The 72,089-nt window shown below is 47.0% G+C and overlaps 1 protein-coding gene and 1 long non-coding RNA gene across 2 annotated transcripts; both read right to left on the minus strand.

The window, feature by feature from the left end:
• Positions 1–20,699: 20,699 nt before the first annotated feature.
• On the minus strand, positions 20,700–29,746 carry LOC116969552 (myeloid cell surface antigen CD33-like). The gene is made up of 5 exons (XM_033016396.1): positions 29,740–29,746; positions 28,108–28,470; positions 24,578–24,871; positions 23,462–23,514; positions 20,700–20,741 (listed from the first exon to the last, which is right to left on the minus strand). The coding sequence occupies exons 1-5, from the start codon at positions 29,744–29,746 to the stop codon at positions 20,700–20,702; spliced, it is 759 nt and encodes a 252-aa protein (XP_032872287.1).
• Positions 29,747–32,917: 3,171 nt separating this feature from the next.
• On the minus strand, positions 32,918–57,810 carry LOC116969551. The gene is made up of 3 exons (XR_004410830.1): positions 57,720–57,810; positions 54,317–54,382; positions 32,918–32,972 (listed from the first exon to the last, which is right to left on the minus strand). It is a non-coding gene; the product is annotated as an uncharacterized LOC116969551 (long non-coding RNA).
• Positions 57,811–72,089: the final 14,279 nt, after the last annotated feature.

The raw sequence follows: 72,089 nt of genomic DNA on the forward strand, positions 1-72,089 counted from the left end.
GCTCTCTCTAACACATGCACGTTCTCTCTCTCTCACACACACACATACACTCTCACACACACACTCTCACGAACACACGTCGAACACCTCCACTCGGTTTGCAATAACCAACCTGATCTCCCGGTGGCTCAGCACTTCAACTCCTCCTCCCATTCCGAATCCGACCTTTCTGTCCTGGGCCTTCTCCATGGCCAGAGTGAGGCCCGCCGTAAATTGGAGGAGCAGCACCTCATATTTCACTTGGGCAGTTTGCACCCCAGCGGTATGAACATTGACTTCTCTAATTTCAGGTAGTCCCTACTGTAGATGGTTTATGCATGCAACCCATAATGTAGCTACCTCAACACCACTAACCACGCCTTAGTCATCTCAGTATAACTGTGATATTTCCCCTTGCTCCTCCCTTGGTTCCAGCACGCCTGAAGACTAGATGCAGTCAGTACTGGGACGTGCTTCACATGTGCCTTTATCAAATACTCAGTAAAGTTACAGTGTGTCAGACTTAAATCCTTTACATGGTGTCAGTAAGTTGAACGCGCGCCTCCTGTTTATCGGGTTTTATTTGCTCCTAGTTTTACTAGTGTTTAATTCCCTCTTTGCCATGGCATTCTCGTGCCGCAAGCTCTCTCCCCTTGTCTTTGACGCTGACATTGCGGAGCGATGGGCTACTTTCGTGATGGACTACAACCACTTCATCAACATCGTGCACGAAATGACCCTGAAGCGGTCAAAGCCTCACTCCTGCTGAACCTTGCCGCTCCCGATGCTATGAAGCGAGTTCAGGCTTTCACCTCCAATCCAGCGGTCCTGGATGACAACGACCAGGTCGTCGAGCCGGCGGAATCTGCCATCGACCCGTTATGTCTCTTACGCAAGTTTGCGGAGTTTTGTGACTTGCCCTCCAACCGTATATTGGAGCGGGCTAGATTATTTACAAGGAAACAGCAGCCTGATGAGCCTGTTGAATGTTTTATCGCTGACCTGCGCTACCTTGCTCAGCGGTGCCGTTTCGAGAACATGCGTGATCAGCTCACCAGAGATATTTTAGTCTAGATCAGAAGCTACGAGCAGAGCTGCTGCGAAAACTGTATCTCACCCTGACTGAAGCTTTGCATGCATGCCGTATAGCTGAGGTGGTTTCCCCGCTACATGGGCAGAGGGGATCTGACAATCGGGCTATTCATCTGACTGGTGTTGCTATGACCCGTCGCAAGCAAGACAACGTTCGCCCTGCACCGCGGCTGACTTATGCCGCTCGGCTCCCGCTTGTCAAGAAGTGCCCCAACTGTAATTATGTCCACTCTGTGCAGTCGCAGTGCCCAGCATTTGGTAAAGCTTGTAATTTCTGTAAGAAGATTAATCATTTCTCAGCTGTCTGTCGCTCCCGTGGGAACGTTCCTCCAGCTCCCAGACAAGTTTTAAACAACCTACAACAAGTTGATAACGAATTCGGTTCCCAGTCTTCTGTCGACACTGCCCTCGACTCTGAGCCCAGTATTTCCATGGGAGATGCCAGTGATTATTCTCTCCTTCATAATCAATCTCGCCTCCCCGATCTTTCTGTGCTTGTCACTGTGAACAACAAGTCCTTCACTGCTAAGCTGGACACGGAGGCGAAAGTGAATGTTATGTCAACATCCCTGTTCAGGAAAATAAGAAATAATGAGCTGTTAACTGCTGATCTCTCCATATTGCGTGCTTATGGGGCAGAGGAGCTAAAACCTGTGGGGAGGGCCACCTTCCACAGTGTGCTGAAGAAATCTTCCCGTGACCTGTCGTGTTTCATTCTTGACTGCGACTGTATGACTCTGTTGAGCAATCAGGCCTGTCAGGATCTCGGGCTGGTGTCCTTTGACCGCACTGTCCACGAAGTGCGGGTGATGCTGAATCAACTCTCTGAGTACCCTGACCTATTCGATGATGAACTGGGGAAGCTGCCCCTTGTATACAAGATCGCAACTGACCCGTCGGTTGTGCCCGTGGTCCGTGCTCCACACAGGGTGTCGTTTGCCATGAAGGGCAAGGTCGAAGCCATGCTGAAGAACATGGTTGCCATGGGAGTGCTTGCAGCTGTCAGCGGTTTTGAAGAAGGGTAAGAACGAGATACGGGTGTGCATCAACCCCAAAGACTTAAATCTAGCAATAAGGCGTTCTCATTATCCCATGAGGACTGTAGAAGATGTTGCTGCCCAGGTCGGTCAGGCCACGGTGTTCTCTGTCCTTGATGCCAGGAGCTCATTCTGGCAAATACCACTAGACAAACACTCCTCAGACTTAACCACTTTTGGCACACACTTCGGAAGATTCAAATTTTTGCGGATGCCGTTCGGCATCAACTCTGCCAGCGAAGTGTTTCAACGCTCCATGGAGCAACTGTTTGCTGGCCTGCCGTGTGCCATTATCGTGGGTGACATCCTGGTTTATGGGAAAGATGCTGCTGAGCATGACCACAACCTCCGACGAATTCTAGACCGCGCTCGCCAAATCAACTTAAAACTCAACCTGTCAATGTGCAAGTTCCGTGTAGCTGAAGTATCCTATGTTGGCCACATCTTCACGGCCTACGGGCTGAAACCTGATCCGCAGAAGACCAACGCCATCTCCGAGCTGCCTGCCCCGACCGACGTGACCAGCCTGCAGCGTTTCCTGGGCATGGTCAACTACTTGGGAAAGTTCATCCCCGACCTCAGCGAGTTGAGCGCACCCCTGAGGCAACTGACGAAAACAAACATTGCCTGGTCCTGGTTTCCCCAACACCAGCAGGCTTTCGACCTTCTCAAACCGCTTCGGACTCGGTGCTGCCTGCCTGCAACTTCATGATGACGGCTCGCTGCAGCCAATTTCTTATGCCTCGCGTACCATGACAGACATTGAGCAGCGCTATGCACAAATCGAGAAGGATCTTATTGCGGTTGTATTCGCCTGCTCCAAGTTCAAGGACTTCCTTTGCGGTACCAGGTTCACCGTCGAGACGGATCATCAACCCTTGGTGACCATCCTCAATAAGCCTATCCACATCGCTCCAGCCAGACTCCAGCGCATGATGCTACAGCCCCAGCGGTTCGACTTTCTGATCGTGTACAAGAGAGGCACAGAGATGCATGTGGCCGACGCGCTGTCCCGGGCCCCCAGGTCCTCCTGTGACAGGCACCCCTACGAGCAGGAGGATCTGCAGGTACTCAATGTCAACGTTGTTCCCTCTAAGCAGCTGCAGTGCCTGGTTGACCGCAACGCCAACGACCCCGACCTGCAACAGCTCGCAGCTGTCATCCAGCCGTCACTGCCTGCGGGTGCCCACCCTTTCTTTCTGGTCCGCGACGAACTGGTGCTCCGGGACGGTATCATCATCAGGGGTCACACGGTGGTCGTCCCTGCCTCTCTATACGACTTGTACTACAACGCTGCCCACATGGGGCATCCCGGAGCCGATGCCACGGTCTCACATGCCCAGAACAATACTATTGTCCCGGCATGGCCAAGTACATTAAAGCCCGAGTAGCCTCCTGTCCTGATTGCAACACCCTGGCCCCACATCAGCAGCGCCAGCCACTTCTGCAGCAGCCTGCGCCTGTCATGCCCTGGACCTCGCTGGCTGCTGACATATTCGAATGGCGAGGCAAGCACTACCTGGTGTTGGTTGATTCATACTCCAACTGGTTCGAAGTGGATCTTCTCCCTGCTATCACCTCTGAAATCGTTATCAGTAAGCTGCGCAGACACTTTGCTACCTTCGGGACCCCGGTCCGCTTGCAGACCGACAACGGCCGTCAGTTCACCAGTGCAGAATTCCAGGCTTTCGCTGTGAAGTGGAACTTCACTCACTATAACAGCAGCCCCGAATACCCGCAGAGCAACGGCCTGGCAGAGCGAGCTGTCCACAGTGCCAAAGATTTGCTCGAGCAGTCTCGTCTCTCCAATGGTGACTTCTACCTGGGTCTACTCAACCTTCGCAACATCTCACGGGACCATACCATGCGATCCCCTGTCCAGCGTCTGATGTCCCGCGTGCTTCGCCCACCGATGCCGATCGCCCAACAATCGCTGGTGCCCAAGGTCCTCCAGCCTGCCGCCGTCCAGCAACGGATTGCCCACAAGCATGAGGTACAGCGCCGCTCTCACGACAAGTCCTGCCGCCCGCTCTCACCACTACTCCCGGCCAGGTCGTCCGTATGCAGACAGCCACCGGATTCTCCCGACTCGCAACCGTGGTCGGGGTGGACGACTCCCCGAGATCTTACCTGGTGGACTTTGATGGAACTGTCTACCGTCGGAGCCGCCAGCACCTGTTGGCCGTTAACGAGCCGCAGCCTCCTCCTGCGGACCCCTACGCTCCTCCGTTGTGTTTCAAACCTGTCAGTACTAATTACCCCACAGCTCCCAGAATTCCCCGTCCAGTTCGCTTGCCGCGTTCTCCTCCTTCTGCGCTTCCTGGTTCCGGGCAGATGATTTCCTCCCCTGCTCGTTCTCCTTCTCCTCCTTCTCCTCCGTCTCCTCCTCCTGGATCACCCGCGCCGGCTGGGTCACCTCCCGCATTCCCGGTTGGGTCTCCGCCGGCGTTCTCCTTCCCGGCTGCTGCTGCTCCACATCCTCTTCTATCTGGTGGGGAGGGTGATGGTGCTATACGCACACGCTCGGGTCGGGTTTGTCAAACCTCCTGTCCGCTACGGTGATTTCGTTTAAATTTGCATGTGTTGTATAATCACACTGCCACTGTTATAAATTCAATTTTAGATTTCTAAGAGAAAGGATGTAGATGGTTTATGCATGCAACCTATAATGTAGCTACCTCAATACCACTAACCACGCCTTAGTCATCTCAGTATAACTGTGATATCTTCCCCTTGCTCCTCCCTGGGTTCCAGTACGCCTGAAGACTAGATGCAGTCAGTACTGGGACGTGCTTCACATGTGCCTTTATTAAATACTCAGTAAAGTTACAGTGTGTCAGACTTAACTTTTTTACAGTGTCTAAGATCATGAGAGGGATATATCGGGTACAAGCACAGATTTTCATCCCTGAATAGAAGAATCGAGGTGCAGAGGACAGAGGTTTAACATGCAGCATCTCTGGAGAACATGGACAGGTACCAAGTGCTGGAGTAACACAGCGGGTCAGACAGGCAGCATCTCTGTGGAGAACGTGGATGGGTACAAAGTGCTGGAGTAACTCAGCGGGTCAGGCAGCATCTCTGTGGAGAACGTGGACAGGTACAAAGTGCTGGAGTAACTCAGCGGGTCAGACAGGCAGCATCTCTGTGGACAACGTGGACAGGTACCAAGTGCTGGAGTAACTCAGCGGGTCTGACATGCAGCATCTCTGGACATTGTGTATATTTAACACCATTTATCCAGTATTTTAAACACCATTTCAAACCGGCTTAAACACAAGCAGATTCGGGACATCCGCGGCTTGGAGGTCCAGAATCGGCCGCTTGCTTCCTAGCGGAGACGGGGGCTTCACGATGTTACAGTCCCCGGGGCCGGCGGTCGGAGCTCTTCTCCGGCGAGTAATCGCAGACTCCGGGAGGGAAAGTCCTCGCTGCCCGCGGGTCTACAAACTCCACACACCGCGGCTTCAGGGTGTTAGAATCCACGGGGCCAGAGATCAGAGCAATTCTTCTGGCGACCCCCGGCTCCACGATCTGAGCTATAGGAAGAGATGGTGCAGGCTACACAACACAAAGTCTGAAGAAGGATTTAGGCCCGAAACGTTGCCTATCTTCTTCGCTCCATAGATGCTGCTGCACCCGCTGAGTTTCTCCAGCATTTTCTGTACCTACAAAGTAATATTGTATTTCTCACCTTGTGTCTTTAGTGGGGAACCTGAAGAAAGATTGCTATACGTGCTCGGGTCGTTTACATTGGCGATTGGAGCATTTTATAGCAGAACAGCTCGCTACACTTGTAGATGTAACGTCATGACTGAAGCTCATTCATAAAAACACATATATTTGATTTCCAAAATGGCACCAGTAACATTACACTGGTGGTCGGCGCTGGGCACTTTCTCCCTCGCTTGGAATAGTGGGAGATCTGGCCGCCATTGCTGTCCGGTCGCCACCTCGCCACGACCGCTGAAAACCAACGCAGAATCACTCCCTGGCCCTGGATCTGGAGTCACTCCCTGGAGTAACTCTTGCCATAGAGGGAGTACAGAGAAGGTTCACCAGACTGATTCCTGGGATTTCAGGACTTTCATGTGAAGAAAGACTGGATAGACTCGGCTTGTACTCGTTAGAATTTAGAAGATTTAGGGGGGATCCTATAGAAACTTACAAAATTCTTAAGGGGTTGAACAGGCTAGATGCAGGAAGATTGTTCCCGATGTTGGGGAATTCCAGAACAAGGGGTCATAGTTTAAGGATAAATGGGAAATCTCTTAGGACTGAGATGAGAAAAACATTTTTTTTTCATACAGATGGTGGCGAATCTGTGGAATTCTCTGCCACAGAAGGTATTTGAGGCCAGTTCATTGGCTATATTTAAGAGGGAGTTAGATGTGGCCCTTGTGGCTAAAGGGATCAGGGGGTATCGAGAGAAGGCAGGTACAGGATACTGAGTTGGATGATCAGCCATGATCATATTGAATGGCGGTGCAGGCTCGAAGGGCCGAATGGCATACTCCTTCGTCTATTTTCCATGTTTCTATGTAAAATGCCTCATCGCCACAACTCACCAACAAGCACCAAGACCTGGCTTGGCTGGCGGTGAGGGGAGCCCTCCCAGTCAGATCCTTCCTGCACCGTCGGAAACTCACCGCCAGCGCACGCTGCCCTCGGAACGGCTGTTATGGGGAGGAGACGGTTGCCCACCTCTTTACAGAATGTGGATTCGCAAAGACAGCCTGGAAAGGTCTGCAAGGGTCTCTGGAATGCGTTATCCTGAACAGCTCCGTCACAGAGGACTCTGTGATTTATGGACTGTTCCCAGGGACACATTCCGAGACTGACATCGAGTGCTGCTGGAAGGTCATCAACTCGGTGAAAGACGCTCTGTGGTCTGCCCGAGCGTTGTTCACCACCAAGCGGAGCGAGATGTCCGTTGGGGAATGTAGCCGACTGGCCCGCTGCAGACTGCAGCAGTACGTGCTGAGGGACGGACTGAAGCATGGTGCAGCCAACGTCAAGGCTCGGTAGGGGGTGAGGGGGTTCCTCTTCCATGTGATTCTCCCCCTCTACACTGGGAAGCTGGGGTGGAGGGTATTGCACAGAGGAGTCCCCTCTGCAACCTGTTTCTCTCGCGGTTCGCAGACTCGCCAGCCACCTGCCACTTTTGTGGGCTGGAAGAATCTGTGAGCCACGTGTATGTGTAGTGTGTGAGGCTGCAGCCCCTGTTCCAATATCTAAAGCGGCTGCTCCTTGCCTTCTGGCTGCATTTCTCACCCACCACCCACATCTTTGGATACCCTGTGCGTAGCGGAGAGAGTAGGGCCGAAGATATCCTGGTTGGGTTGCTCCTGGGCCTGGCCAAGCTGGCCATCCGTGAGTCACGGTGCCAGGCAGAAGAGGGCTCTGCCCGCGCCGGCTGCCTGCCCCTTTTCCGGGGTTATGTCGGTGCCAGGGTGGGGTTAGAGAGGGAATACGTCCTGTACACAGGCACCCTGGGGGAGTTCCGGGACCACTGGGCACCGCGGGGGGTGCGTGCATCCTGACAAGGAGTGTAACATAGGTGTATAATTGTTTAATACATTTGTTGATCTTGTATTATGGGGGTGGGTTCTGTTTTGTTTCATTGTGTTGAAAATATTATTTGAAATAATTGATTACATTTTTTGATAATTTTTAATAAAGGCTCGGTGGGGGAGGAACACAGTCTAGGCTCCTTCCGCTGCTGGCTTGGGGGGCAGGGTTTGGTGGAGACACCCCTCAAAAAAAAGGGAAGGGATTCCACGCCAGTGGGCCACATGAGTGGCAAGGGTGGGGGATAAATTTGTGTAGGATTATTGAATGTATGTATAGCCTCTGAGAATGTTGAATGGATTCTTGTAAGGATCATGTATTGGGTATATTTATTTCTCAAATTATATTTTGAGATTTAAATAAAAGGAAGCTTTAGAAAGGACACAATCGTGACTTTTACAAGATATTCAGATGGGAATGTAATAGGAAGGCTTTATTTTAGTTTAGAGATACAGTGCGGAAACTTAGAAAATAGGTGCAGGAGTAGGGTATTTGGCCCTTCCAGCCAGCACCACCATTCAATATGATCACGGCTGATCATCCAAAATCAGTATCCAATCCTACTATCTCCCTATATCCCTTAATTCCGTTAGCCCAAAGATCTAAATCAATCTCTTGAAAATAAAATAAGAGATGTTTAGAACATCATTCTGAGACGTGATGGTTTAGCATTTTAATCTATTTGTTTACAAATGCAACAAATCCAAATCCTCTGCAGAAAACGTGTAATGATACAAAAATAGTATCAGGATTAATGTTGCACCTGCTCCACCATTCGATGACCGTGACTGATTAGTTTTAGTTTAGTGTAGTCTAGAGACACAGCGTGGAAACAGGACCTTCGGCCCATTGAGTCAGCGCCGACCAGTGATCCCCGCACAGTACACACACCTGGGACAATTTACATTTACAGCAAGCCAATTAACCTACAAACCTGCCCGTCTTTGGAGTGTGGGAGGAAACCGAAGATCCCGGAGAAAATCTACACGGGTCACGGGGATAACGTACAAATTCCGCACAGACAGCACCTGTGGTCAGGATCGAACCTGGGTCCCTTGGCGCTGTGAGGCAGCAACTCTACCGCTGCACCACATTTGTCATATTTCCAGCGTCTGCATTTCATTATTATTATTACTCACCAATGCCACACACAGAGCTGCTTGCTATGAAACATGTTATACAACATGGCGTTACATAGAAACATAGAAAATAGGTGCAGGAGTAGGCCATTCGGCCCTTTGAGCCTGCACCGCCATTCAATATGATCATGGCTGATCATCCCAACTCAGTATCCTGTACCTGCCTTCTCTTCATACCCCTTGATACCTTTAGCCACAAGGGCCACATCTAACTCCCTCTTAAATATAGCCAATGAACTGGCCTCAACCACCTTCTGTGGCAGAGAATTCCACAGATTCGCCACTCTCTGTGTGTGAAAAAAAATGTTTTTCACATCTCAGTCCTAAAAGACTTCCCCCCTTATCCTTAAACTGTGACCCCTTGTTCTGGACTTCCCAAAAATCGGGAACAATCTTCCTGCATCTAGCCTGTCCAAACCCTTAAGAATTTTGTAAGTTTCTATAAGATCCCCCATCAATCTTCTAAATTCTAGCGAGTACAAGACGAGTCTATCCAGTCTTTCTTCATATGAAAGTCCTGACATCCCAGGAATCAGTCTGGTGAACCTTCTCTGTACTCCCTCTACGGCAAGAATGTCTTTCCTCAGATTAGGAGACCAAAACTGTACGCAATACTCCAGGTGTGGTCTCACCAAGACCCTGTACAACTTGAGTAGAACCTTCCTGCTCCTATACTCAAATCCTTTTGCTATGAAGACTTGTTGCTACAAGAGCAAGAGGGCCTTTCAGAGTTTCAGAATAGCATTAGCAAAAATCCCACAGGATTTTCAAAAAATAAATGTCTTCATTTAATAGCTAAAAGTCTATTTTGTAACTGCTGGTAAAGATTGTATGTTTAACAGACTATCATTTGACCAGTGTCGATAGAAGTAATTATTGTCAATGTCCATGGTTATCCACGGAACAGTCATTCGGCCATTCGGCCCTTCGAGACATCACCGCCATTCATTGTGATCATGGTTGATCGTCCCCAATCAGTAACCGTGCAGTAACAAAATGTTAAATGGTCAGCTCGACATAGATTACAAGACCTACACCAAACCCAAACCAATTAGGAGCAGACGAGGGCATTCGATCCAATTTGTGATTCCAGCTACAAAGACAGATGTGTTGGTACAGCAATTCGTTAACCCCCCGCACAATTAAAGCATGGAATAATAGAATAGAATGCTATTTATTGTCATTCAAACCTAGGTTTGAACGAAACATCATTTCTACAGTTTTTTGTTTACATTACAAAACAATCCAATACCCACACTTAACACAGTTTACATAAACATCCATAATCTTCACCCTACCATCGTTAACCAACCAGATGCAACTACATTTAAGGTAGCTCTTTCTTCCCAATAACGCTTTCTGGCTTAAGTCCTCCCTCCACCACCTCCAGTTTAAATTCCATTTGGAATATTTTGGAGGACCAAGAAACCAAAAACCAAGTGCCTTCCTCCTCCTCATGTCCCTTGATTCCAGTAGCCCCTAGAGCTCTATCTAACTCTCTCTTAAATTAGTTATATGTTTAGTTGAGAGATACAGTGTGGAAACAGGCCCTTCAGCCCACCGAGTCCACACTGGCCATCGACCATCCGTTCACACACTAGTTCTATGTTATCCAACTATCTCATCTACAGGGTTAATTCACCTATCAACCCTAAGGTAGTTAAGGCTCCCTCCCCATCTCCTCTCCCTCCTCACGCCCCTCCCCAACAGCACAGCCCTCCCTCCTCACCGCCTCTCCCACAGCATGGCGCTCCCTCCGCACGTCCCTCCCACCCTCCTATTCCCGATGTTGGGGAAGCCCAGAACAAGTTGTCAAAGTTTAAGGATAAGAGGGAAATCTTTTAGGACCGAGATGAGAAAATCATTTTTCAAACAGAGAGTGGTGAATCTGTGGAATTCTCTGCCGCAGAAGGTAGTTGAGGCCAGTTCATTGGCTATATTTAAGAGGGAGTTAGATGTGGCCCTTGTGGCTAAAGGGATCAGGGGGTTCTGAGAATTAAGGGACAGAAGTTTAGGGGTAACATGAGAGGGAACCTCTTTACTCAGAGCGTGGAAGCTGAGTGGAATGAGCTTCCAGTGGAGGTGGTGGAGGCAGGTTCGTTTTTATCATTTAAACATACATTGGATAGTTATATGGACGGAAAAGGAATGGAAGGTTATGGTCTGAGTGCAGGTAGATGGGACTAGGGGATAATACGTGTTCGGCACGGACTAGAATGGCCGAGATGGCCTGTTTCCGTGCTGTAATTGTTTTATGGTTATATATGGTTATATGGTATGGAGAGAAGGCAGGTACAGGATACTGAGTTGGATGATCAGCCATGATCATATTGAATGGCGGTGCAGGCTCGAAGGGCCGAATGGCCTACTCCTGCATCTATTGTCTATGTTTCAATGTTTCTACCCCTCCCCCTGCTTGGACTGGAACCAGAGCTCAGCGTATTCCACCACCTCGCCACTGTGCACGGTGTCTCCGCTGCTCGGCAGCTCCCGCAGGTTGGCGTACACGGCCGCTTGCTCTTCCCCCTCGCCCGATTCCCCTCCTCCTTTCAGCTCCTCTGGGGCCGGCCCGTCCTCTCCACTCCCCGCGCTCTAGAAGGAAAGGGAAGCAGACAGGCAGTTGTGGGTTTAGTACAGAGCAGTGGGCGCTGTGGTCCCGGAATTAATACCATCAGCGGCAAGGTTCACAACTCATGAACTCACACACACCCAGGTTCAGCCATGTTGTTTATATTCTCCTCTCACACTCTCTCTCTCACTCTCACTCTCACTCTCTCTGTCACACTCACGCACTCTCTCTCACACTTTCAGTTTCACACAAACTCTCTCTCTCCACCTCTCGGACTGTCTCCCTCTCTCAAACATTCTCTCACACTCACACCTACTCTCTCTTCCACTCTCACACAGTTAGTAAAATCAATATTCATACCCCCCATTGCTGTACACTTTAATTCTCCCTCCCATTCCCATACTGACCTTTCTATCCTCGGTCTCTTCCATTGTCAGAATGAGGCTAAATGCAAATTGGAGGAACAGCATCTTATAATTCGCTTGGACAGCTGACACCCCAGTGGTATGAACATTGACTTATCTAACATGAAGTAGCCCAAGTATTCTCTCTCTCTCCATCCCTCCCCCACCCAAGCCGCACCAGCTTCTCATTTTCAAACGACAAACCACTAACAGTGGCCTGTTTCCTGTTTGCATATCTTTCATTCATTGTTCTTTATCTCTCCACATCATCGTCTATATAGAGTCATAGAGTGATACCGTGTGGAAACAAGTCCTTTGGCCCAACTTGCCCATACCGGCCAACATGTCCCAGCTGCACTGGTCCCACCTGCCTGCGCTTGGTCCATATCCCTCCAAACCTGTACTATCCATGTACCTCCAGAGATACTGCTTGTCCCTCTGAGTTACTTCAGATTTTAGTGTCCACTTTTGTATCATCTGTAGTTGAGATTAAATGCAGAGATCCACTACCTGATTGGTGGCAGAGTATGGGCAGTAGATTACATTGGTGTCTTGGTTTCCTGAAGCTTCCTCCATTGTCACATATTCCCTCCTGGAGCAACAGAAGATCACATCAAGTTTACAGCACATCTGGACATCAACAGAGTCTAAGTCAAAGTTGCAGTTGTATTAGACGTTGGTCATAAGATTATGAGGTAATTAATGATAGGAGCAGAATTAGGCCATTCGGCCCATCAAGTCTATTCCACCATTCAATCATGGCCGATCTAGCTCTCCCTCCTAACCCCATTCTCCTGCCTTCTCCCTATAACCCCTGACACCTGTACTAATCAACAATCTATCTATCTCTGCCTTAAAAATATCCACCGACTTGTGTTCTCCACAGCCGTCTGTGGCAAAGAATCCGCAGATTAACCACCCTCTGACTAAAGAAATTCCTCTCATCTGCTTCCAAAAAGAACGATCTTTAATTCTGAGGCTGTGCCCTCTGGTCCTAGACTCTCCCACTAGTGGAAACATCCTCTCCACATCCACTCTATCCAGGCCTTTCACTATTCTTTAAATTTCAATGAGGTACCCCATCTTCCATCTAAACTCCAGCGAGTACAGGCCCAGTGCTGTCGAACGCTCATTATATGTTAACCCACACATTCCCGGGATCATTCTCGTAAATCTCATCTGGACCCTCTCCACAGCCAGCACATCCTTCCTCAGATATGTGCCCAAAAGGGCTCACAATAGTCCAAAGGTCATTTGTTGCCGGCTGTTTTGTTCTGGCTCTCTCAACCTTTCAGTTTGAAGAAGGTCCCGACGCGAAATATCATCTATTCCTTAATCTCCAGAGATGCTGCCTGACCGGCTGAGTTACTCCAGCACTTTATACCTGTCCACGTTCTCCACAGAGATGCTGCCTGACCCGTTAGCCTGACAGAAGCAGTTATAAAAAGCAGATGATAAAGGTATAGATTTGGAAATAAAAATGTGGATTTATTTACACTTACCGCTGTATATACTTGTAGATGAGGATTCCAGCTAGCTCAGCGATCAGTATTATCCCTGCTGTAAGCAAAACTGCGATCCAAATATTGAAACTCTTACCTGTAAGAACAACCAGATGTGTTTTCAGTTTTTACAGTTTAGTTTATTGTCCCGTGTACCAAGGTACAGTGAAAAGCTTTTGTTGCGTGCTATCCAGTCAGCGGAAAGACAATACATGATTACAATCGAGCCGTCCACAGTGTACAGATACATGATAAAGGGAATAACATTTAGTTCAAGGTAAAGCCAGCAGAGTGCAATCAAGGATAGCCCGAGGATCACCAATGAGGAAGGTAGTGGTTCTGGACTGCTCTCTGGTTGTGGTAGGATGGTTCAGTTACCTGATAACAGCCGGGAAGAAACTGTCCCTGAATCTGGAGGTGTGTATGTGCGTTCGTTTTCACACTTCTGTACCTCTTGCCCGATGGGAGAGGGGAGAATAGGGACTGACCGGGGGTGTGACTGGTCCTTGATTTTGCTGCTGGCCTTGCCGAGGCAGCGTGAGGTCGATGGAAGGGAGGTTGGTTTGTGTGATGGTCTGGGCTGCGTCCACAACTTTCTGCAATTTTGTGCGGATAGCACTCGACAAATGCTTTTCACTGTACCTCGGTACACGTGACAATAGACTAAACTGTAGCATGGTCTTATAGAGGTGTATAAAATCATCAGAGGAATAGATCGGGTAGATGCACAGAGTCTCTTGCCCAGAGTAGGGGAATCGGACGCCAGAGGATATAGGTTTAAGGTGTGGGGGAAAAGATTTAATAGGAATCTGAGGGGTAACTTTTTCACAGGTGGGTGTATGGAACGAGCTGCCAGAGGAGGTAGTTGAGGCTGGGACTATTCCAACATTAACGAAACAGTTAGACAGGTACATGGATAGGTCAGGTTTGGAGGGCAATGGACCAAGTGCAGGCAGGTGGGACAAGTGTAGATGGGGCACGTTGGCTGGTGTGGGCAAGTTGGGCCTAAGGGCCTGTTTCCACACTGAATGATTCTGACTCTATGACTATGACTATGTCAGACACAAAATGCTGGAGTAACTCAGCAGGGACAGGCAGCATCTCTGGAGAGAAGGAATGGGTGATGTTTCAGGATGAGACCCTTCTTCAGACCAACCCAGAAACGTCCCCCATTCCTTCTCTCCTGAGATGCTGCCTGTCCCTGCTGAGTTACTCCAGCATTTTGTGACTACCTTCGATTTAAACCGAGGCATCTGCAGTTCTTTCCTACACATTATGACCATGACTATGGCTCGATGACTTCCCTCCCCCAGAGATGTCCCCACCTTCCATCGATAGATACACAGTGAACAAGGCTTCCCCGTGTCGGTTACGGACTGAGCACAATGCCATCACGTCCTCCCCTCCATCACCCCCTCTCAGGGTGAGGGAACCATTCACCAGATGCCCGCATGCCACCTGCCAGGTGTGGAGACGTCCGCGGGTTTGGTTTCCGCTGATGTTGGCGAGGGGGAGGCGCCAGGTGAGCTCTCCGGGTGGGTTGCCCCTGGCCGCACACACACAGGTGACACTCTCAGGTGTGCGAGTGCATCCCGATTCCCAGGAAATCTCCGGCGCATCTGGAGAGGGAGGAAGAAGACACGGGAGAGCTGTGACTCTGTGGAATTCTCTGCCACAGAAGGCAGTGGAGGTCAATTATCTGGATTTTTTCAAGACAGGGTTAGATTTAGCACTTAGGGCTAAAGGAATCAAGGGATATGTGGAATGAGCAGGAACGGGGGTACTGATTTTAGTAGATCAGCCATGATCTACTAAATGGATATGTGGAATGAGCAGGAATGGCGGTGCTGGCTTGAGGCCGAATGGCCTACTTTTTCTATGTTTCTAGGAGATCAAACGCAAAATGCTGGAGTAAAATCAGCAAAACAGGCAGCATATCTGGAGAGAAGGAACTGTCCTATCTGCCTCCATCACCGCCCTTGGCCACGTGTTGTAGATACTCTTCATAGTCTGTTCAACTATGAGGGAACCATTCACCAGATGCCCGCATGCCACCTGCCAGGTGTGGAGACGTCCGCGGGTTTGGTTTCCGCTGAGGTTGGCGAGGGGGAGGAGCCGGGTGAGCTCTCCGGGTGGGTTGCAACTGGCCGCACACACACAGGTGACACTCACAGGTGTGCCTCCATCACCTCCCTTGGCAGTGTGTTGCAGATACTCTCCATGGTCTGTTCAACAGTTTACCAGGGAGAACAAATACCATCAGTCTGAAGAAGGATCTCGCCCCAAAACACCACCCATTCCCTCTCTCCAGAGATGCTGCCTGTCCCGCTGAGTTACTCCAGCATTTAGTGTCTATCTTAAGTAACGGGACTGACCCAAGAACGCCGAGGCCCTGTACAAGAAGGGACTGAGCTTTCTGAGAAGGCTCCACTCCTTCAACATTCAGCAAGATTCTGCAGATGTTCTACCAATCGGTGGTGGCCAGTGCCATCTTCTTTGCTGCCGTGTGCCGGGGCAACAGGGCAAATGATGCGGATGTCAACGGGATCAACAAACTCACCAGGAAGACCGTCTCTGTCCTGGGGAGCTGTTGGATTCACGAGAGGTTGGTCTTGGAGGGGAGGATGCTCCATAAACTGTGGAGCATCCTGGACAATACAGCTCACCCCCTCCGTGACACATTGATCAACCTGAGGAGCACCTTCAGCAACAGACTGGTTCCACCAAGATGCAGCACAGAACGCCACAGGAGATCCTTCTTCCCTGTGGCTATCAAACTGTACAAGTCCTCACCCTTCTGTCGTGGGGTAGACTGAGACAGACTCCCCTCCCCACCCCCCTCCCACGTAATCTTTGCACATCTCCCAATCCTTCCACTCGTCACTTTAATTTCATGTTTCATGTGTTTTGTGTTTTTACGACTGTTGGCAAATCAATTTCCCTCCTGGGATCAATAAAGTTATATCATGTCGTATTGTATTGTAAAACTTGCCCCACACATCTCCTTTACAATTTTCCCCTCTCACCTTAAAGCTCTGCCCTCTCAACCTTGACATTGGCACCATGGGAAAAACATTCTGACTGTCTACCTTCTCTATGCATCTCACAGATTTATATATTTCTATCAGGTCTCCCCTCAACCTTTGAACTGGGTGGTGAATCTGTGGAATTCATTGCCACAGACGGCAGTAGAGGCCAAGACAGTGGGTATATTTAAGACAGAGATAGATAGATTCTTGATTAGTACGGGTGTCAGGGGTTATGGGAAGACAGGAGAACGGGGTTAGAAGGGAGAGATATATCAGCCATGATTGAATGGCAGAATAGACATGATGGGCCGAATGGCCTAATTATGTTCCTTTCACTTATGAACTTATCAACTCGATAGAAAACAATACAAATCTTTCCACCCTCTTTAGTTTTGTTTAGTTTAGAGATAAAGCAACGAAATATGCCCTTCGGCCCACCATGTCCGCACCGACCAGCGATCCCCGCACACTTACACTATCCCACACACACTAGGGACAATTTACACTGATACCAAGGCAATCAACCTACAAAGCTGTACAGCTTGAGTGTGGGAGGTAACCGGAGCACCCGGAGAATACCCACGTAGGTCATGCGGTGAACTTACAAACTCCCGACAGACAAGTACCCGTGGTCAAGATCGAACCCGGCTCTCTGGTGCTGTGAGGCAGCCACTGTTGGACCACTGTGTGCCCTCCTTAAAACTCCTCATTGCTAATACTATGTAATCCTGGCAGCATTCTGCACCCTCACCACATCCTTCCTGTAATGTGGTGACCAGAACTGCACACAATGCTTCACATAATGTTATCTATTCTTCCTCATCTCAGAAGAGGAAATATAGGAAAGGTGTTGTCAAGCAGGAAAGGGTACAGAGAAGATTTACGAAGATGTTGCCAGGACTAGAGGCCCTTAAATATAGGGAGAGGTTGAGCAGGCTGGGACTCTATTCCTTGGAGTGCAGGAGGATGAGGGGTGATCTTATAGAGGTGTATAAAATCATGAGAGGAATAGATCGGGTAGATGCACAGAGTCTCTTGCCCAGAGTAGGTGAATCGAGGACCAGAGGACATAGGTTCAAAGTGAAGGGGGTAAGATTTAATAGGAATCTAGGTGTTGACGTTTACATACAGTGGATAGTTGGTGTATGGAACGAGCTGCCTAGAGGAGGTAGTTGAGGCAGGGACTATCCCAGTGTTTAAGAAACAGGCAGGTACATGGATAGGACAGGTTTGGAGGGATATGGGCCAAACGTGGGTAGGTGGGACTAATATAACTGAGACATGTAGGCTGTTGATAGTAAGTTAAGCCGAAGGGCCTGTTTCCACTCTGGATCACTCTCTGCGACTATGACTTTTAGGCTCTATAACTGTATGAGAAGGTAGGAGAATGGGGTTAGGAGGGAGAGATAGATCAGCCATGATTGAATGGTGGAGTAGACTTGGCCATTCGGTCATCTAATATTACTCCTACCACTTATGACCTTATGATGTTTCGAGGGATATGTCAGTGTGTATCTACTCACATTCTACAGTGATGGTCACATCCCTCTCTGCTGTCCCGTGATCATTCTCCGCCACACACTGATAGACCCCAGCATCCTGCCGTGTCAGCTGAGGGAACTCCATCCACAGCTCGTTGCTGGAACGTGTTGTGTTCAGCGTGACATCGAGATGTCTCCACGTCAGGTTAGATGTTGGGAAACTCTGGACATTGCAGAGGATCGCTGCAGAGTTCCCTTCCTTTACACTGACCCAGGAACTGTTCACGTCGTCGTGGGAAGTGATTGAGAGATTCTGTGGAGCATCTAAAGACAAACGGAGAATTAAACGTGTTCACACGGCAGAATTCCACGTGCCAACCAGGACGGTATGGAGAGAAACTATGCAGTACGGATGTGACCAGTCTGCAGAAGGGTCTAGACCTGAAATATCACCCATTCCTTATCTCTAGAGATGATGCCTGACCCGCTGAGTATTTCCAGCTCTTTGTGTCTACCCTTGGTTTAAACCAGCACCTGCAGTTCCTTCCTACACATTTCGTCTGCTCCACTTCAAAATCTCCTCAAGATATGTCTACTTTGAAGAGGTTCTCCTCCTCTTTCCGACGAAAGTTTGAGTCATAGGGTGATAGTGTGGAAACAGGCCACCTGCCCGCATATGGCCCATATCCCTCCAAACATAGACAATAGGTGCAGGAGTAGGCCATTCGGCCTTTCGAGATTGCACCGCCATTCAATATGATCATGGCTGATCATCCAACTCGGTAACCTGTACCTGCCTTCTCTCCATACCCCCTGATCCCATTAGCCACATCTAACTCCCTCTTAAATATAGCCAATGAACTATGGCCTCAACTACCTTCTGTGGCAAAGAATTCCACAGATTCACCACTCTCTGTGTGTGAAAAATGTTTTTCTCATCCCGGTCCTAAAAGATTTCCCTCTTATCCTTAAACTGTGTGACCCCTTGTTCTGGAATTCCTAAACAGCTGGAAAAATCTTCCATCTACACATCACGCTGCCTCGGCAAGGGCAGAAACATAATCAAGGACCAGTCGCTCCCCGGCCACTCCCTCTTCTCCCCTCTCCCATCGGGCAAGAGGTACAGAAGTGTGAAAACGCACACCTCCAGATTCAGGGACAGTTTCTTCCCGACTGTTATTAGGCAACTGAACCATCCTACCACAACTAGAGAGTAGTCCTGAATTACTATTGTGCTATCTTTTTCCCGCACTAAACGTTTTTCCCTTATCTTGTGTGTGTACACAGTGGATGGCACAATTGTAATCGCGTAGACACAAACACTGCAGCAACTCAGCGGGACAAGCAGCATCTCTGGAGATAAGGAATGGACGACGTTTCATGTGAGACCCTTCTTCAGACTATACGGAGAGGTGAGTACTCTAGGTTTAAGATGAGAGGGGAGAAGATTTAATGGATCCTGAGGGGTAACTTTTTCCCATGCAGGGTGGTGGGTGTATGGAACGAGCTGCTGGAGGAGGGAGTTGAGACTGGGACCATTGCAACGTTTAAAAAACAGTTGGACAGGTAACATGGATTGGACTTGTTTGGAGGGATATGGGTGGAAGTAGGGCAGGTGGGATTAGTGTAGATGGGGGTCGTTGGCCGGTGTGGGCAAGTTGGGCGGAAGGCCCTGTTTCCACGCTGTAAGACTCTATGACTCCAAAGATGTTGCTTGACCCACTGAGTTGCTCCAGCATTTTGTGTTTTAAGCAACATGAGGAGTGACGATACATAGAAGGAGACATTGAGGGTTTCTGGGTGGAGAGAGACCAATATGATCCAACAATGTCAGGCAGAGGTCAGACAGGCCACATACAGGTGGGGAACACAAAATACTGTAGATGTGGGCGGCACGGTGGCGCAGTGGGTAGAGCTGCTGCCTCACAGCGCCAGTGACACTGGTTCGAACCTGAACACCGGTGCCTGTCTGTACGGAGTTCGCACGTTCTTCCCGTGACTTGCGTGGGTTTTCTCCGAGATCTTGAGTGTGTGTGTGTGTGTGTGTGTGTGTGTGTGTGTGTGTTAGAGTGAGCGAGTGTTAGAGAGAGAGGGTGTGTGAGAGAGAATGTGTATGTGTTTGAGTGAGTGTGTGTGTGTGAGAGAGAGGGTGAGTGTGTGAGAGAGACGGAGTGTGTGAGAGAGACTGAGAGTGTGTGTGAGTGATGGTGTTCATGTGTGGGACAGAGAAAAAGTGTGTCTGTGTGTGTGAGAGAGAGGGTGTGTGTGTGTGTGTGTGTGTGTGTGTGTGTGTGTGTGTGTGTGTGTGTGTGTGTGTGTGTGTGTGTGTGTGTGTGTGTGTGTGTGTGTGTGTGAGAGAGAGGGTGAATGTGTGAGAGATACTGTGTGTGTGTGTGTGTGTGTGTGTGTGTGTGTGTGTGTGTGTGTGTGTGTGTGTGTGTGTGTGTGGGAGAGACTGAGAGTGTGTATGTGTTTGAGAGAGTGTGTGTGAGTAATTGTGTTCATGTGTGGCACAGGGAGAATGTATGTGTGGGTGTGAGAGAGAGGGAGACTGTGTGTAGGTGTGAGTGAGTCCATGTGCGCGGTGAATTCCAGCATTTTTCATGGGCCCATAATCCATCTGCCTTCATAGACGTGACAGTGTGTATCTACTTACATTCTACAGTCAGGGTCACATCCATCTCTGCTGTCCCGTGTTCATTATCTGCCACACACTGATAGACCCCAGCGTCCTGCCGTGTCAGCTGAGGGAACTCCATCCACAGCTCGTTGCTGGAACGTGTTGTGTTCAGCGTGACACCGAGATGTCTCCACGTCAGGTTAGATGTTGGGAAACTCTGGACATTGCAGAGGATCGCTGCAGAGTTTCCTTCCTTTACACTGACCCAGGAACTGTTCACGTCGTCGTGGGAAGTGATTGAGAGATTCTGTGGAGCATCTAAAGACAAACGGAGTTTTAAACGTGTTCACACGGCAGAATTCCACGTGCCAACCAGGACGGTATGGAGAGAAACTATGCAGTACGTATGTGACCAGTCTGCAGAAGGGTCTCGACCTGAAATGTCACCCATTCCTTCTCTCTAGAGATGCTGCCTGACCCGCTGAGTATCTCCAGCTCTTTGTGTCTACCATTGGTTTAAACTAGCACCTGCATTTCCTTCCTACACATTTCGTCTGCTCCAATTCAAAATCTCCTTAAGATATGTCTACTTTGAAGAGGTTCTCCTCCTCTTTCCGACGAGAGTCTGAGTCATAGGGTGATAATGTGGAAACAGGCCACCTGCCCGCATATGGCCCATATCCCTCCAAACATAGACAATAGGTGCAGGAGTAGGCCATTCGGCCTTTCGAGACTGCACCGCCATTCAATATGATCATGGCTGACCATCCAACTCAGTATCCTGTACCTGCCTTCTCTCCATACCCCCTGATCCCTTTAGCCTCAAGGGCCACGTCTAACTCCCTCTTAAATATAGCCAATGAACTATGGCCTCAAGTACCTTCTGTGGCAGAGAATTCCACAGATTCACCACTCTCTGTGTGTGAAAAATGTTTTTCTCATCCCGGTCCTAAAAGATTTCCCTCTTATCCTTAAACTGTGTGACCCCTTGTTCTGGAATTCCTCAACATCGGGAATAATCTTCCATCTACACCTCACGCTGCCTCGGCAAGGCCAGTAACATAATCAAGGACCAGTCGCTCCCCAGCCACTCCCTCTTCTCCCCTCTCCCATCGGGCAAGAGGTACAGAAGTGTGAAAACGCACGCACACACCTCCAGATTCAGGGACAGTTTCTTCCCGACTGTTATCAGGCAACTGAACCATCCTACCACAACTAGAGAGTGGTCCTGAATTACTGTTGTGCTATCTTTTTCCTGCACTAAACGTTATTCCCTTATCTTGTGTGTGTACACAGTGGATGGCACAATTGTAATCGCGTAGACACAAAAATTGCAGCAACTCAGCGGGATAAGCAACATCTCTGGAGATAAGGAATGGGCGACGTTTCATGTGAGCCCCTTCTTCAGACTATACGGAGAGGTGAGTACGCTAGGTTTAAGATGAGAGGGGAGAAGATTTAATGGATCCTGAGGGGTAACTTTTTTTCATAGAGGGTGGTGGGTGTATGGAACGAGCTGCTGGAGGAGGGAGTTGAGACTGGGACCATTGCAACGTTTAAAAAACAGTTGGACAGTTAACATGGATTGGACTTGTTTGGAGGGATATGGGTCGAAGTAGGGCAGGTGGGATTAGTGTAGATGGGGGTCGTTGGCCGGTGCGGGCAAGTTGGGCGGAAGGCCCTGTTTCCACGCCGTAAGACTCTATGACTCCAAAGATGTTGCCTGACCCACTGAGTTGCTCCAGCATTTTGTGTTTTAAGCAACACGAGGAGTGACGATACATAGAGGGAGGCATTGAGGGTTTCTGGGTCGAGAGATCAATATGATCCAACAATGTCAGGCAGAGGTTAGACAGGACACATACAGGTGGGGAACACAAAATACTGTAGATGTGGGCGGCATGGTGGCACAGTGGGTAGAGCTGCTGCCTCACAGCGCTAGAGACACGTGCTCGATTCTGACCACCGGTACCTGTCTGTACGGAGTTCGCACGTTTTCCCCGTGACTTGCGTGGGTTTTCTCCGAGATCTTGAGGATGTGTGTGTGTATGTGCATGTGAGAGAGAATGTGTGTGTGTGTTTGAGTGAGTGTGTGTCTGAGAGAGGGTGAGTTTGTGGGAGAGGGTGAGTGTGTGTATGTGTTTGAGAGAATGTGTGTGTGTGATGGCGTTCATGTGTGGGGCGGAGATAATGTGAGTGTGTGTGTGAGGGAGACGGAGACTGTGTGTAGGTGTGCGTGAGTGAGTGTGTGTTGTGTGTGTGAGTGAATGTTGTGTGTGAGAGTGTGTGTTGTGTGTGTGAGTGTGTGTTGTGTGTGAGAGTGGGTGTTGTGTGTGAGTGTGTGTGTGTTGTTTGTAAGTGAGTGTGTGTTGTGCGTGAGTGAGTGGGTGTTGTGTGTGTGTGTGTGTGTGTTGTGTGTGAGAGTGTGTGTTGTGTGTGAGAGTGTGTGTGTGTGTGTTGTGTTTGAGAGTGTGTGCTGTGTGTGAGTGTGTGTTGTGCGTGAGTGAGTGTGTGTTGTGTGTGAGTGAGTGTGTGTTGTGTGTGAGTGTGTGTGTGTGTTGTGTGTGAGAGTGTGTGCTGTGTGTGAGTGTGTGTGTGTGTGAGAGTGTGTGTTGTGTTTGAGAGTGTGTGCTGTATGTGAGTGTGTGTTGTACGTGAGTGAGTGTGTGTTGTGTGTGAGTGAGTGTGCGTTGTGTTTGAGAGACGGTGTGTAGGTGTGAGTGAGTCCGTGTGCGCGGTCAATTCCAGCATTTTTCATGGGCCCGTAATCCATCTGCCTTCATAGACGTGACAGTGTGTATCTACTCACATTCTACAGTGAGGGTCACATCCCTCTCTGCTGTCCCGTGTTTATTCTCCGCCACACACTGATAGACCCCAGCATCCTGCCGTGTCAGCTGAGGGGACTCCATCCACAGCTCGTTGCTGGAACGTGTTGTGTTCAGCGTGACATCGAGATGTCTCCACGTCAGGTTAGATGTTGGGAAACTGTGGACGGAGCAGAGGATCGCTGCAGAGTTTCCTTCCTTTACACTGACCCAGGAATTGTTCACGTTGTCGGGGGAAGTGATTGAGAGATTCTGGGGAGCGTCTGCAAACAGATAAAACTCAGCAATCAGTTTTGTGGCACTTTCGGTGAACCTTGGATTGTAAAATACTTTAGTCTTCAGGCTTTAGAGATACAGTGCGGAAACAGGCTCTTCAGCCCACCCTGTCCGCGCCGACCCTCGCTCACCCGTTCACACGCTAGTTCTAAGGTTAGTTTAGAGATACAGTGCGAAAATAGGCCCTTCAGCCCGCCCAGTCCGCGCCGACCCTCGAATACCCGTTCACACGCTAGTTCTATGTTTAGGGAAATGAGAGATATAGGCAATGGTGTACAGAGATATAGAACAATGAATGAAAAATACGCAAACAATTAACGATGATAAAGGAAACAGGCCGTTGTTAGCTGTTTGTTGGGTGACAACGAGAAGCTGGTGGGGCTTGGGCGGGGCAGGGATGGAGAGAGAGGGAATGCCAGGGCTACCTGAAGTTACCACTGGGCTGTAAGCTGCCCAAGCGAAATATGAGATGCTGTTCCTCCAATTTGCGTTTAGCCTCACTCTAACAGTGGAGGAGTCCTAGGGCATAAAGGTCAGTGTGGGAATGGGAAGGTGAATTAGAGTCTGAAGAAGTGTTTCGGCCCGAAACTTTGCCTATTTCCTTCGCTCCATAGATGCTGCTGCACCCGCTGAGTTTGTCCAGCTTTTTTGTTTACCAGGTGAATTAAAGTGTTTAGCAACCGGGAGATCAGGTAGGTCCTACATCTCTCTACATCATCGGCTATATCTCTCGTTTCCCTTTCCCGTGACTTTCACTCTGAATAAGGCTCTCGGCCCGAAACATCACCCATTCCTTCTCTCCAGAGATGCTGCCTGTCCCGCTGAGTTACTCCAGCTTTTGGTGTTGATTTGATTTGTACGGGTGTCAGAGGTTATGGCAGAAGGCAGAAGAAAGGGGTTAGGAGGGAGATAGATCAGCCATGGTTGAATGGCGGAGTAGATATGATGGGCCAGATGGCCAAATTATGCTCCTATCGCCTATGACCTTATGTACCAGCACTGCTAATGGATTATTGCTGTTCCTGCACAATAAACGATGTCCGTACTTACATTGTACATTCAGTGTGTGGATCTGCTCGGATGAGACAGTTGGGTATCTGACTCTACAGGTGAGGTTTTGTCCGTGATCTTTGAGCGCTGGTGTCAGGGACAGAACAGAAGTATATGTCCAAGTGTCTCCCCACTGAGTTACTCTGTGTGAGGCTGAAGGTGGTTCACCAGCGGGGGTGACCCAGGTTAGGGTGGGTGTCGTTCCATTACATGTGGTGTTGAAGGAGCAGGTCACGTTCACAGGCTGACCTGCCACCATTTCAGCAGAGAATATCGTGGGTTTATCTGTGAAATCTAACACACACAGGAACAGATACTGTTAGTTAAACATCACTGGATACATCGGTTCACATGGTAATCCCAGTCCCACACGAGGAAGAATGTTTTTACAAGGTACAGAATTGTGAAAACACACGCCTGCAGTTATGAAGGACCAGTCTCACCCCCCTTAACGCCCTCTTCTCCCGTCTCCTATCGGGGGAAAGGTACAGAAGTGTGAAAATACAAACCTCCAGATTACCAAGTACAAATCTCACCCCCGGTCACTCCCTCTTCTCCCCTCTCCTATCGGGGAAAATGTATGGAAGTGTGAAAACGCACAGCTCCTGATTCAGAGACAGTTTCTTCCCGGCTGTTATCAGGCAACTGAACCATGCTACCATAACCAGAGAGCGGACCGGGTTAATGAGCGGTCTGCCTCATTAGTGACCCTCGGACTATCCTTGATCGGACTTTGCTGGCTTTACCTTGCACTAAACGTTATTCCCTTATCATGTAGCTATACACTGTGGACGGTTCGATTGTAATCATGCATTGTCTTTCCGCTGACTGGCTAACACGCAACAAAAGCTTTTCACTGTACCTCGGTACACGTGGCAATAAACTCAACTAAACAAGGATGATCCCTGAAAAAGGAGGTACAATGGTCAAGGGAGGTTGGAAAGGTCGGGGATCAGGAATGTCATGATGACCTGTGATCAGGAAGATGGGGACAGAGTTCTCCACTAAGGGCAGTAAGTATAAGACAGTCATTGTTTAGTTTAGTTCAGGCTGCGTGAAGTGTAGATGGAGTCGATATTAAGAGCATATATGGGCAATGAAAACCTGGTAATAACAGGGCAAAAACTGGAGGTGTCACGATGACCCAGAAATGAACCAGGAGGATCCTGATGCGGTGGTGTGTGTGTGTGTGTGTGTGTGTGTGTGTGTGTGTGTGTGTGTGTGTGTGTGTGTGTTTGTGTGTGTGTGTGTGTGTGTGTGTGTGTGTGTGTGTGTGTGTGTGTGTGTGTGTGTGTGTGTGTGTGTGTGCGTGCGTGCGTGCGTGTGTGTGTGTGTGTGTGTGTGTGTGTGTGTGTGTGTGTGTGTGTGTGTGTGTGTGTGTGTGTGTGTGTGTGTGTGAATTGTACTGTCCGTGTTTCTCCCCACTCACTGCTGAACATCTATTGTTTCAGTTTAGTTTATTGTCACGTGTACCAAGGTACAGTGAAAAGGTTTTGTTGCCTGCTATGTCCTAGGTCTCCTCCATTGTTAGAGTGAGTCTAAATGCAAATTGGAGGAAAAGCATCTCATATTTCGCTTGGGCAGTGGAATCAATTTTGATTTCTCTAACTTTAGGAAGCCCCGGCATTCCCTCTCTCTCCATCCCTCCCCATGCAAGTCGCACCAGCTTCTCGTTCTCACCCAACAAACAGCTAACAATTGCCTGTTTCCTTTATCATCAGTACATTTTTGCACATATTTCATTCATTGTTCGTTATCTCTCCACATCACAGTCTATATCTCTCGTTTCCCTTATCCCTAACCAGTCTGAACAAGGGTCTCGACTCGAAATGTCATTCATTATCCCTCCAGAGATGCTGATTGTCCCACTGAGTTACTCCAGCTTTTTGTGTCTATCAGTGAGGAGACTACAATTGAGCCATTTGCAGTGTATAGTTGCACGATAAGGGAATTACATTTAGTAAAGGTAAAGCCAGCAAAGATAAGATGCAAAATAACTTTATTTATCCTGGAGGACAAGGCATTGAAAGTGCCATGTGCATTATAATAACAATGAAATTAAAATGACCAGTTATTACACAGTATGTAATATTGCACAAACATTAAATTAAAACATTGAGTGGAAATTTGGAAAATGTCAATGTCCAGGATATGGGACATGCAAAGATTGGAGGGGGGTATGAATGAATGATGAATGAATACGTTTATTGTCATTGCACATTACTGTGCAACGAAATTCCAATGCATCTCCTCCGGCTAAAAAATGCAAACACGACAACCATTGACACATATGTACACTTATTAGTAAAAATAATAAATAAGTATTTAAAAAGAAATTTTAAAGAATGTTGCATTTCTTGGAATGACATTTTGCTTCCCCAGTGTTCTCTGTTGGAATTAAGCTATTTTATCGCACATGGGTAGAAACTATTTTTCAGTCTACCGGTGCGAGCCTTCAGAGACCTGAATCACCTCCCAGAGGGTAACAGAGTGAAAATGTGGTTGGCAGGGTGGGATGTGTCCTGCTTGATGTTAGTGGCCCGGCGCAAGCATCGGGCCCTATATATATCATCCAAGGAGGGCAGTTGAGCGTTTGTAATGCTCTGTGCAGCGCCCTCCACTCAGCCACAGAACAGCTAGTAAACCACACCAGGATGCCATAAGAGAGGATACTTTTCACGGCGCATCGGTAGATGGACAGCAGCAGCGGCTGTGAGACGTTTGCTCTCCGCAGAGACCTCAGGAAATACAGCCGCTGCTGTGACTTCTTCACGAGAGTGACGGTGTTCATTTGCCATTTGAGATCCTGGGAGATGTTTATTCCCAGGAACTTAAAGCCAGTGACTCTCTCCACCATGTTTCCTTTGATGTATAAAGGAGCAGGTTCCTCTCTCCTCTTCCTCCTGCAGTCAACGACCAGTTCTTTTGTCTTAATGGGTTGAGTACCATGTTGTTTTTGGTACACCAGACAGTCAGTTTTTGGACTTCTTCTCTGTAGGCAGACTCGTCGTTGTTGTTTATCAGTCCCACCACAGTCGTGTCGTCCGCAAACATGATGATTCTGTTTGTACTGTGTGTTGGTGTACAGTCATAAGTGTATATTGTATACAAGATGGGACTCAGCACACATCCTTGTGGCGCTCCTGTGCTGAGCGTCAGGACTGGGGAGTAATTGGACCCCATCCTGACATTCTGTGGGCGGTCTGTTAAAAAGTCCTTAATCCATCCGCATGTGTTTGCATTAACACCCGGATCAGACAGTTTGTCCACCGCTCTGCTGGGGATGATGGAATTAAATGCAGAACTAAAATCTACAAATAACATCCTCACATATGAGCCAGTAATCAGTCTATCCCACGACAGGCGGGTTGTACATAGTTGTAAAGTCCGATCACGGACTGTCCAAGGGTCATCAAAGAGGTCGCCAATAGTTGAGCTCTGCTCTCTGGTTGTGGTAGAGTGGTTCAGTTGCCTGATAACAGCTGGGAAGAAACTGTGGAGTGAATGAGTGAATTATACAGAGCACTTACCAGTAACATGGAGCTGTGTTACAGGGTAGTAGTTGAAACGATCTCCCCCTCCAAAATTAACTCTGAAAAAATAAGGACCTGCATCTTGCTGCGTGACGTTGTCTATAACCAGGGAACAGCCGTCGTCTCCCAGATCTCCTGACAGCCGGGTCCGATGGCGAAACTGTGTTGATTCATTGCTGGAATTCTTGGAGTGTAAGGCTACATTTTTGTCGTTCGTCTCACTGTTAAACCAAATTCCAATCCGTGGTTTATTGTTTAGATGCGACGGGTACCTGTAGTGACACGGAATCTGTGCACACAAACCATTCTGCGCTGTCACATCTTGTGGAGTGACTGAACTCCACTCTCCCGATATCACGGCTGAGGAGAGAAGGAACAATCTTTAGCAGTGAACACCCTGTCAGTTCACTGGACTCACTTTCCACACTTTTATCCTGTGCTGTGGACCTGGTTTGTACAGAGCGGACAAGAGCGGCGTGGTGGTGTAGTGGTGGAGCCTCACTCCTCACCACCCACTCCCAGTGTGTCACTCCCTCCTCACCCCCCACTCCCAGTGTGTCACTCCCACAGTGCGTCACTCCCAGTGTCACTCCCTCCCGACCGCCCCTCCCAGTGTGTCACTCCATCCCAGTGTGTCACTCACTCACCACCTACTCCCAGTGTCTCACTCCCTCCTCACCCCCACTCACAGTGTGTCACTCACACAGTGTGTCACTCCCTCCTCACTGCCCCCTCCCCCCACAGTGTGTCACTCCCTCCCAGTGTGTCACTCCCTCCCAGTGTGTCACTCAATCCACACCACCCACTCCCAGTGTGTCACTCCCTCCTTACCCCCCACTCCCAGTGTGTCACTCCCAGTGCGTCACTCCCAGTGTGTCACTCCCTCCCCACCCCCTACTCCCAGTGTGTCACTCCCAGTGCGTCACTCCCAGTGTGTCACTCACTCCTCACCACCCACTCCCACAGTGCGTCACTCCCAGTGTGTCACTCCCTCCCACAGTGTGTGTCATGCCCCCTTCACTGCCGCTCCCAGTTCGTCACTCCCTCCTCACCGCCCCTCCCAGTGTGTCACTCACTCCCAGTGTCAGTCCCACAGTGTGTCACTCCCTCCCACAGTACATCACTCCACCCTCACTGCCCCTCCCACATTGTGTGTCACTGCCCCCTCACTGCCCCTCCCAGTGTGTGTCACTCACTCCTCACCGACCACTCCCAAAGTGCGTCACTACCTCCTCACCCCCCTCCCAGTGCGTCACTCCCTCCCAGTGTGTCACTCCCTCCTCAGCCTCCTCCCACAGTACGTCACTCCCTCCTCACCGCCCCTCCCACAGTACGTCACTCCCTCCCAGTGTGTCATTCCCTCCTCACCACCCCTCCCACAGTGTGTCACTCCCAGTGTATCACTTCCCCCTCACCGCCCCTCCCACAGTGGCTGTCACTCCCCCCTCATTGTCCCTCCCACAGTGCGTCACTCCCTCTCAGTGTGTCACTCCCTCCCAATGTGTCACTCCCAGTATGTCGCTCCCTCCTCACCGCCCCTCCCAGTGTGTCACTCCCTCCCAGTGCGTCACTCCCTCCTCACCCCCTGTCAGTGTGTCACTCCCTCCCAGTGTGTCACTCACTCCTCACCACCCATCCCAGAGTGTCACTCCCTCCCACAGTGTGTCACTCCCTCCTCACCACCCTTCACACAGTGTGTCACTCCCTCCCACAGTGCGTCACTCCCCCCTCATTGCCCCTCCCAGTGTCACTCCCCTCTCACTGCCCCTCCCATAGTGCATCACTCCCTCCCATAGTGCGTCACTCCCAGTGTGTCACTACCTCCTGACTCCCCCTCGCACAGTGTGTCACTCCCTCCCACAGTGCGTCACTCCCAGTGTGCCACTCCCTCCCACAGTATGCCACTCCCTCCTGACCCCCCTCCCACAGAGTGTCACACACTCCCACAGTGCATCACTCCCTCCCATAGTGCGTCACTCCCTCCCACAGTGCGTCACTCCCAGTGTGTCACTCCCTCCTGACTTCCCCTCCCACAGTGTGTCACTCCCTCCCACAGTGCGGCACTCCCACAGTGTGCCACTCGCTCCCAGTGTGCCACTCCCTCCTGCCCCCCCTCCCACAGTGCGTCACACACTCCCACAGTGCATCACCCCCTCCCAGTGCGTCACTCCCTCCTCACCGCCCCTACCACAGTGCGTCACTCCCACAATGTGTCACACCCTCCCATAGTGCGTCACTCCCTCCCACAGTGCGTCACTCCCTCCCAGTGTGTCCCTCCCAGTCACTCCCACATTGTGTCACTCCCTCCCACAGTGTGTCACTCCCTCGCAATGTGTCCCTCCCTCCCACAGTGCGTCACTCCCTCCCACAGTGCGTCACTCCCTCCCACAGTGTGTCACTCCCACAGTGTGTCACTCCCACCCACAGTGTGTCACTCCCTCCCACAGTGCGTCACTCCTTGTGACCAGCAGAGTGTCCCTTGTTGCCAGGGTCCGGAGCCACTCCACGTAGGATCCATAGGGGGAGGATTGACTCTGCTGTCAGCGACTAAAGGACTGGTGATGGGATCTAGGGATTGGGCATGGCTGAAGATGGCCTGATTGGGTTGTTCCTAGGCCTGGCCAAGCTGGCCCTCCGCCAGTCACGGTGCCAGGCAGAAGAGGGCTTTGCCTGAACCAGTTGATTGTATCATTACCAGGTTTAAGTCCGTGCCCGGGTGGTGTTAGAGAGGGACATGGTTATATACTGGTTTATTTGTATATTTGTAGCATGGTTGTTTGGAAATGTAGTGTCTGAATAATTTGGTGATATTGTAATACGGTGGAGGATGTTTTTTTTGTGTTTTTTGTATCGTGATCGTAATTAAATAAATTATTTTTGATTTTTAAAATATACAGTGCGTTGCTCCCTCCTTTGTTGCACTATATTCCATCTGCCACGTCTCTGCCCACTCTCCCAACCTGTCCTAGTCCTTCTGCAGAGTCCCTGCCCTCTCTACACTATCTGCCCCTCCAACTATTTCCGTATCGTCTGCAAACTTGGCCACAATGCTTTCAATCCCCTCGTCCCAATCATTAATATACAACGTGAAGAGTAGTGGTGTACAGGAATGAACTGAGGAGTTTAAGAAGGAACTGAAGGTGCTGGAAAATCGAAGATAGACAAAAAAGCTGGAGAAACTCAACGGGTGCAGCAGCATCTATGGAGCGAAGGAAATAGGCAACGTTTCGGGACAAAACCCTTCTTCAGACTGATGGGGGGTGGGGGGGGCGGGGAGAAGAAAGGAAAAAGGAGGAGCCCGAAGACTGCGGGGTGGGAGGAGATAGTAGGAGGGCTGAGGAAGGAGAGGAGACAGCAAGGACTAACAAAATTGGGAGAATTCAATGTTCACGCCCCTAGGATGCAGACTTCCCAAGCGGAATATGAGGTGCTGTTCCTCCAATTTCCGGTGTTGCTCGCTCTGGCCATGGAGGAGACCCAGGACAGAGAGGTCGGATACGGAATGGGAGAAGGAGTTGAAGTGCTGAGCCACCGGGAGGTCAGGTTGGTTAACGCGGACTGAGCGGAGGTGTTCGGCGAAACGATCGCCAAGCCTCCGCTTGGTCTCACCGATATAGATCTGCTGACAAGGAACTGAGGATATTGGTTTAACATAGAAACATAGAAAATAGGTGCAGGAATAGGCCATTCGACCCTTCGAGCCTGCACCGCTATTCAATATGATCATGGCTGATCATCCAACTCAGTATCCTGTACCAGCCTTCTCTCCATACCCCCTGATCCCTTTAGCCTCAAGGGCCACATCTAACTCCCTCTTAAATATAGCCAATGAACTTGCCTCAACTACCTTCTGTGGCAAAGAAATTCCAGAGATTGACCACTGTGTGAACATTTTTTTTTCTCATCTCGGTCCTAAAAGATTTCCCCCTTATCCTTAAAATGTGACCCCTTTGTTCCAGACTTCCCCAACATCATGAATAATCTTCCTGCATCTAGCCTGTCTAACCCCTTAAGAATTTTGTAAGTTTCTATAAGATTCCCCCTCAATCTTCTAAATTCTAGCGAGTACAAGCCGAGTCTATCCAGTCTTTCTTCATGTGAAAGTCCTGACATCCCAGTAATAAGTCTGGTGAACCTTCTCTGTACAAGAATGTCTTTATTGCCTTAAACTGAAGATTCGCACAGAAATCTGGAGTAACTCAGTGGGACAGGCAGCATCTCTGGAGAGAAGGAATAGGTGACGTTTTGGTTCAAGAACCTTCTTCAGTCTGAAAGTCACGGGAGAGGGAAACGAGAGATATAGACGATGATGTAGAAACACAGAACAATGAATGAAAGGTATGCAAAAAAGTAATGATGACAAAAAAACAAGCTATTTTTGTTAGCTGTTTGTTGGGTGAGAACGAGAAGCTGGTGCGACCTGTGTGGGGGAGGTATTGAGAGAGAGGGAATGCAGGGGTTACTTGCAGTGAGAGAAATCAATATTCATACCGCTGGGGTGTAAGCTGCCCAAGCAAAATATGAGATGCTGTTCCTCCAATTTGCATTTGGCCTCACTCTGACAGTGGAGGAGGCCCTGGACAGAAAGGTCAGTGTGGGAATGGGAAGGGGAGTTAAAGTCTTTGGCAACCGGGAGATCAGGTAGGTCCAGGCGGACTGAGCGGAGATGTTCAGCGAAATGATCGTAGTGGCCCCAGCACCGACCCCTGCGGAACTCCGCTAGGCACTGGCAGCCAACCAGTTAAAGCCTCCTCGCCTGTAAACACTTCTGAGTTGCTGCTGATGGTACCTGGGAGAAGGAAGAGGAGGAAGAACAATCGCCCGATCATTGTCCGATCCCAGATATCCCGTCAGTCCCCGATCTCCCGGTCTGGAAGAGAAAGTGATTGCAGCAAAACTCCAGTGACCAATATACATTAAACGACACGGATGCAATGCTGAGGCTGTTTCATGTGCTGGTCAGGCCGCACTTGGAATATTGTGAGGACATTTCAGTCCTATGTCTGATGAAGCATGTGCAGGCTCTGGATGGGTCCAGAGGAGGTTTACAATAATTATCCCAGGAATGGGTGGTTTATATACGATGAGCGTTTGACGGCACTGGGCCTGTACTCGCTGGAGTTTAGAAGAATGAGGGGGGACCTCAATGAAACTTACCGAATAATGAACGGCTTGGATAGAGTGGTGTGGAGAGGATGTTTCCACTAGTGGGAGAGGCCACAGCCTCAGAATTAAAGGACATTATTTTAGGAAGGAATAAGGAGGAATTTCTTTAGTCAGAGGGTGGTGAATCTGTGGAATTATTTGCCACAGACGGCTGTGAAGGCCAATTCAAGCTTTCAAGGTCAGTTTATGGTCACATCTACCATTAAAGGTTAATTAAATTTCAATTATAAAAAAAGCAACAAGAGACATAACTACATAAAAGTTAACATAAACATCCACCACAGCGATCTCCCCACCATCCTCAATGTGACGGAAGGCAATACAGTCCAAACGTCTTCTTCTTTTATTCTCCTGCGGTCGGGGTAATCAAACCTCCCGCAGTCTGGGGGATTGATGCTCCCGCAGCCGGCGATCGAAGTCCCTGCGTTGGGGCGATCGATGACTCCTCGTCAGGGCGATGGAAGACCCTGCGTTGGGGCGATCAAATACTCCACATCAGGGCGATCGAAGACCCTGCGTTGGGGCGATCGATGACTCCACGTCAGGCCGATCGAAGACCCTGCGTTGGGGCGATCGATGACTCCACGTCAGGGCGATCGAAGTCCCTGCGTTGGGGCGATCGAAGGCTCCACGTCAGGGCGATCGAAGACCCTGTGTTGGGGCGATCGAAGGCTCCACATCAGGGCGATCGAAGACCATGTGTTGGGGGTGATTGAAGACTCCTCGTTGGGTGATCAAAGTTCCTGCGGTTTGGAATTTCCCAAAGTCGGTCTCTAACCAGAGACCACAAGCTCCGTGATGGTAAGTCCTGCAGGCACCAGGGGTACAGCTCTCAAAGTCGGTCTCCAGCAAATGCCAACAACTCCTCGATGTTAGACCGCAGTGCGGACGGAGATATGATACGGAAGAAAATCACATCTCCGTCGAGGTAAGTGATTAGGAAAAGTTTCCCCCAACTCCCCACATAAAACATGTTATAAAAACACTAAAAACATACATTTAACACACACACACAGAACAAACAAGGAAGGGACAGACAGACTGTTGGCGAGGCAGCCATTCCTAGCGCCACCTTGTGGTTACGTCAGTGGATGGTGTTAAGGCAGGGATTCCCACTGAGAGTAGGGAAGTTTCAAACAAGAGGACATTACTTCAGAATTAAGGGACAGAAGTTTAGGGGTAAAATGAGGGGGGAACTTCTTTACTCAGAGAGTGGTAGCTGTGTGGAATGAGCTTCCAGTGGAAGTGGTGGAGGCAGGTTCGATTTTATCATTTAAAAATAAATTGAATAGGTATATGGATGGGAAAGGAATGGAGTGTTATGGTCTGAGTGCAGGTAGATGGGACTAGGGAAAAATAATTGTTCGGCACGGACTTGTAGGGCCGAGATGGACTGTTTCTGTGCTGTAATTGTTATATGGTTATATAGAAAGATTATGAATTAGTGCGGGTGTCAGGGATTATGGGGAGAAGGCAGGATAATGGGGTTAAGAGAGAATGATAGATCAGCCATGATTGAATTGTGGAGTAGATTTGATGGGCCAAATGGCCTAATTATACTCCTATCACATGACCTTTTGAACAATCTAGGTGCCTTATTTTGGTTTTTAAAAGCTTCCCAATAGTTAGACTTCCCGCTAATCATTGCCAAGTAAGATGACGGGGCACAGTGGCGCAGCGGTAGAGTTGCTGCCTCACAGCGCCAGGGACCCGCGTTCGATCCTGACTACGGGTGCTGTCTGTACGGATTTTGTACGTTTTCCCTGTGATCTGCGTGGATTTTCTCCAGGATCTCCAGTTCCTTCCACGCTCCAAAGACGCACGGGTTTGTAGGTTAATTAGGCTTCGGTAAAAAAAAAATATTTGTCCGAAGTGTGTGTAGGACAGCATTGATCGAATGTCAGTGCGGCCGAAGGGCCTGTTTCCACGCTATGTCACTAAACTAAACAAAGAACTAGTGTGTGAACGGTGATCGCTGGTCGGCATGGACTCGATGGGATGATGGACCTGTTTCCGCGCTGTATCTCTAAACTAAACATAAAACTAGTTTGTGAACGGTGATCGCTGGTCGGCACGGACTCGATGGGACGATGGACCTGTTTCCGCACTATATCTCTAAACTAAAGACAGAACTAGTGTGTGAATGGGTGATCGATTGTTTGCACGGACTCGATGGGCCGAAGTGTCTGATTCCGCGCTGTATCTCTAAACTGTAAAACTAAACTAAACTGACATCACGGCTACTGTTCTGCCATGTGGTTACGTCCCACAACTGCCTGGTTCATGAATTAGGGAAGGTATCTGAGGAACAGCCTAGGGCTCTAAACTGATGATTACTAATGTTGAAGTAAGAAGCTATTCATACAGAGGTTGATGAGGGATTGTGTGAATATATGGAACAAGCTGCCGGTGGAAGTAGTTGCGGCAAGTACAATAACAACATTTAGTTTAGTATTGTTCAGTGACGAGATACAGTGCGAAAACAGGCCCTTCGGCCCAACGGGTCTGTGCTAACCAACGATCACCCATTTACACACTAGTTCTTTGTTTAGTTTGGCAATACAGAGTGGAAACAGGCCCACCGAGTTCGCATTGACTATATCGATCACCCGTGCACACACTAGTTCTATGTTTAGTTTAGAGATCCAGCATGGATACAGGCCCTTCGGCCCAACGAGACCACGCTAACTATCAATCACCCCGCTCATTGACACTACCCAACACACGCTTGGGATTATTTAAAATGACACCATGCCAATTAACCAACAAACCAGGAATGTGGGTGGAAGCTGGATATCCCGGAGAAAGCCCACGCCGGTCACGGGAAGAACGTACAAACTCCGTACAGACAGCACCCGTAGTCAGGATCGAACCCGGGACTCTGGTGCTGTGAGGCAGCAACTCTATCGCTGCACCATCATGCTACACGTTAAAAGACACTTGCGCAGGTAGGGGTAGAGGAAAGGTTCAGTGGGATACGGGCCAAACGCAGGAAAATGGGACTAGTTTGGATGGGGGTTCTTGGTCAGTACGGATGAGATGGGCCGAAAGGCCTGTTTCCCTGCTCTATGGCTCGATGAGGCTGCGGAAGTTCCTCCCCCCACCTCCTCACCAGACAATATTGCGAAGAGTATTAGGCCCCATATCTGAGGAAGGATGTGCTGGCGTTGGAGAGGGTCCAGATGAGGTTTACGAGAACGATTCCAGAGAATGAGTGTGTTAACTAACGTACGATGAGCATTTGTCGGCGCTGGGCCTGTACTCGCTGGGGTTTAGAAGGATGAGGGGAAAACCTCATTGAAACGTACAGAATAGTGAAATGACTGGATAGAGTTGATGTGGAGAGGATGTTTCCACTACTTGCTTCAGGTGTGATATAATTGGAGGGGCAAGAGGTGGAGGTGTTGCATTGCTTATCAGGGAAGATATTACAGCAGTGCTTTGGCAGGATAGATTAGAGGGCTCGTCTAGGGAGGCTATTTGGGTGGAACTGAGAAATGGGAACGGGGTAGCAACACTTATAGGGGTGTATTATAGACCGCCAAATGGGGAGCGAGAATTGGAAGAGCAAATATATAAGGAGATTGCAGATATTAGTAGTAAGCACAAGGTAGTGATTGTGGGAGATTTCAATTTTCCACACATAGGCTGGGAAACACATTCTGTAAATGGGCTGGATGGGTTGGAGTTTGTAAAATGTGTGCAGGATAGTTTTTTGCAGCAATACATAGAAGTACCTACTAGAGAAGGGGCGGTGCTGGACCTCCTGTTAGGAAATTGCCAATTAACCAACAACATTGCCAATTAACCAACAATTAATCAAAACTCTTTAGATTCTGGAGTAGATCCTGAGGATTGGCGGGTAGCAAACGTAACCCCACTTTTTAAGAAGGGAGGGAGAGAGAAAACGGGGAATTACAGACCAGTTAGTCTAACATCGGTAGTGGGGAAACTGCTAGAGTCAGTTATTAAAGATGGGATAGCAGCACATTTGGAAAGTGGTGAAATCATTGGACAAAGTCAGCATGGATTTACAAAAGGTAAATCATGTCTGACGAATCTTATAGAATTTTTCGAGGATGTAACTAGTAGCGTGGATAGGGGAGAACCAGTGTATGTGGTGTATCTGGATTTCCAGAAGGCTTTCGACAAGGTCCCACATAAGAGATTAGTTTACAAACTTAAAGCACACGGCATTGGGGGTTCAGTATTGATGTGGATAGAGAACTGACTGGGAAACAGGAAGCAAAGAGTAGGAGTAAACGGGTCCTTTTCACAATGGCAGGCAGTGACTAGTGGGGTACCGCAAGGCTCAGTGCTGGGACCCCAGCTATTTACAATATATATTAATGATCTGGATGAGGGAATTGAAGGCAATATCTCCAAGTTTGCGGATGACACTAAGCTGGGGGGCAGTGTTAGCTGTGAGGAGAATGCTAGGAGACTGCAAGGTGACTTGGATAGGCTGGGTGAGTGGGCAAATGTTTGGCAGATGCAGTATAATGTGGATAAATGTGAGGTTATTCATTTTGGTGGCAAAAACAGGAAATCAGACTATTATCTAAATGGTGGCCGACTAGGAAAAGGGGAGATGCAGCGAGACCTGGGTGTCATGGTACACCAGTCATTGAAAGTGGGCATGCAGGTGCAGCAGGCAGTGAAGAAAGCGATTGGTATGTTAGCTTTCATAGCAAAAGGATTTGAGTATAGGAGCAGGGAGGTTCTACTGCAGTTGTACAGGGTCTTGGTGAGACCACACCTGGAGTATTGCGTACAGTTTTGGTCTCCAAATCTGAGGAAGGACATTATTGCCATAGAGGGAGTGCAGAGAAGGTTCACCAGACTGATTCCTGGGATGTCAGGACCGTCTTATGAAGAAATACTGGATAGACTTGGTTTATACTCTCTAGAATTTAGGAGATTGAGAGGGGATCTTATAGAAACTTACAAAATTCTTAAGGGGTTGGACAGGCTAGATGCAGGAAGATTGCTCCCGATGTTGGGGAAGTCCAGGACAAGGGGTCACAGCTTAAGGATAAGGGGGAAATCCTTTAAAACCGAGATGAGAATAATTTTTTTCACACAGAGAGTGGTGAATCTCTGGAGCTCCCTGCCACAGAGGGTAGTCGAGGCCAGTTCATTGGCTATATTTAAGAGGGAGTTAGATGTGGCCCTTGTGGCTAAGGGGATCAGAGGGTATGGAGAGAAGGCAGGTACGGGATACTGAGTTGGATGATCAGCCATGATCATATTGAATGGCGGTGCAGGCTCGAAGGGCCGAATGGCCTACTCCTGCACCTAATTTCTATGTTTCTATGTTTCTATGAAATGAGACGGGTCAGGTGGCAGAGGTATGCGTTGGGGAACAGTTCGGGACCAGTGATCACAATACCATTAGTTTCAATATAATTATGGAGATGGTCAGAACTGGATCTAGGGTTGAGATTTTTGATTGGAGAAAGGCTAACTTCGAGTAACTAGATGCGAAAGGATTTAAAAGCAATAAATTGGGACATTTTGTTTTATGGGAAAGATGTGGAAGAGAAATGGAGTACATTTAAAGGTGAAATTTTAAGAGTACAGAATCTTTATGTCCCTGTTCGGTTGAAAGGAAATAGTAAAAATCGGAAAGAGCCATGGTTTTCAAGGGAAATTGGACACTTGGTTTGGAAAAAGAGGGAGATCTACAATAACTATAAACAGCATGGAGTAAATGAGGTGCGTGATGAGTGTAAAGAATGTAAAAAGAATCTTAAGAAAGAAATTAGAAAAGAAGATATGAGGTTGCTTTGGCAGTAAGGTGAAAGTAAACCCAAAGGGTTTCTACAGCTATATTAATAGCAAAAGGATAACGAGGGATAAAATTGGTCCATTAGAGAGTCAGAGTGGACAGCTATCTGCAGAGCCAAAAGAGATGGGGGAGATATTGAACAATGTATTTTCTTCGGTATTCACCAAGGAGAAGGATATTGAATTATGTGAGGTAAGGGAAACAAGTAGAGTAGCTATGGAAACTATGAGATTCAACGAAGAGGAAGTACTGACACTTTTGAGAAATATAAAAGTGGATAAGTCTCCAGGTCCGGACAGGATATTCCCTAGGACATTGAGGGAAGTTAGTGTAGAAATAGCAGGGGCTATGACAAAAATATTTCAAATGTCATTAGAAACGGTAATAGTGCCGGAGGATTGGCGTACTGCGCATGTTGTTCCATTGTTTAAAAAGGGGTCTAAGAGTAAAACTAGCAATTATAGACCTGTTAGTTTGACTCAGTGGTGGGCAAATTAATGGAAAGGATACTTAGAGATAATATATATAAGCATCTGGATAAACAGGGTCTGATTAGGAACAGTCAACATGGATTTGTGCCTGGAAGGTCATGTTTGACTAATCTTCTTGAATTTTTGAAGAGGTTACTCGGGAAATTGATGAGGGTAAAGCAGTGGATGTTGTATATATGGACTTCAGTAAGGCCTTTGACAAGGTTCCTCATGGAAGGTTGGTTAAGAAGGTTCAATGGTTGGGTATTAATGGTGGAGTAGTAAGATGGATTCAACAGTGGCTGAATGGGAGATGCCAGAGAGTAATGGTGGAAGGTTGTTTGTCAGGTTGGAGGCCAGTGACTAGTGGGGTGCCACAGGGATCTGTGTTGGGTCCACTGTTGTTTGTCATGTACATCAATGATCTGGATGATGGTGTGGTAAATTGGATTAGTAAGTATGCAGATGATACTAAGATGGGTGGGGTTGTGGATAATGAAGTAGATTTTCAAAGTCTACAGAGAGATTTATGCCAGTTGGAAGAGTGGACTGAAAGATGGCAGATGGAGTTTAATGCTGATAAGTGTGAGGTGCTACATCTTGGCAGGACAAATCAAAATAGGACGTACATGGTAAATGGTAGGGAATTGAAGAATGCAGGTGAACAGAGGGATCTGGGAATAACTGTGCACAGTTCCCTGAAAGTGGAATATCATGTAGATAGGGTGGTAAAGAAAGCTTTTGGTGTGCTGGCCTTTAAAAATCAGAGCATTGAGTATTGAAGTTGGGATGTAATGTTAAAATTGTACAAGGCATTGTGAGGCCAATTCTGGAGTATGGCGTACAATTTTGGTCGCCTAATTATAGGAAGGATGTCAACAAAATAGAGAGAGTACAGAGGAGCTTTACTAGAATGTTGCCTGGGTTTCAGCAACTAAGTTACAGAGAGAGGTTGAACAAGTTAGGGCTTTATTCTTTGGAGCGCAGAAGGTTAAGGGGGGACTTGATAGAGGTCTTTAAAATGATGAGAGGGATAGACAGAGTTGACGTGGATAAGCTGTTCCCACTGAGAGTAGGGAAGATTCAAACAAGGGGACATGACTTGAGAATTAAGGGACAGAAGTTTAGGGGTAACATGAGGGGGAACTTCTTTACTCAGAGAGTGGTGGCTGTGTGGAATGAGCTTCCAGTGAAGGTGGTGGAGGCAGGTTCGTTTTTATCATTTAAAAATAAATTGGATAGTTATGTGGACGGGAAAGGAATGGAGGTTTATGGCCTGAGCGCAGGTATATGGGACTAGGGGAGAATACGTGTTCGGCACGGACTAGAAGGGTCGAGATGGCCTGTTTCCGTTCTGTAATTGTTATATGGTTATATGGTTATAAGAGGTCATGGCCTCAGAATTAAAGGACGTTCTTTTAGGAAAGCGGTGAGTAGGAATCTCTTTAGCCAGAGGGTGGTGAATCTGTGGAATTCGTTGCCACAGACGGCTGTGGAGGCCAAGTCAATGTGTTTTCAAGGCGGAGATTGTCAGATTATTGATTAGTACAGGGGTCGGTGGTTATGGGGAGAAGGCAGGAGTATGGGGTCGAGAGGGAGAGATAGATCAGCCACGATTGAATGGCAGAGTGGACTTGATGGGCCGAATGGCCAAGGTCTGCTACTGTATCTTACAAACGTATGAAATGCTGCATGACTCGCTGAGTTCCCTCAGCAGGTGGAATGTCGCTACAGATTCCAGCATCTGCATCTTTTGTGTCTCAGTGGGAGAAAGTATAGTTTGCAAATTTCAGGTGATATTGAAATTTGTGATGTTGTGGTTGGCAAGGAAGGTGACGTAAGGTTGCAGCAGGATAAAGGTTATGGCGGTATCAATATGCAGGTAGACTGGGAAATTCTAGTTGGTACTGGATACCAAGAGAAATAATTTGTAGAGTGCCTTTGAGATGGCTTCTAAGAGCAGCTTGTAATCGAACATACTGGGCAATTTGGTTTGGCATTGGTACAGTGGCTTGCAAAAGTATTCATACCCCTTGAACGTCTCCACATTTTGTCACGTTACAATCACCAACGTAAATGTATTTTATTGGGATTTTATGTGATAGACCAACACAAAGCGGCGCATAATTTTGAAGTGGAAGGAAAATGATACATGGTTTTCAAATTTTTTTACAAATAAAAAACTGAAAAGTGTGGCGTGCAAAAGTATTCATCCCCCTTTACTCTGATACCCCTAAATAACATCCAGTGCAACCAATTTCCTTCAGAAGTCACATAATTCGTAAATAGAGTCCACTTGTGTGTAATCTAATATCAGTATAAATACAACTGTTCTGTGAAGGCCTCAGAGGATTGTTAGAGAACATTAGTGTACTAACAGCATCACGAAGCCCAAGGAACACACCAGACAGGTCAGGGATAAAGTTGTGGAGACGTTTAAAGCAGGGTTAGGTTATAAAAATATATCCCAAGCTTTGAACATCTCACGGAGCACTGTTCAATCCATCATCCGAAAATGGAAAGAGTATGCCACAACTGCAAACTTACCAAGACATGTCCGTCCACATAAACTGACAGACCGGGCAAGGAGAGCATTGATCAGAGAAGCAGCCAAGGTAACTCTGGAGGAGCTGCAGAGATCCACAGCTCAGGTGGGAGAATCTGTCCACAGTACAACTATTAGTCGTGCACTCCACAAATCGGGCCTTTATGGAAGAGTGGCAAGAAGAAAGCCATTGTTGAAAAAAAAAGCCATAAGAAGTCCCGTTTGCAGTTTGCCACAAGCCATGTGGGGGACACAGCAAACATGAGGAGGAAGGTGCTCTGGTCAGATGGGACCAACATTGAAGTTTTTGGCCTAAATGCAAAACGATATGTGTGGCGGAAAACTAACACTGCACATCACCCTGAATACACCATCCCCACTGTGAAACATGGTGGTGGCAGCATCATGCTGTGGGAATGCTTTTCTTCAGCAGGACAGGGAAGCTGGTCAGAGTTGATGGGAAGATGGATGGAGCCAAATACTGGGCAATCTTGGAAGAAAACCTGTTAGAGTCTGCAAAAGACTTGAGACTGGGGCGGAGGTTCACCTTCCAGCAGGACAACGACCAAAATCATACAGCCAGAGCTACAATGGAATGGTTTAGATCAAAGCATATTCATGTGTTAGAATGGCCCAGTCAAAGTCCAGACCTAAATCCAATTGAGAATCTCTGGCAAGACTTCAAAATTGCTGTTCACAGACGCTCTCCTTCCAATCTGACTGAACTTGAGCTATTTTGCAAAGAAGAATGGGTAAAAATGTGAGTCTCTAGATGTGCAAAGCTGGTAGAGACATACCACAAAAGACGTGCAGCTGTAATTGCAGCGAAAGGTGGTTCTACAAAGTATTGAATCAGGGGGGCTGAATACATAGAAACATAGAAACATAGAAATTAGGTGCAGGAGTAGGCCATTCGGCCCTTCGAGCCTGCACCGCCATTCAATATGATCATGGCTGATCATCCAACTCAGTATCCCGTACCTGCCTTCTCTCCATACCCTCTGATCCCCTTAGCCACAAGGGCCACATCTAACTCCCTCTTAAATATAGCCAATTAACTGGCCTCGACTACCCTCTGTGGCAGAGAGTTCCAAAGATTCACCACTCTCTGTGTGAAAAAAATTCTTCTCATCTCGGTTTTAAAGGATTTCCCCCTTATCCTTAAGCTGTGACCTCTTGTCCTGGACTTCCCCAACATCGGGAGCAATCTTCCTGCATCTAGCCTGTCCAACCCCTTAAGAATTTTGTAAGTTTCTATAAGATCCCCTCTCAATCTCCTAAATTCTAGAGAGTATAAACCAAGTCTATCCAGTCTTTCATCATACGACAGTCCTGACATCACAGGAATCAGTCTGGTGAACCTTCTCTGCACTCCCTTTATGGCAATAATGTCCTTCCTCAGATTTGGAGACCAAAACTGTACGCAATACTCCAGGTGTGGTCTCACCAAGACCCTGTACAACTGCAGTAGAAACTCCCTGCTCCTATACTCAAATCCTTTTGCTATGAAAGCTAACATACCATTCGCTTTCTTCACTGCCTGCTGCACCTGCATGCCTACTTTCAATGACTGGTGTACCATGACACCCAGGTCTCGCTGCATCTTCCCTTTTCCTAATCGGCCACCATTTAGATAATAGTCTGCTTTCCTGTTTTTGCCACCAAAATGGATAACCTCACATTTATCCACTTATACTGCATCTGCCAAACAGCTTAGTGTCATCCGCAAACTTGGAGATATTGCCTTCAATTCCCTCATCCAGATCATTAATATATATTGTAAATAGCTTGGGTCCCAGCAATGAGCCTTGCGGTACCCCACTAGTCACTGCCTGCCATTGTGAAAAGGACCCGTCTACTCCTACTCTTTGCTTCCTGTTTGCCAGCCAGTTCTCTATCCACATCAATACTGAACCCCCAATGCCGTGTGCTTTAAGTTTGTACACTAATCTCTTATGTGGGACCTTGTCGAACGCCTACTGGAAGTCCAGATACACCACATCCACTGGTTCTCCCCTATCCACGCTACTAGTTACATCCTCGAAGAATTCTATAAGATTCGTCAGACATGATTTACCTTTTGTAAATCCATGCTGACTTTGTCCAATGATTTCACCACTTTCCAAATGTGCTGCTATCCCATCTTTAATAACTGACTCTAGCAGTTTCCCCACTACCGATGTTAGACTAACTGGTCTGTAATTCCCCGTTTTCTCTCTCCCTCCCTTCTTAAAAAGTGGGGTTACGTTTGCTACCCGCCAATCCTCAGGAACTACTCCAGAATCTAAAGAGTTTTGAAAGATTATTACTAATGCATCCACTATTTCTGGAGCTACTTCCTTAAGTACTCTGGGATGCAGCCTATCTGGCCCTGGGGATTTATCGGCCTTTAATCCATTCAATTTACCCAACACCACTTCCCGGCTAACCTGGATTTCACTCAATTCCTCCAACTCCTTTGACCCACGGTTCCCTGCTATTTCCGGCAGATTATTTATGTCTTCCTTAGTGAAGACGGAACCAAAGTAGTTATTCAATTGGTCCGCCATATCCTTGTTCCCCATGATCAACTTACCTGTTTCTGACTGCAAGGGACCTACATTTGTTTTAACTAATCTCTTTCTTTTCACATATCTATAAAAACTTTTGCAGTCAGTTTTTATGTTCCTTGCCAGATTTCTTTCATAATCTATTTTTCCTTTCCTAATTAAGCCCTTTGTCCTCCTCTGCTGTTCACTGAATTTCTCCCAGTCCTCCGGTATGCTGCTTTTTCTGGCTAATTTGTACGCATCATCCTTCGCTTTGATACTATCCCTGATTTCCCTTGTTATCCACGGATGCACTACCATCCCTGATTTATTCTTTTGCCAAACTGGGATGAACAATTTTTGTAGTTCATCCATGCAGTCTTTAAATGTCTTCCATTGCATATCCACCGTCAACCCTTTTAGAATTAATTGCCAGTCAATCTTGGCCAATTCACGTCTCATACCCTCAAAGTTACCTTCCTTTAAGTTCAGAACCATTGTTTCTGAATTAACAATGTCACTCTCCATCCTAATGAAGAACTCAACCATATTATGGTCACTCTTGCCCAAGGGGGCACGTACAACAAGACTGCTAACTAACCCTTCGTCATTACTCAATACCCAGTCTAAAATAGCCTGCTCTCTCGTTGGTTCCTCTACATGTTGATTTAGATAACTATCCTGCATACATTCCAAGAAATCCTCTTCCTCAGCACCCCTGCCAATTTGATTCACCCAATCTATATGTAGATTGAAGTCACCCATTATAACTGTTTTGCCTTTGTCGCACGCATTTCTAATTTCCTGTTTGATACCATCTCCAACTTCACTACTACTGTTAGGTGGCCTGTACACGACACCCACCAGCGTTTTCGGCCCCTTAGTGTTTCGCAGCTCTACCCATACCGATTCCACATCCTCCAAACTAATGTCCTTCCTTTCCATTGCGTAAATCTCCTCTCTAATCAGCAACGCTACCCCACCTCCTTTTCCTTTCTCTCTATCCTTCCTGAATATTGAATATCCCTGGATGTTCAGCTCCCAGCCTTGGTCACCCTGGACCCATGTCTCCGTGATCCCAACTATATCATAGTCATTAATAGCTATCTGCACAGTGAACTCATCCACCTTATTACGAATGCTCCTTGCATTGAGACACAAAGCCTTCAGGCATGTTTTTACAACACACTTACCCCTTATACAATTATGTTGAAAAGTGGCCCTTTCTGATTTTTGTCCTGGTTTTGTCTGCCTGCCACTTTTACTTTTCACCTTGCTACCTATTGCTTCTACCCTCATTTTACACCCCTCTGTCTCTACGCTCACACATTTAAGAAACCCTTTCCCTTTAACTCCACCTCCACTATCCCATTCGACGCCCCACCCCCCTTATTCAGTTTAAAACCACCCGTGTAGCAGTGGCAAACCTGCCTGCCAGAATGCTGGTCCCCCACCTGTTAAGATGCAATCCGTCCCTTTTGTACAGTCCCCCCTTACCCCAAAACAGATCCCAGTGATCTAAGAATCTAAATCCCTGCCCCGTGCACCAGTTCCTCAGCCACACGTTCAGGTCCCGTATCTCCCTGTTCCTGCTCTCGCCAGCACGAGGAACTGGAAGCAAACCGGAGATAACAACCCTGGAGGTCCTGCTTTTCAGCATTTTTCCGAGCTCTTAGAGTCACGCTGCAGAATAGTCATCCCCTTCTTTCCGACATCGTTTGTGCCGACATGAACTACCACTTCCGGATGTTCACCATCGCCCTTGAGGATTTTCTGCACTCTGTCCGTGACATCCTGGATCATGGCACCAGGAAGACAGCACACCATCCTCGCATCCCGTCTGTTGCCGCAGAAACCGCTGTCGGTACCTCTCACAATGGAGTCTCCCACTACAATGGCGTTGCCTGCCCTAGGCCTTTTTGGTTTTGGCTCAACAGCCCTATTCGCATCACAAGCCAGTCCGTCGCCCAGTGTAAACACCTCTTCTGTCCCGACAGCTTCTAAGTGGGTGAACCTGTTCACAAGAGGTACAACACCCGGGGACGTTGGCATTCCATGCTTCTCTCCCGTTCTCACTGTCTCCCACCTTCTCTCTTCCAGTACCTTAGGTGTAACAACCGTACTGTAGGACTTGTCGAGGAACGACTCCGTTTCTCGGACGAACCGGAGGTCATCCACTTGCTTCTCCAGTTCCCCAACACGGCCCTTCAGGAGCTCCACCTGGATGCACTTCTCGCATTTGTAGCAGCCAGCGGCACTAGCGGTGCCCTTGACCTCCCACATACTGCAAGCATCGCACTGAATCAGCTTGCCTGACATTTCCTTCTTTCGTCTCCTCGCCGAAGACTCCCGAGCCAAAGACTCACACTTTTCTCACAGGGCACTTCCCTCACAAGGCCGCTCACTCACTGCCGCTCGCAAAGAGCAGTCTTGCTTAAATTGACTGATAAATTGACTGATTTACCAATTTACAAACCAAATTTCTCAGTTTTCAACTGTTTTCCCACACTGACTTACTTCTCTCCTCCCACTTGGGCTAGAGCCAATCAGTCGTATCTCTTGCTAATCTCCTGCTGCTGTTGCTCCCAAACCTACAGCAGTTCAGAGTCAAGTCTGCCTGTCCTTGGCACCTACTTTAACTGTTTTCACTTCTCTCCTCCCACTTGGGCTAGAGCCAATCAGTCGTATCTCTTGCTAATCTCCTGCTGCTGTTGCTCCCAAAACCACAGCAGTTCTGAGTCAAGTCTGCCTGTCCTTGGCACCTACTTTAACTGTTTTCACTTCTCTCCTCCCACTTGGGCTAGAGCCAATCAGTCGTATCTCTTGCTAAGCTCCTGCTGCTGTTGCGCCCAAAACTACAGCAGTTCTTTTGCACGCCACACTTTTCAGTTTTTTATTTGTAAAACATTTGAAAACCATGTATCATTTTCCTTCCACTTCACAATTATGCACCACTTTGTGTTGGTCTATCACATAAAATCCCAATAAAATACATTTACGTTTGTGGTTGTAACGTGACACAATGTGGAAAAGTTCAAGGGGTATGACAACTTTTGCAAGCCACTGTATATGGGGGCATAGTGGCACAGCGGTAGAGTTGCTGCCTCACAGCGCCAGACCCCGGGTTCGATCCTGACTGTAGGTGCTGTCTTTACAGAGTTTGTATGTTCCCCCCGTGCTCCGGTTCCCTCCCACAGTCCAATGGTCTTACAGGTTTGTAGGTTAATTGGCTTGTATTTATTAGCAAATTGTCCCTTGTATGTATAGGATGGCGTTAGTGTGCGGGGATCGCTGGTCAGCGCGGACTCGGTGGGCTGAAGGCCCTGTTTCCACTCTGTATCTCTAAAAATAAAAGTATTGTATAACAAACCAGATTTAATCAGGGTGGTTATGGTAAAAGAACCGTTTGGAGGTAGTGACCATAAAATGATAAAATGCTGAGGCTTTATAACATGCTGGTCAGACCGCACATGGAGTATTGGGAGCAGTTTAGGGCCCTATATATGAGGAGGTAGGTATTGGCATTGGAGAGGATTCAGAGGAGGTTTATGAGAATGGTGGCTTCAACATATGATGAGCATTTGTCATCATTGGGCCTGTACGCGCTGGAGTTTAGAAGGATGAAGGGGCACCTCATTGAAACTTACCGAACAATGAAAGGCTTGGATAGAGTGGATGTAGAGAGAATGTTTTCACTAGTGGGAGTGTCCAGGACTAGAGGTCACAGATTCAGAATTAAAGGACATTCCTTTACAAAGGAGACGAGGAGGAATGTCCTTAATCAGAGGGTGGTGAATCTGTGGAATTATTTGCTACAGACGGCTGTGGACGACAAGTCAATGGATATTTTTAAGGCAGAGATAGATAGATTCTTGAATAGTGCGGGTGTCAGGGGTTACAGGGAGAAGGCAGGAGAATGGGGTTAGGAGGGAGTGATAGATCAGCTGTGATTGAATGGCGGAGTAGACTTGATGGGGGGGGGGGGGGGAATGGCCTTATTCTTCTCCTATCACGTATGGCCTTAAATATCATCAACAACATAATTGAAGCTGTGGTCAATAAGGCACACTGATGTCGCGTCTTGCTCAAAAGATGAAGGAGGTTTGTCATTTCTCCAGTGACTCACACCAACATCTGCACATGAATTGTGAAAGAACACTGTTAGGTTGCTTCACACCATGGTTTGGCAACAGCTCTGCTCAAGACCACAATAAATTGCTGAGAGCTTAGTTTAGTTTAGAGATTCAGCACGGTAACAGGCCCTTCGGCCCACCGAGTCCATGCCATGCTAGTGTGCGGGGACCAGCGATCCCCGCACACTTGCACTATCTGACACACACCCGGGCCAATTAATAATCTTGCCACGCCAATTCACCAGTAAACCCAAGGTGGCCAAGAGTCCATTTTGAAGAATGCTTTATTGTCACATGTCCCAGACAGTACAATTAAATTCTTTAACAGGTCAACAGAATATGTAAACGGGCAATGTACACAAAAACGCTGGAGAAACTCAGCGGGTGCAGCAGCATCTATGGAGCGAAGGAAATGGGCAACGTTTCTGGCCGAAACACTTCTTCAGACAGGCAAACTCTGTAGGGATAAGCACCTGACATCAGGATCGAACCTGGGTCTCTGGCACTGTGAGGCAACACTACCACTGCACCACTGTGCCGCCCCTATCGGGGATATCGCCCAGTCCATCACACAAAGCAGTCTCTCCATTCCACCCCCTGAAGGGCCTGTTAGAACGCATTTTATCAGCTTGGTTTTGGAACAGCTCCAACCACACAACCCTGCTTCGGCCCATCTATTGGTATGGTTGGAAATTGCCATGTGTACCAGAATTGAGTGTTTGCATGCAACCCAGGCAAGTCGTACTATATAAGGTCATGATGATAGGAGCAGAATTAGGCCATTCGGCCCATCAAGGCTACTCCGCCATTGAATAATGGCCGATCTATCTCTCCCTCCTAACCCCATTCACTTGCCTTCTCCCCATAACCTCTGACACCCGTACTAATCAAGAATATATCTATCTGTCTTAAATACATCCACTGAAATTGCCTCCACATCTTCTGTGGCAAAGAATTCCACAGATTCATCACCTTCTGACTAAAGGAGGCTATAACCTCTGGTCCGATACTCTCCCACAAGTGGAAACATCCTCTCCACGTCCAATCTATCCAAACCATTCACTATTCTGTACGTTTCAAAGAAGTTCCCCCCCTCACTATTCTAAACTCCAGCGAGTACAGGCCCAGTGCTGTCAAACGCTCACCATAAGCTTTTCCCACTGAGAGTAGGGAAGCTTCAAACAAGGGGACATGACTTGAGAATTAAGGGACAGAAGTTTAGGGATAACATGAGGGGGAACGTCTTTACTCAGAGAGTGGTGGCTGTGTGGAATGAGCTTCCAGTGAAGGTGTTGGAGGCAGGTTCGTTTTTATAATTTAAAAATAAATTGGATAGTTATATGGACGGGAAAGGAATGGAGGGTCATGGTCTGAGCGCAGGTATATGGCAATAGGGGAGAATACGTGTTCGGCACGGATTAGAAGGGTCGGGATGGCCTGTTTCCGTGCTGTAATTGTTATATGGTTATATGGTTATATGTTAATCAACTAATTCCCATGATCATTCATGTAAACCTCTCGACCCTCTCCAGAGCCAGATAGAGTGCTCATAACTTGAGTACAATTAACTCACAATATTGAGTACAATTAAGAGTCAAGGGAGAGGGAGACACAGAGATACCTTTCTGACCTTTCTGTCCTGGGCCTCCTCCACTGTCAGGATGAGGCCCAACACAAACTGGAGGAACAGTACCTCATAATTCACTTGGGCAGTTGACACCCCAGCATTATGAATAACATAACATAAGCAAGTAACCGTTGCTCACCCTCTCTCTCTCAATTACTCCCCTTTCCTATTCTAGGACCAGTCTGACTGTCCTCCTGATTACATATTATCTCTGTTTGTTTCGTTGTCACCTTCTCCCCGCTCCCCGTTGTCACCTTCTCCCCGATATATCTACATTTTCCTCGAACTTCATAACCTTTGTCTCGTTTTCACACCTTTAACTTCATTATCTCCGTGTCTCTCTCTCCCCTCACTCTCAATATGAAGAAGGGTCACGACCCGAAACCTTACCCATTCCTTCTCACCGATTTGCAGATTTGGGAACAGTTTCTTCCCAGTTATTATCAGGTAACTGAATCATCCTACAACAACCAGAGAGCAGTGCTGAACTACTAACTACATCTTTGATAGAAACATAGAAAATAGGTGCAGGAGTAGGCCATTCTGCCCTTTGAGCCTGCACCGCCATTCAATATGATCATGGCTGATCATCCAACACAGTATCCTGTACCTACCTTCTCGCCATACCCCCTGATCCCTTTAGCCATAAGTGCCACATCTCACTCTCTCTTAAATATAGCCAATGAACTGGCCTCAACTACCTTCTGTGGCAGAGAATTCCACAGATTCACCACTCTCTGTGTGAAAAATGTTTTTCTCATCTCAGTCCTAAAAGATTTCCCCCTTATCTGCTAGAGTCAGTTATTAAAGATGGGATAGCAGCACATTTGGAAAGTGGTGAAATCATTGGACAAAGTCAGCATGGATTTACAAAAGGTAAATCATGTCTGACGAATCTTATAGAATTTTTCGAGGATGTAACTAGTAGCGTGGATAGGGGAGAACCAGTGGATGTGGTGTATCTGGCCTTCCAGAAGGCTTTCGACAAGGTCCCACATAAGAGATTAGTTTACAAACTTAAAGCACACGGCATTGGGGGTTCAGTATTGATGTGGATAGAGAACTGGCTGGCAAACAGGAAGCAAAGAGTAGGAGTAAACGGGTCCTTTTCACAATGGCAGGCAGTGACTAGTGGGGTACCGCAAGGCTCAGTGCTGGGACCCCAGCTATTTACAATATATATTAATGATCTGGATGAGGGAATTGAAGGCAATATCTCCAAGTTTGCGGATGACACTAAGCTGGGGGGCAGTGTTAGCTGTGAGGAGGATGCTAGGAGACTGCAAGGTGACTTTGATAGGCTGGGTGAGTGGGCAAATGTTTGGCAGATGCAGTATAATGTGGATAAATGTGAGCTTCTCCATTTTGGTGGCAAAAACAGGAAAACAGACTATTATCTAAATGTGGCCGACTAGGAAAAGGGGAGATGCAGCGAGACCTGGGTGTCATGGTACACCAGTCATTGAAAGTGGGCATGCAGGTGCAGCAGGCAGTGAAGAAAGCGAATGGTATGTTAGCTTTCATAGCAAAAGGATTTGAGTATAGGAGCAGGGACGTTCTACTGCAGTTGTACAGTGTCTTGGTGAGACCACACCTGGAGTATTGCGTACAGTTTTGGTCTCCAAATCTGAGGAAGGACATTATTGCCATAGAGGGAGTGCAGAGAAGGTTCACCAGACTGATTCCTGGGATGTCAGGACTGTCTTATGAAGAAAGACTGGATAGACTTGGTTTATACTCTCTAGAATTTAGGAGACTGAGAGGGGATCTTATAGAAACTTACACAATTCTTAAGGGGTTGGACAGGCTAGATGCAGGAAGATTGCTCCCGGTGTTGGGGAAGTCCAGGACAAGGGGTCACAGCTTAAGGATAAGGGGGAATTCCTTTAAAACCGAGATGAGAAGAACTTTTTTCACACAGAGAGTGGTGAATCTCTGAAACTCCCTGCCACAGAGGGTAGTCGAGGCCAGTTCATTGGCTATATTTAAGAGGGAGTTAGATGTGGCCCTTGTGGCTAAGGGGATCAGAGGGTATGGAGAGAAGGCAGGTACGGGATACTGAGTTGGATGATCAGCCATGATCATATTGAATGGCGGTGCAGGCTCGAAGGGCCGCATGGCCTACTCCTGCACCTAATTTCTATGTTTCTATGTTTCTATGTTTCTATCCTTAAACTGTGACCCCTTGTTCTGTACTTCCCCAACATCGGGAACAATCTTCCTGCATCTAGCCTGTCCAACCCCTTAAGAATGTTGTAAGTTTCTATAAGATCCCCCCTCAATTTTCTAAATTCTAGCGTGTACAAGCCGAGTCTATCCAGTCTTTCTTCATATGAAAGTCCTGACATCCCAGGAATCAGTCTGGTGAACCTTCTCTGCACCCCCTCTGTGGCAAGAATGTCTTTCCTCAGATTAGGAGACCAAAACTCTACGCAATACTCCAGGTGTATTCTCACCAAGTCCCTGTACAACTGAAGTACAACCTCCCTGCTCCTATACTCAAATCCGTTTTCTATGAATGCTAACATACCATTCGCTTTCTTCACTGCCTGCTGCATCTGCATGCCTACTTTTAATGACTGGTGTACCATGACACCCAAGTCTCGTTGCTTTTCCTAATCGGGTTGATGACCCGAAGACTATCCTTGATCAGTCTTTGCTGGTTTTACATTACACTAAACGTTATTCCCTTATCATGTATCTGTACACTGTAAATGGAACAACGGTAATCATGTATAGGAAGGAACTGCAGATGCTAGATTAAACCGTAGATAGACACAAAATGCTGGTGTAACTCAGCGGGACAGGCAGCATCTCTGAATAGAAGGAATGGGTGACATTTCGGGTCGAGTCCCTTCTTTTATCCACAGATGCTGCCTGTCCCGTTGAGTTACTCCAGCATGTTGTGTCTATCTTCGATTATAATCATGTGTTGTCTTTGCGTTGACTGGTTAGCACGCAAAAATAGCTTTTCGCTGTATCTCGGTACACACGACAATAAACATAGATAACATAAAATAATAGAAAATAGGTGCAGGAGGAGGCCATTCGGCCCTTCCAGCCAGCACCGCTATTCAATATGATCATTGCTGATCATCCACAATCAGTACCCCGTTCCTGCCTACTTCCCCCATATCCGGTAAGAGCTAAATCTAACTATCTCTTAACAAAATCCAGTGAATTGGCCTCCACTGCCTTCTGTGGTAGAGAATTTCACAGATTCACAACTCTCTGGGTGAAAAAGTGTGTCCTTGTCTCGGTCCTAAATGAACTACCGCTGATAATTAAACTGTGACCCCTGGTTCTGGACTCCCCCAACATCGGGAACATTTTTCCTGCATCTAGCCTGTCCAATCCTTTAAGAATGTTTTATGTTTCTATAATATATCCTCTCATCCTTCTAAATTCCAGTAAATACAAGCTCAGTCGACCCATTCTTTTATCATATGTCAGTCCCGCTATCCCGGGAATTAGCCTGGTGAAAATGTTTAACGAAGAACAGCAGATACTGGTTTTAATTGAAGGTAGACACAAAATCCTGGAATAACTCAGTGGGACAGGCAGTATCTCTGGAGAGAAGGCATGGGTGACGTTTCGGATTTTGAATAAGGGTTTCGGCCCGAAACGTTGACTATTTCCTTCGCTCCATAGATGCTGCTGCACCCGCTGAGTTTCTCCAGCATTTTTGTGTACTTTCGGATTCGCGACCCTTTTTCAGACCTGATGCAGCACTCCCTCAATATCAAGAAACCTAAATTGAACTCTCCAGAGATGCTGCCTGTCCCGCTGAGTTACTCCAGCATGTTGTGTGTTTTTTGGTGTAAGCCAGCATCTGCAGTTACCTTAATACACAAAGTATTTCAGTGATTCGACTCTGTACAAATTCACAACTCAGCTAAACAGGTTGTTGTTTGTGGGAACAAGTGACAGACACAGAATTACGTACCTGGGTTGTGTCCACTGCTCGTGTCTGGAATATCGACTGTCAAACTCTTGTTCTCAGTGGCCGTCACTGTGTGGAGAACACGAATGTGTAGAGGGGGAAATTTACATCAGGAAACTGAAGTAAAATAAGGAAGTATTCCTTTATCAGCAAATAGTTAACCCCTTTCATCCCTGATGGGCATGGCTTTGATTTAGTGGACGGAGTGGTGTAATGTAGGAAATGTCCCTCTCTATCTCTGCAAACCTACTCTGGCTCTGACCCTATTCCTGGTCTCTGTAACCCCCTCCCCACCGGCACCTACACCCCTCCCTGTCAAATTGGAGGTATTTAATCTAGTGGGTGTGACAGTCTCCTGTTCCACATCGCCATGGTTAGGGTGCTCATTTGCACAAGACTGCACCGATTCAAGAATTGTGTAGGAAACAACTGCAGATACTGTTTTAAATCGAAGATAGATACAAAATGCTGGAGTAACTCAGCGGGGCAGGCAGCATCTCTGGAGATAAGGAATGGGTGACGTTTCGGGTCTGAAGAAGGGTCTCGACCTGAAACATCACTCATTCCTTCTCTCCAGAGATGCTGCCTGACCAGCTGAGTTACTGATTCAAGAATGCTTGGATTTGTGCAAGGCAAGTTTGCCCAAATAACTCCGCAAAGTTTTATAATGGATTAGCAGAGAGTGAAAACCTAGAACAGAGAATAGAACAGCACGGGAACAGGCCCTTCGGCCCACAATATCTGTGCCGAACATGATGCCAAATTAATCTCCTGTGTCTGCACATAATCTGGAACTCTGCATTCCTTGCATGTCCATGTGCCTATCTAAAGGCCACCAAAACACCACCATCATCGCTGCCTCCACCATCACCCCTAGGCACCATCACTCTCTGGGTAAAAAAACATCCCCACACATTTGAGATCTCATTAAGTTTAGAGATACAGCGCGGAAACAGACCCTTCTGCCCACAGAGTCCGCGCCGACCATCGATAGCCCGCTCACACACTGGTTCCATGTATAGTTTAGAGATACAGCGCGGAAACAGGCCATTCGGCCCACCGAGTCCGCACCGACCTGCGATCCCCGCACACTAACACCATCCGACACACTAGGGACAATTTTACATTTAAACCAAGCCTATTATCCTACAAACATGTACGTCTTTGGAGTGTGGGAGGAAACCGAAGATCATGGAGAAAACCCACTCAGAGAACGTGCAAACTCCGTGCGGACAGCACTTGTAGTCGGGATCGAACATGTGTCTCTGGAGCTGTGAGGCAGCAACTCTACCACGCCCCACTGTGCCACCCACTTCAGCTTTCCCCCTCTGATCTTAATTTACCCCCGTAGGTTATTCCTAGTGTATGAGTAAGACTCGTGGGAAACAGTGAAGTGGCAGAAACTTGAGCGGCCCAACGCCCTCTTGATATATGAGGAAGTAGACAGAAGCTGTGACAGGAAATTTAGTGCTAAAAATGTAAATGTTCTTTCACAGAATGAAGGGCAATGTATCGCAGAGTTCCCCAAAGCTGAGGGTGCATAACACTCATAACAGATGCTGGCTGAAACCAAAGATAGACACAAAAAGGTGGAGTTACTCAATGGGTCAGTTTAATTTAGTTTAGAGATACAGTGCAGATACAGCGCGGAAACAGGCCCTTCAGCCCACCGTGTCCGCGCTGACCAGCAAAGATTCTCTGCATTAGTGCGGCAGCGTGGTAGCGTAGCGATTGAACTACTGCCTTGGAGTGCGAGAGTGCCAGGTTCGATCTTGGCTACGGGTGCTGTCTGTACGGAGTTTGCACGTTCTCCCGGAGAAATGGCAGACGGAGTTTAATCCGAGCAAGAGTGCAGTGTTGCACTTTGAGAGGTTGAAGGCACAAGGAGAGGGGGTAGTTCCATGGCAAGTCCAATAACAGCATTGTTTGTTTTTAGCACGGAAACCGGCCCTTCGGCCCACCCAATCCTGACTGACCATAGATCACCCGTTCACACACTAGTTATAGGTTTAGTTTAGAGATACATTGTGGAAAGAAGCCCTGTGGCCCACCGTGTCCACACCGACTAGCGATCCCCGCACGGGACACATCCCACTTTGTCTTTTTCTCTGTCTTCATTCTGGTCTTCTCCCAGTCTGTCCATCGGGTTAGAATGCCTGGGTTTCTGACAGGGGTACTGAGGAGAGACATCTGTGCTGTGGGAGGGATAGTGAGGAGGGAGCGCTGCGGGAGGAGGGAGCCGCTGCAGGGGGAGCGGTGAGGAGAGCAAGCTGCCGGAGGAGCGGTGAGAAGGGAGTGCTCTGTTGTGGAAGAGATGATGATGAAAGAAGCACTGTTCTGTGAGAGGAACTGTTCACCCCTTACCCTCAGACACCCCCTGTCTTTCAGTCTCCCTCACTTCCCCAAAAATCCTCTTCCCTCACAACTCAGACCCTCTTCCCCTCGGTTCCTCACAACAGTCCCTCCTCCCAGGGTCTCACCCCAAATCGTTGCCTATCCATGCCCTCCATAGATGCTGCCTGACCCGCTAATATACACCAGAATTTTGTTTTTTATTTGTAATCCATCACGGTGGCGCAGTGGTAGAGTTGCTGCCTTACAGTGAATGCAGCGCCGGAGACCCAGGTTCGATCCCGGCTACGGGTGCCATCTGTACAGAGTTTGTACAATCTCCCCGTGACCTGGATGATCAGCCATGATTATATTGAATGGCGATGCAGGCTCGAAGCGCCGAATGGCCTACTCCTGCACCTAATTTATATGTTTCTATGTTTCTATGACCTGCGTGGATTTTCTCCGAGATCTTCGGTTTCCTCCCACACTCCAAAGACATGCAGGTTTGCAGGTTAATTGGCTTGGTAAATGTGCAAATTGTCCCTAGTGAGTGCAGGATACTGTTAATGTGCAGAGATCGCTGGTCGGCGCAGACTCGGTGGGCCGAAGGGTGTTTCCGCGCTGTATCTCGAAACTAAAAAACATCATCTGCAGTTCCTTGAGTCTCGCCTCAATTTCCTGACGCTGCCCTCACCCTCCCTCCCGCCCACACTCACCGGGGTCCCACACACACATGCACTCGTTGCCACCTCGGGAACCTCACCGCGGCGGGACGAACAGGGACCACGTTGCAAATGCATCGGATATAGACTGGGGAAATAACTCACAAGAGCCATGTATTGATGCAGCGTTGCAGAGGGTGAAGCCGGCCGGCCTCAGTCTCATTCTCAAAATATACCAGTGGAATGAAATGGAAGGTGGACGGATCTAACCAAGGACTTGCTCCCAGAAAGCACATATCTATTTAGATTCCATATTGGGGGGGGGGAGGGGGGACACTCATGTCAGCATGCATCATTAGAAATTGGCAAAAAAGAAAAAACTATATAGGCAAGTAATATTTTCTACAAACCAATGGCAAGCGCTGCTTCATAATTCCACTTCACGTTCTTATAACGGAGCATCTCCCAGTCACTTATTTCTTCAAACTCTTCCTTGGAAAAATATCCTGGAAATGTCTTTGAAATGGTCAGCATCCTAGAAAAACAAACATTGTACCTGATACTTTGGTGCATGGTCTGAGAAGGAGCAGCAGCATCTTCCCCGTTCACAGGCCCCTGAGATGACATTAATCCGGCTTCTTCTGCCTGTTCTCCATGTCAAAGTTCCCTGGAGTCTCACCTCTGAGCCCTGCGTCCCAGACATGGTCTCTCTCATCTCCTTCAGCAGCTCCTCGGTCTCCCTTCCTGAGCTCAGACAACCACTTCTCCTCTCCTCACATACACCTCGACTAAACTCCTCGCCTCAATTAAACCCCTCGACTCAACCAAACCTCACACTTCACTACTAAACCTCGCCTCGACTAAACTTTACCTCAATTAAACCTCACACCTAAATACTCACTTCGACTAAACTTTACCTCACCTCAACTAAACCCCTCAATAACCTCGACCAAAGTTCACCTCAGCTAAACGTCACCTCACTAAACATTGCTTCGATTAAACCCCTCGGTTCATCTAAACCTCACCTCAACTAAACCCCAACTAAACCCCAACTTCACCTCACATCAACTTCACCTCACATCAACTAAACCTCAACTAAACCTCACCCCAACTAAACCCCAACTAAACCCCAACTCCACCTCACCCCAACTAAACCCCAACTAAACCCCAACTAAACCTCACCCCAACTAAACCCCAACTCCACCTCACCCCAACTAAACCTCAACTAAACCCCAACTAAAAACTATGTATAGCCCCCCCCCCCCCCCCCCGGCCGTTGTCGGCTCTTCACGTGACGTGAGCGGCGGCTGCAACCAGAGCGCGGGTCACGTGGACAACTCCATCCCACGGCGGGAAAAGGCGCCAAAAGCCGTTGGTCGCGAGTCTCCCGCCATCCTCGCCGGGGGGGAGGGGCTGCGTTCGCCGCGGGGCGGGGGCCACGGGTTCGATGACAACGACAACCCGTGGCGTCACGTCACGCCATAGTTTTTAGTTGGGGTTTAGTTGGGGTTTAGTTGGGGTGAGGTTTAGTTGGGGTTTAGTTGGGGTGAGGTTTAGTTGGGGTGGGGTTTAGTCAACGTGAGGTATAGATGAAGCGAGGGGTTTAATCGAAGCAAGGTTTAGTGAGGTATGTATTTAGCTGAGTTGAGCTTTAGCTGAGGTGAAGTTTGGTCGAGGTGATTGAGGGGTTTAGTTGAAGTGAGGTAAAGTTTAGTCGAGGTGAGGATTTAGTTGAGGTGTGAGGTTTAGTTGAGGTGAAGTTTAGCCGAGTTGAGGTTTAGTAGTGAGGTTTAAGAAAGAACTGGAGGTGCTGGAAAAATCAAAGGTAGACAGAAATGCTGGAGAAACTCAGCGGGTGAGGCAGCATCTATGGAGAGAAGGAATAGGTGATGCTTCGGGTCGAGACCCTTCTTCAGACTGAGGACGTCACCTGTTCCTTCGCTCCATAGATGCTGCCTCACCCGCTGAGTTTCTCCAGCATTTTTATCTACCTTTAATAGTGAGGTTTGGTTGAGGCGAGTGGTTTAGTCGAGGTGTAGGTGAGGAGAAGTGTGCGTAGGTGAGGTGAGGAGAAGTGGGTGTCTGAGCTCAGGAAGGGAGATGGAGGAGCTGCTGAAGGAGACAAGACCATGTCTGGGACGCAGGGCCCAGAGGTGAGAATCCAGAGAACTTTGTCATGGAGAACGGGCAGAAGATGCCGGATAAATGTCTTCTCCGGGGCCTGGGAACGGGGAAGATGCTGCTGCTCCTTCTCAGACCATCACAACCCCAGGGATTGGTGTCAGTGAGGAGTGCATGAGTTCCCTGGGCTCTGGAGTGGATCACTGACCTTAATATTGATCTGAGACTGAGGCCATTGAGACCCCCATACTTCCAGCTGTCTGTCTCCATCTGGCAATGTCCCCAGCTGTGAGGAAAGAATATTAACCTGAAACATTCACTCAGTTTCTACTTCCACAGATGCTGCCTGGCTTGCTGATTACCACCGAGAATGTATTCTTTTTTACAATAATGGTTTTGCAGCAGCCACTGGGTGCTGCTCCTGACTTTAGTGTGGGGGAAGCCCATGATAGTTACTGTCTTCATTGTCCGAAATGTAGACGCTGATGTCTGTTGGCTGGAAGCTGACGCTGTAGACACTGGTTGGCTGGAAGCTGCAATCTCGAATCTTGATAGGCAAGATTTGGGTCAGGACCTTTCAGGCAGATCACTCCTGACATGCACCCTAAATGCAGTTTCCTCTCATGGTTTAATACTTCTTTGAATCAATAATATTTTAATCTTGCTGGAATGCAATTAACAACATTTCTTTCAACCCTAGAAAAAAATATCTCTATATTCTGAGTGAAGAAATACCTCATTTCTATTCTGAAGAAGTTACCTGTTAATTTTAAGTTGTGACTCAATATCCTGGAATTGTCCTATATTAAATATATAAATGATATTTTAAAATCAGTTTTGGAATTAATATCTGATGATTATAGATTATGCACCAAAGTGTATCAGGTACAATATTTGTTTTTCCAGGATGCTGCCCATTTCAAAGACATTGCTGACTATTTTGCTGACCTCTCCTCCCCTCCCATCTCCTCTCCTTCCCTATCATCCCCTCCTCTCCTCTCCTCCCCTATCATCCCTTCCCTATCATGTCCTCCCCTCTCCTCTCCTCTCCTCTCCTCCCCCCTCCATTCCTCCTCCTCCTGTCCTCTCCTCATCTCCTCCTCTCCTCTCCTCCTCCCCTCTCCTCCCCTTTCCTATCATCCCCCCCCTCTCCTCCCCCTCTCCTCTCCTCTCCTCCCCCATCCAATCCTCCTCCTCCTCCTCCTCCTCCTCCTCCTCCTCCTCCTCCTCCTCCTCCTCCTCCTCCTCCTCCTCCTCCTCCTCCTCCTCCTCCTCCTCCTCCTCCTCCTCCTCCTCCTCCTCCTCCTCCTCCTCCTCCTCCTCCTCCTCCTCCTCCTCCTCCTCCTCCTCCTCCTCTCCTCCTCTCCTCCTCTCCTCCTCTCCTCTTCTCCTCTTCTCCTCTTCTCCTCCTCTCCTCCCCTTTCCTATCCCCCCCCCCTCTCCTCCCCCTATCCTCTCCTCTACTCTCCAGGTACCAGACTAAAGCAGCCACTGAGTTGTGGAGCCGATACGGAGATCGCTCGCCGCTGGAACAACATCATTGCGCGGTCGCTTTTCAGATCCTGGCCGAGGAGGAGTGCGATATATTCGCCGGAGCGGCCGAGGGAGAGGCTGAGATCCACAAGGTGATGGGGAGAGAGGCAGAGAGAGGGGAGGAGTGGAGAGGAGAGGAGAGGAGAGGGAGGGGAGGAGAGGAGTGGAGAAGGGAGAAGGGAGAAGGGATCACCTACAAAATCCTGGTCCTCACCTACAAAGCCCTCCACCACCCCCCCCCCCCCATATCTCACTGACCTCCTCTCCCCCTACCAACCCTCACGGTCCCTCAGATCCACATCGGCCGGTCTCCTCTCCATCCACAAGTCCAACCTCCGCAGTTTTGGGGACAGAGCCTTCTCCAGGGCAGCTCCCAGGCTCTGGAACTCCCTCCCCCAACTTATCCGCAACTCCGTGTCCCTCACTATCTTCCAGTCCCGCCTCAAGACCCATCTCTTCACCTCTTCCTATCCTTAGCCCCACGTCCCCCTCCCTTTTCATCTGTGCATGAATTGCCTCATATTGTGTTTTGAATTGAATTCTGTCTTTAATTTATAATGTGTGTACTAGTCATGTCTCTACTATTTATTTCATTCCCCTTACATGTTTTTCCTCTCCTTGCTAAATTTTTGTAAGTTGTCCTTGAGACTCTTGAAAGGCGCCCATAAATAAAATGTAGTATTATTATTATTATTATTATTATTATTATTATTATTATTATTATTATTATTATTATTATTATTATTATTATTATTATTATTAAGGGAGGAGAGGAGAGGGGGTGAGGGGGAGGGGGTAATGTGGGGAGAAGAGGGGGTGAGGGGGAGGGTGTAATGGGGGGAGGAGAGGGAGCAGGTGAGGTGAGGGATAGAAGAGGGGAGGGGGAGAGGTGGAAGGGAGGGGTGAGAGAGGAGGAAGATAGGCTTAAGGGAGAGGAGAGGGGGTAGGAGAGAGAAGGCAGAAAGGAGTGGAGGGAGTTGGAGAGTCTAGGCCAGAGGTCACAGCCTCAGAATTAAAGGACGTTCCCTCAGGAAGGAGATGAGGAGGAATTTCTTTAGCCAGAGGGTAGTGAATCTGTGGGATTCGTTGCCACAGACGGCGGTGGAGGCCGATTCACTGGATGTTTTCAAGAGAGAGTTAGATTTAGAGAAGAGACAACAGGTGCAAGATTGGGCCATTAGCCCTTCGAATCCTTAGCTCTCCTCCCCTCCTCTCCCCTCCTCTCCCCTCTCATCCCCTCTCGTCCCCTCCTCTCCCCTCTCATCCCCTCTCCACCCCTCTTCTCCCCTCCCCTCTCCTCCCCTCCTCTCCCCTCCCCTCCCTTCACCTCCCCTTTCCTCTCCTCTCCTCCCCCTCTCGTCTACTCCCATCCCCTCCCCTCTCCTCCCCTCTCCTCCCCTCTCCTCCCCTCAGCTTGAGCACGTTCTAATTAAATGCTGTGACATTTCGAACGAGATACGGCCTCTGCAGGTTTCTGATCCGTGGGTCGACTGTCTCCTGCAAGAGTATTTCATACAGGTAGGAAGAGAGGGAGTGAGTGAGAGGGAGGGATAGAGGGGGAGAGAGGGAGGGAGGGAGAGAGAGAGAGAGAGGGGATGAGGGAGGGGAAAGAGGGAGTGAGAGAGGGAGGGGAAGGGAGGGAGAGAGGGAGGGAGCGAGAGAGAGAGGGGAGGGAGGTTGGATTGTGCTACACGAGATGAATACCAGCAACGGGGTGAGGAGAGGAACTGATTGGAGCCGTTACCCGAGACCCCTGTGATCCAAATCTCCATCTGAGCCACCCCCCCCGCAGTGGGTAGAGCTGCTACCTCACGGCGCAAGAGACCCGGGTTCCATCCCGACCACGGGTGCTGTCTGTCCGGAGTTTACACGTTCTCTCCCCGTGACCTGCGTGGGTTTTCTCCGGGTGTTCCTGTTTCCTCCCACACTCCAAAGACGTACGTGCGGATTTGTAGTTTAATTGGCTTCGGTAAAGTTGTAAATTGTCCCCCAGTGTGTGTTGTGTGTGTAGGATAGTGTTAGTGTGCGGGGATCGCTGGTCGGTGGGCCGAAGGGCTTGTTTCAGCGCTGTATCTCTAAAGTAAACTAAATTGAACAAGCACATTCGCACTCGCGCACACACACACACACACACACACACACACACACACACACACACACACACACACACACACACACACACACACACACACACACACACACACACACACACACACACATACACACACACACACACACACGCACACGCACACACACACTCACGCGCGCGCACACACACACACACACTTACACACACGCACACACACGCACACACACGCACACACACGCACACACATATAGTATCCCCTACCACCTTCCGTGGTGAATCTGGGATTCGTTGCCATAGACGGCGGTGGAGGCCACAAGTCAGTGGGTATTTTTAAGGCAGAGATAGATAGATTCCTGATTAGTGCGGGTGCCAGGGGTAATGGGGAAAAGGCAGGAGCATGGGGTTAGGAGAGATAGATCAGACGTGATTGAATGGCGGAATAGACATGTGGGCCGAATGGCCGTATTCTGCTCCTATCACTTATCACCTGTCTCCAAAGTGGCTGTTTCCATTTCTATAGGAATCTCTAGGAGATCGAGTTACTGTTGTGGTTTAGAAACAGTGTATCTGATCTCGAGTGTTCTTGTGAGCAAGATTTGTTGTTTATTTGTCTTTCTGTAAAAATTGGGTACCAGCCTGCCCCAACCTCTCCCTGTTCCCGATGTCGGGGGAATCCAGAACCAGCGGCACAGTTTAAGAATAAGGAGTAAGCCATTTGGAACGGAGACGAGGAAACACTTTTTCTCACAGAGAGTGATGAGTCTGTGGAATTCTCTGCCTCAGAGGGCAGTGGAGGCAGATTCTCTGGATGCTTTCAAGAGAGAGCTAGATAGGGCTCTTAAAAATAGCGGAGTGAGGAGATATGGGGAGAAGGCAGGAATGGGGTACTGATTGTGGATGATCAGCCATGATCACATTGAATGGCGGTGCTGGCTCGAAGGGCCAAATGGCCTACTCCTTCATCTATTGTCTATTGTCTAACACGGTGTCCAGAACTGAATACAATACTCTAAATGCGGCCTCACCAACGTCTTGTACAACTGCAACGTGACTTCCCAACTTCTGTACCCAATATTTTGTGCCTTCTCAGATATACCAAATGGAGATACTGTCTCAGATACATAGAAAATAGGTGCAGGAGTAGACCATTCGGCCCTTGAATCCAGCACCAGGAATTAACCCAATGAACCTACGCTGCACTCCCGTAACAGCAAGAATGTCCTTCCTCAAATTTGGAGACCGAAGCCGCACACCATACAACCTCCTTGCTCCTGTACTCAAATCCTCCCGCTATGTAAGCCAACATGCCATTTGCTTTCTTCACTGCCTGTTGTACCTACATGCTTATTTCTCAGTGACTGGTGTACAAGGACACCCAGGTCTCGTTGCACCTCCCCTTGTCCTAATCTGACACCATTCAGATAATAAACTGCCTTCTTGTTCTTGCCACCAAAGTGGATAACCTCACATTTACTGAATCTGCCATACATTAAACTGTGACATTAAACTGTATCTGCCATACATCTGCCCACTCACCCAACCTGTCCAAGTCACCATGCATCCTCATAGCATTCCTCCTCGCAGCTCACACTGCCACCCAGCTTTGTGTCATCCGCAAACTTGGAGATGTTACATTTAATTCCCTCGTCTAAATCGTTAATATAGTCATAGAGTGATACAGCATGGAAACAGGCCCTTCGGACCAACTTGCCCACACTGGCCAACATGTTCCAGCTGCACTAGTCCCACCTGCCTGCGTTCGGCCCATATCCCTCCAAACCTGTCCTATCCATGTGCCTGTCCAACTGTGTCTTAGTCACAGCCTCAACTACCTCCTCTGGCAGCTCATTCCATACACCGACCACCCTCTGCGTGGAAAAGTTACCCCTCAGATTCCTATTAAATCTTTTCCACTTCACCTTGAACCTATGTTCTCTGGTCCTCGATTCCCCAACTCTGGGCAAGAGACTTTGTGCGTCTACCCGATCTATTCCTGTCATGATTTTATACATGATTTTATATATTGTAAATAATAATAGTGGTCCCAGCACCGAGCCATGCGGCACCCCACAAGTCACTGCCTGCCATTCTGAAAAGGACTCTTTAATTACTACGGAGTGGGAAAGAACTGCAGATGCTGGTTTAAACCGAGGGTGGACACAAAGTGCTGGAGTAACTCAACGGGTGAGGCAGCATCTCTGGAGAACGTGGACAGGTACAAAGTGCTGGAGTAAATCAGCCGGTCAGGCAGCATCTCTGTAGAGAACGCGGACAGGTACAAAGTGCTGGAGCAACTCCGCAGGTCAGGCAACATCTCTGTGGAAAACGTGGACAGGTACAAGGTGCTGGAGTAACTCAGCGGGTCAGGCAGCATCTCTGGAGAAAAGGAATAGTCGACGCTTCGGGTCGAGACCCTTCTTCAGACTGATGTCGAGGGAGGGGGGAGCGGTACAGAGATAGAATGTAGTCGGAGACAGTAAGACTAGTGGGAGAACTGGGAGGGGGAGGGGATGGAGAGAGGGAAAACAAGGGCTATCTGAAGTTAGAGAAGTCAATACCGCTGGGGTGTAAACTGCCCAAGCAAAATATGAGGGGCTGTTCCTCCAATTTGCGCTGGGCCTCACTCTGCCAATGGAGGAGGCCCAGGACAGAAAGGTGGGATTGGGAATGGGAGGGGGGGTTGAAGTGTTTGGCAACCGGGAGATCAGGAAGGTTTAGGGGGACTGAGCGGAGGTGTTCAGCGAAACGATCTCCGAGCCTGCGTTGGTCTCATCTATCAGCTATGAGGAGCTTTATTCCAGTGATTCGTGACCCATGTCAAAGAACTACATGAAATGTTCACATATTGTGTACAAATATTATATAAATCACCCCTGAAACTCGTCATGAACAAAACTTTTATTAAATTGGAGAAAATCCAGAAAATGTTGGGGTATTTTAGTCCAATTAAAGCACGTTTATCATTGAGTTGTATGCCAATCACGCGCTTTGTTTCAGGCTAGCTAGGCAGGGAGCATACGACATGGCTGATAGGAATTGATTGATGCCTGTTTTACTTGAGATTCCGATGAAGGTTCTTTCTAGTTCTGTGGAATACATGTCGTGGAAACTTGCAGCAGGGTAAATTAATTTAGTGAGAAAAGCAGTAAGAGGTCTGAAGAATGTGCTGCCAAGTGGATAGAAGTGGAAGAAAGCCTTGAAAGCAAAGTCGCTGCTGAGGTGCTGCCACACAAAGAAGACAGCCAGGAATCATAACTGAAAGGTAAGATCTAAAGTCTGAATTTATGAAAAATCTATCTGTATGGACTTTAACTAATTTAATTGCACCCTTGTATAATGTGAAAAAATGAGATTTGGAGGCTGTACATTCACTCATTCACTCATTCACTCATTCAATCATTCATTCATTCATTCATTCATTCATTCATTCATTCATTCATTCATTCATTCATTCATTCATTAATCCATTCAACCATTCATCCATTCGCTCATTCACTCACTCATTTACTCACTCATTCACTCACTCATACATTCGTACATAGTGCCGTCCGCAGCAGCCAATTTTAATCGCACTATATAGGCTTCCATTGGAGTGAGAAATGGTCGGAAATGGTTGATGTTTCTGTCTAAATGAATTGGTGATATATGAACTTTAACTATTTTATTGTTATTCTCATTTACATTAAGAAGAGGTTAAAATTTTATGAATTGAAGTCCATGCAGATGTAATGACTATGAGATTTTTTTGTAGCCTCTGCCTGACCCTCCACTTGAACTAACTTATCAATGATAGTAAATCACAGTGTAATTCTCATTCACATTAAATAGAGGTTGACATTTTATGAATTGAAGTCCATGCAGACCTAAGTAATATGAGATTTTTTTTCTGCAGCTTCTGCCCCTCTACTCTTCAGAGCCTGTCCACACAAAAGTGTTGTGTGTGGAAATGCCCTGTGCTTTAATCAACACTCATTTGATAATTTGCAGACTTGCCATCCCATCTACCTGGGCATGCCTACATGTTTAATTTCCTCATTGATATGTCGATATTGTCTTACATAATATAAAACATGAAAAGATGTAAAATACTCCCTGGCAGTCAGTGGGGTTAAGTAAAGGAAGGAACCCACAAGAACTGCCCTAACCCATTAATTATGCTGGTTCAGGAGCAAAGTGTCATTAAAAAAACACACAATTATATTCATCATATTATTTTTATATAATATAATTATACTTAATTATATATGACTACAGTCATATTTACAAGATATATATATATTGGCATAATAATATATAGTTTAAATGGACTGCAACACGGAAATAGGCTGCCATGGTGTAATGTGGGCATTGACCACTAGATGGCGCTTACTTCCCCGATCTCATTTTCTAATTAGTTTAATTAATTAATGTGCAACTTTCGGCAATGACGTGTTATGACTTACTTCTCAATTATACTTCAACTAAATCTGTGGAGAATGTAATGTAGTTCTGTGACTTGGGTCACAAAAACTGATTTCTAGACACATTTTTGATGCTCGGCCCACAGCCTAAGTTTATTGCCACTTGTACCGAGATACAATGAATAGCTTTTGTTGCGTGCTAATCAGTCAGCGGAAAGACAATACATGTTTACAACCAAGCCATTTACAATGTATACATTACATGATAAGGTAATAATGTTTAGTTATGTTTTATTTATTTATTTATTTATTAGAAGTAGACATATTATAAAATGTAGTTACATATTATAGTAAAAAAAACTTTTCATATACATCAGTCATACATTATTAAAATTTTCCATTATCAATTGCTTCTGCTTCTATTGTTTTTATTTTTTATAGAAAGAGGGAAAAAGAGAGGGTAGAAAGTTACAAATAAAAAATAAAGAAAAAAAAACAAGGGAGGTGGAATGGGTTACCTGTAATACGTCAATGGAGATAGGTTCGTAGGTTATAAAGTATAGCTTTTCATCTGTTCCTGAGTTCAAGTTTCAGTCGGGTCCTCGTGCTGTGCCAATCTATCCCTTCAGATAGTTAATGAATGGAGCCCAAATTTTATGGGAAAGATCTTGTTTGTCCATTAAAACAAGTCTAATTCTTTCTAAGTATAGGGTCTCCGACATTTCCGTAATCCACATTTTAATTGTGGGGGTTGTAGGGCCTTTCCAAAATTTTAATATTAATTTTTTTCCGGTTATTATACTGTAGTTGAGGAAATTTCTTAGGTTTGTTGTGAGTGTTAAGCTTTGTTCTGATATTCCAAGTATTATTAATTTTGTATCTGGGTCCAGTTTTGTATTAATAACTTCTGAAGTTATTTCAAAAATATCAGTCCAGAAATGTTTAAGTTTTATACAGTTTGCAAACGTATGTGTTAAATTAGCCTCTAGATGTAGACATTTATCACAAATAGGAGAGATTTGTGGGAAGATTCTATTTAGTTTTATTTTAGAGTAGTGTAGTCTATGTAAGACCTTGAATTGTATTAAAGTATGTCTGGCATTTAATGAACATTGATGTATTTGTTGTAAATTTTCGTCCCACATATCTTTCGTGATAGGGTGACCTATTTCATTTTCCCATTTGTATCTATATGGTTCGGTCGGTGGTACCTCGTTGTTTAGTAGGGTGTTATAAATATAAGCTATTAGTGTTTCAGTATTAGGATGCTTGTTCAGACATTCATCAAGAATTTCTGATTCCCTATTCCTGTAGACTTGTGTATTAGATTTAACATAATCTCTAATTTGTAGATATCTGAAGAAATTATTTGAGTGCAGTCCATAATTCTGTTGTAAATCTTGAAATGAAAGAAAAGTACCTCTCCCATAAAGATGTCCTATATTTTTGATTCCATAATTTTTCCATTGTGTGAAACCTTTGTCCATAAAGGATGATTTGAATAAAGGATTATTTACAATGGGAAGGCAGAGTGGTATATTATTCAATTTTAAATCTTTTTTTATTTGTTTCCAAATTCGTATTCCACTATGTATTATGGGGTTTTCTTTATAGGTTTGTTTGTGCAGTTTTGTGGGGGCAAATATGATCGGTCCAATTTCAAAAGGTAGACAGTCTTCCTTTTCCATCATTAGCCAATCTGGTTGTTGATCCATTTCTACCAGCCAGAAATTCATGTTTTTAATATGGACTGCCCAAAAATAAAATAAGAAATTTGGCAAAGCCAAACCTCCATTTATCTTTGATTTACATAAATGTTTTTTACTTATTCTATGATTCTTATAATCCCAGACAAAACTTTTAACAATGGAATCGACTTTTTTGAAAAAAGCTTTTGGGATATATATCGGAATTAATTGAAGTAGGTACAGCAGTTGCGGTAAAAAAATCATTTTTATAGCATTAATTCTCCCAAGCATAGAAATGGGGAGTGTTTTCCAGCATTGAATATTCTTATGTAGTTTATTCAGTAAGGGTGGGAAATTTAGTTTAAATAAAGAGGTATATGTCTTAGTTACATAGATTCCTAAGTATTTAAATTTATCTTTAACTATTTTAAAAGGGGATTGTTGTATTGTATGTAAATTGAATTTTGTTATTGGCATGATTTCGCTTTTATTCCAATTAATTCTATATCCCGAAAACTGACCAAATTGAGTTATTAGATTTAATAGGTTTGGTATACTAGTTTCTAATTTTGTAATATATATTAGTATATCATCTGCATATAAGGAGATTTTATTCCTTGTGTCTCTAGTTTTATATCCAAATATTCCTGGATGGTTTCTAACGATTTCTGCTAGGGGTTCGATTGCAAGAGCAAATAATAGTGGGGATAGTGAGCATCCTTGTCTACAGCCTCTAGAGAGATTAAATTTAGTTGATAACATTTTGTTTGTTAATATTCTAGCTGTTGGATTAGAATATAACAATTGAACCCATGTACAGTACTTCTCTCCTAGTTGAAATTTTTCCATCACCGAAAATAAAAATGGCCATTCTACCTGGTCAAATGCTTTTTCAGCATCTAACGAGATAATTGCTAGCTCTGCGTTGGGGATTCTATTGGAGTATATAATATTAAATAATCTTCTCAGATTATAAAATGAATACCGTTTGGGGATAAACCCTGTTTGGTCGGGATGTATTAATTTGCTGATCACTAAGCTCAATCTATTAGATAGAATTTTAGTTAATATTTTCTGATCAGTATTTAAGAGGGCTATAGCTCTGTATGAACCTGGGTCTTCAAGATCCTTGTCCGTTGTTGGTATAAGTATGATTGTAGATTCATTTAGAGTTTCTGGGAGTTTCTGTTGAGTATAAGCGTATTTGTACATTGTCTGTAGGCGTGGGGAAAGCAAATCATAAAATGTTTTATAAAATTCAAAATTTAGACCATCGGGTCCTGCAGACTTTCCGTTTTTTAAGGATTTTATTGATTCTTCAATGTCTTTTATCGTAATTTCAGCCACTAGCAATTCTCTCTCTTTCTGATCTAGACCCGCAAACTTACAATTCTGTAAAAATGTTTCCATTCCCGTTGATTGTTCTGTTATTTTAGATGAATACAATTTTTGGTAGTATTGTAGAAATCTATCATTAATATCTTTAGGCAGTGTTAATGTTTCTCCCTTGTCTGTTCTAAATTTGTATATTGTGTTTTCCCCATCCAATTTGCGAAGTTGACGCGCTAATACTTTTTGTGGTTTGTCACCAAATTCAAAATGTAATTGTTTTGTATATTGATAAAGTTTTATAACTTGGTCTGAATAAATCTTGTTTAATTTATATTTTTTTAATACTGCCATTTTATTGTGTTTTATCGTGGATGGTGCTGCTGCATTTTCTGTGTCTAATTGCTTTATTTCCATTTCCAGTTTCTGTTGTTTGGCCCTATTCTCTTTATTAAAAAATGATTGGGAAGAAATTAATGCTCCTCGTACAAATGCTTTAAATGTTTCCCAAAGAAGGTAAGCAGAGATTTCAGGGCTATCGTTAGCCTCAAAAAACATTTTAATCTGTTTTACTAGGTATTCATTACATGACTTATCTTTTAAGATTACGGGGATTAAATCTCCATTGTGACTGTGTCTCTGCCATTCCGTTTACTTTGATCATAAATGTTAATGGAGCGTGGTCTTTGATTATGATGTTATGATATTGTGAGTTATAGGTGAATGGGATACGTTTTGAATCTACTAAAAAATAGTCTATCCTTGAGTAAGTTGTATGTACTGGTGAGTAAAATGAATATTCTCGGCCCGATGGATTTTCAATTCTCCAAACGTCCTTAATATTAGTAGTATTAATGTATGAATTTAAAAATTCACTTGATCGAGATTTTAGTTTTCTTTGAGTTAATGATCTATCCAAACAAGCATCCAAAGTGCAATTTAAATCTCCACCGATTATTAAGTTTTGTTGTGTACCTTCCGGGATATTGTTAAGAATTCTCTTTAAAAAAAGAGGGCTATCAAAATTTGGTCCATACACATTGAGGAGAGTCACCTTTTTTAAGTATAACTCCCCTATTATTACAATATATCTGCCTTCAATGTCTTCTATCGTTGATATATGTTTAAAGGGTATACCTTTACGAATTAATATTGCAACACCTCTAGATTTATGTGAGAATGAAGAATGGTACGCTTTAGCAATCCATTTTGCTTTCAATCTGTGTTGTGCTTCCTTTTTAAGATGTCTCCTGGAGAAATATTATATCTGTTTTCAATGATTTTAAATGAGCTAACACTTTGCCTCTCTTGATAGGTTCATTAATTCCCTTAACATTCCAACTACAGAATTTAATTCCCTCACCCCCAATTTTTATATTCATGTCTTGCATCTTGTGATTAGGTGGTAGAGCAGATGATTCAGCACACTCAACCCTACCTTATACTTGAACACCAGGTAGATGCATTTTAGGTTACGTCTGTTTTCCATCCGAACATATCTCCTTAAATAAAATATGCAATTCCATTCCAAATACAAAATATAATATGATATAAGATAAAAAAAGGTGATAGCAAATAGGGTTAGTAAAGTGTGGAAAGTAAAAAAGAAAAGTAACTACA

This window comes from Amblyraja radiata, unplaced genomic scaffold (genome assembly GCF_010909765.2).
Source record: "Amblyraja radiata isolate CabotCenter1 unplaced genomic scaffold, sAmbRad1.1.pri S73, whole genome shotgun sequence".
NCBI classification, from domain to species: domain Eukaryota; kingdom Metazoa; phylum Chordata; class Chondrichthyes; order Rajiformes; family Rajidae; genus Amblyraja; species Amblyraja radiata.

Coding starts and splice junctions, on each gene's coding strand:
- LOC116969552 (XM_033016396.1), bottom strand. Junction 23,515..24,577: donor CCACACACTGAATGTACAAT/GTAAGTACGGAC, acceptor ATCTGTTTGCAG/ACGCTCCCCAGAATCTCTCA. Junction 20,742..23,461: donor ACAACGTGAACAATTCCTGG/GTCAGTGTAAAG, acceptor GTTTGTCTTTAG/ATGCTCCACAGAATCTCTCA.